Here is a 60,948-nt window from a genome sequence, read left to right as displayed (position 1 = left end):
GAGGCAGGAAGCTGAGCGCTCTACGTCGGCAGCATCTGCCCCTCATGTCTACCAGGCATGCCCCTCATGTCCTTGGCTGTGCAGCATGGCTTGTGGGACCTCAGTTCCCAACCCAGGGACGGAACCTGGGCCCCGGTGGTGAGAGACAGCCTGCACGGGGCCAGGCGCGGACGCCGGGGGCTCACTGAGGGAGGAGTTCCCCACCCAGGGACGGAACCTGGGCCCCGGTGGTGAGAGACAGCCTGCACGGGGCCAGGCGCGGACGCCGGGGGCTCACTGAGGGAGGAGTTCCCCACCCAGGGACGGAACCTGGGCCCTGGTGGTGAGAGACAGCCTGCACGGGGCCAGGCGCGGACGCTGGGGGCTGCTAAGGGGTGGGAGCAGCTCTGGGAGGCGGGCTCAGCGCAGGCTGTCCCCCACTAGCGGCTTCCCTCTTTGTCCCCAGTGCTCCATGTGGGCCTCCGTAGTCCCCAGGGGAGCCTCTTGGGGCTTTTTCTGTCCCTGGGAAGCTCCCTGCAGGCCTTGGCAGAAGCCAGATTTCAAAATCCACCAGTCATTTTACTGGAATGGAAATGGTCAGGATGGTTGGTGAGTCCACAATGCAGCAAAGGGGGCCTCACAGCCCGGAGCCGGGAACGCCAGGCTGGCCGGCCTAGGGTGCCTGGCCAGGCCCTTTGCTGGTGGGCAAGCCTGGGGCCAGGAAGGCACGAGACCAGGAGGCTCCACACCCTCAGCTGGTTTCCATCAACGCCAGCGTGTGGCCCCCGCCTCCGCATAACCAGGCTGGACCTCAGGCCAGCGACAGATCTGACTTGACGTTGATGGAATATGAAGCAACCACGGAAACAGGAAGGGGGTAAAAAAGCAGAGAGAAAAGAAGCAGATGCAGAAAGGTAGCGGTCATTTATATTAATTTCTCCGCAGCCACCGAGGCTTGAGATAAGAAAAATTGCATCGGAAAAAAAAAAATTCTAAGCATGAAACAGTGATTAATATTGCAGTCATTGGAGCAGAAGGCATGCAAAAAAATATCATGAACATTTCAGGGGACTATTTTCCTCATAGAAAGCTTATTCTTATAATATTACTGCATTTCAAAAAATACAATTTTAGAGAAAAAAAAATGAACTCTAGCTCTTTGCCATGATAGGCGACAGGTCAGAAAAGCATTTCAGAATAATTTTACACCTTTTAACCTTAAAAAATACTTTGCTGACAATTGAGAAAGGGCCTTAAAAGAAGCTCTGATAGGCATTCTCACAGCAGGGTTGCCATGTCCCATCACCGCGCGGGCGCGTCTGGCATAATGCATCCCGTAATAAGGAAGGCGCTGCACATCACGGAGGCTGGAGAGGGTTTTAAGAGCGTGAGCCTCGGCAAGAGCCTCTATTAGTCGTGACACTGAAAGTTCGGTGCGTGAAACTCTTGAGAAGACATGAAGGAAGTAAACTGTTTAAAATTTTGATTTGAGCCAGGAAATAACGACCGTGTCGTGGGATTTTGCCTGCATTTAAATATATATCAGCCTTCTCCGTTTTTCCTCTCTGCTCGTGGTTGGACATCTTGTTCAATAAGAACCCTACATGGTGTAGTTCGAGGAATGGCCCTCTCCCCGAGTCTGTGGCTGGAAGCGTTAGAAAACCATCACGACAATTACGCAAATTCAAACACGATCGAGGATGGCCACATTTCCCAGCTGCAAATCCTGTTCAGAGTTGCGGAAAGCCCGACGGTATTTCACTATCACAAATATGAAAACCACGGGTCAAGGAGAGATGCTCCAAGACGGACATCAGTGCGCGTTGCAGCAGGAATGGACCCCGGGCATGCGCGCTCAGCCTCGGGAGGGGGACGCAGGGGGCGGGGCGGGGGCTGGGGACAACGGGCTCTTGTGGTTTTCAGCACAAATATTCCTAGAGAAAAACAAGGAGAAGAGGGTGGGTGAGACATATTTCTCAGCAAAGGCTGCTTCTTCCTCTGCTGGGAGGGCCTGTCAGGGACCCCAGTGGTCCTGGGAGGCCCTCAGTATGTCTGCCCTTCCCCGGGACGGAGCTGACCCTAGGACTGGACTTGGCGTGGAGCGCTCGGTGGTTAGCGGCCCTCAGAGATGCAGCGTGTCGGGCTTGAATCCCTCTTAGAAGGGTGCAGAGACGCCCTCTGCTTTTATCTTTTCCTGCTTTCATCTTTTCCCTTCTTTCCAGTGTTTCTCTTCCAGTTTGGGTGACAACGTGTTTTTCAAGTCACGAGGATTTGCTCCAAATTTCCTTCTTCCTGCCCCACAGTCCACTCCCGGAAGCTGCCCACCCAGAGAGGGGGGAGGTTCTGGGCTTTCTCTGCTGCCTCCTGGCGAGGACCGTCTCACCCCCGAGGCTCAGAGGCTCAGACCCATGGCAGCATCCTTAGGCATTGCTCGAGAACCGGTGTTCTGATTTCTTGGCTGATTAGCTCAGTTTACAGGGGTTCTGAACCTCGCACCTCATAAACGCAGAAGAACTGGGGTGGGTTGGGGGCAGCGGGCTGTTTGTGCTGCTGGCAGTTGAGGGGGTGCTTCCAACCACCATCTGGTTTTGCTGCTGAGAGAACATTGCAGTGTTAGATCTGGGGTCTCACAAAATCACAGGAAATTGTTCTACATTGTTAGATTATAATTGTTAAATTATGACTTAATAAGTCATTTTATATGTTTTCACTTTGTTTATTCCTAAAATGACTCTATCACACCCCAGAACATAGGTTGCACATGATTGCATTTGAGTATTCCATATTTGGGTCAAATGTGGAGACTTGTTTGGGCCTGTGGCACAGCCAGCAAGGTGACTGGTCCCAGTGTTGTGAGCTGTGGGCCCCGGCATGACGACCCTGCACAGCTCCAACCATGGACTCATGGTGGACATGAGGCAGCCACGTTACCTGTCTCAGTCACTGAGGCAGTTACAGACTTTCAGGACTAACTCATCCATTTCTCTTGTCTTGTCAGAGAGCCTGGTACACAGAGACGTGTGTACACACAGACACACCCCCCCTGACAGGAGGCAGAGAATGATACACAGAGACGTGCACACACACACACCCCCCTGACAGGAGGCAGAGAGGCTGATACACAGAGACATGCACACACACACACACACACACACACACACCTGATAGAAGGCAGAGAGGCTGATACACAGAGACGTGCACACACACACGCACACACACACACCTGATAGAAGGCAGAGAGGCTGATACACTGAGATGTGCGCACACAGACACATACACAGACACCCCCGCCCCGCCCCGATGGGAGGCTCTTCCGGGATCTAGCAGAAGCATAAATTTCACCTTTTCCTCGGGAAGTGCCTCCTGTTGCGTTTCTGGTAGGGAAGCGGCAGCTGAAGCAGTTAGTTCTTTCCCCAGACGTTTATCTTCTAAAGAGATGAAAGGGGAAGCCCTGCCCTTGGTGCCTATTCCTGGGATGCCCAAAGGCTGGGAAATATCCCCAGATCTTGCCTCCTGACCGTATGTGCCTGCCTGGCCCCACGTCAGGAATGGACTTGCGGTGGTTCTCAAGCTGAGTAACTGACCGGCGATGAGGGAGAGAGGCCTCTGCTTCCTCGATGCCTGAGAGGGGGTCCGTTTCATTCAGGGATGCCCTCCATCTCACGGTGGGCTGTGAAGCCCAGCACTCACGTCTGAGCACTTCCTCAATGCGTCCAAAGAACTGGCATGTGAGGAACGAACCGGGGTCCTTTCTCAGAGGAAGACCCAGGATCTGGGGTCTGCACCCAAAGTTAGAAGGGCCAGGGCTGTGGCACATGGAGACCTAGATGCATTTCAGTCATTTAAAAAGCCATGACTATTCAGGAAGCTCAGCTCTTTGCAACGACTTCCTGACGACACCCGGGGACGGGGGAACGTATCTCTGCTCTGTGTACATGCCGCTTGCCCTCTGCACCTGTCTTGGTAGCGATGCAATTCAGTAAAGCTCTGCAGACACTTGGGCCTCCATCATGAATGTGACGTTAAGGACAACAGCTGCAGAGGGCCACGATTCGGGCAAAGCCTCCGGTGTTTGGGTCCAGAGGGAGGAACTCAGGACCTCAGCCGCTTGCTTGAGTGGGGTCCCCACCCCCTCGTGGATGGATGGAAGGGTGGGAGGGCGGCGCGGCCCGAGGCGGCATCCTCGGGGAAACATCAGCCTTGGGCCTCACTCCCCGCCTGTCCCCTCCAGGCCCGTGTGCCGCCCCGAGGGGAGGCCTCATCCACGGCGGGGTGGGGGGATGAGAACCCAAGCCCCGGGGGAGACCGCCCACACCTGGCAGGGAGCAGTGACTGACAGGGGCAGACACTTGGTGACAAGACCTGATCATGCCATTCATTTGCAATCACACGCTAATCAATGCTATTTACACACATCACTCGGCGCGGTTGAGCGGCGTGTCGGCACCTTCACCAGGCTGCCTGGTGACGAGGCCTCACTGTGGGGGGAACGTCACCCTTCTCAGCAGCAAGAGGCGCGTCTTTTCAGGTTCCATCCCCAGGACCGAGGCCACAAGAGCCTCGTGCTGAGACAGAGGCTGACGTGGTACCAAGCGGTGGACTCGGGCTGGTACCGAGGGGTGAGCTCGGGCCGGGGCGAAGCCAACCCCGGGAGCATTGACGCCCCCACCCCGGCCACCTGCAGCTCGGGCTGACCAGTGACACAGGTGACACTTAGCGATGCTTAATCCCAACCTTCATCCACTCAGGCAGTCACTCTTTCAAAGAACCATCACGTTTACTAAACTCCACTCTCTGTGCAAGTGTAAATCCCCTCCCTCCTGCAGCCTGCCTCGCAGCGAAGCACTCCAGAGGTCCCATTCCATCCTCTGATCCGCTTCAATACTGCGGGATCCTGCTTTCCTCTGTCAGATAAAAGCCCAGGCTCGCAACAGCACACTCTGTTGGTACCGCCATCCAGTAAACACCCTCACTCCTGGCAGGGAGACGCGCGGCCCAGCCCCCGTGGGGGAAATCAGGGCTGGCGTGGGAAAATGTTAGGTCCTGCTCCCAGGAGTCTCTTCCAGAGATACATGGGCCAAGATACAGAAGGAGATTCACGTGGCTGCTCCCTGTAGCAACGACTGTGATGGCAGAGACAAAGACATTCCCCAAATTGGAAGCAACCTTCTACCCTGAGTGGGCTTCCCTGATGGCTCAGCTGGTAAAGAATCCACCTACAATGCGGGAGACCTGGGTTTGATCCCTGGGTTGGGAAGATTCCCTGGAGAAGGGAAAGGCTGCCCACTCCAGTATTCTGGCCTGGAGAATTCCATGGGCTGTATAGTCCATGGGGTCGCAAAGAGTCGGACATGACTGAGCGACTTTCACTAAACTAGTATCTTGAGTAAATTTACAGTTTATTCACACAGGCAGAGAGGAAGCCTAGACAGGGTCAGAAGAGCTAGGTATGTGGTCTGTTACCGTTTACATAAGAAGGGGAGGAGGGCACCTTCAAATTTCTGTACACATACAGAGACAGATAGAGTTATGCTTCTTGTGACAGAGGACGAGGTGATTGTATGGCATCACCGACCCAACGGATGTGAGTCTGAGCAAACTCCGGGAGATGACGGGAGTGATGGACAGGAAGCTGGAGTGCTGCAGTCCGTGTGGCCACAAAGAGGCGGACAGGACTGAGCAAGTAAACAAGCAAAATGCATGCACGTGTCTGTCTATACATGAGGCATGCGTGCGTGCCCAGCTGCTCAGTGCTGTCCGCCTCTTTGTGAACCCACGGGCTAGCCCGCCAGGCTCCTCTGCCGTGGGCTCCTCAGGGCCCAAGGCTGTGCTCACAGAAGCGCAGACGGCTGAGCGGGCGGCGCTTATCTCTAGGTTTCACTTTCCTGCTGGCATGAAGTCCCTCCCCAGGGCCTGGGGTCCACAGTCATTGCTGGGTACCTGTCTCCCCATCTTGCCACTCTGATCACCTCCTGGGGAACTGGGCGGGTGAGTAAAGCTAGAGATAGTTCCAGCTTGAAAGACGTCCTTAAAACGACCAGTTCAGTTCATCTGAATGTGACACGTGGACCATGCTGTCAGCAGCCCCTAAGCTGCGCTATCTTCCTAGATGTGATGCCTGGGAAAACCTACAGGAGGAGGCTTGACGTCCATGCGAGGTGATGCTGTGGACAGCTGTGGTCCCATGTTGCTGATAGAAAGTCGGCACAAAACTAGGTTAGCTAGCAAGTGATGGAGGGGCCAGGTTGGCTAGCAGGCGATGGAGGGGCTAGGTTGGCTAGCGGGCGATGGAGGGGCTAGGTTGGCTAGTGGGCGATGGAGGTGTACAAGCACTTCTTGGTGTAATCTGCAGCACGCTTAATTACTCTTTAAGTTCGACCCATTAGCCTAGAGATGGAACCCGGGTGCTCATTTATGTAGACCCCACACCTTCTAGGAGGCAGCCTCCAGTCCAGCCCAAAAGATCTGCCCATGGCCACTGGGCAGCCTGAGTCCCCGCGGAACAGCCCAGAGCGTGTATGTCCTGAGGCGTGGGGAGGGGGCACATGTGGCTTGAGGGACAGCCCGCCCTTCCACACCTCTCTCCATCCGGCACTAAAGCTGAAAGGAAAGAGAACGTGCATAATCAACAACAAAGATACACCTGGCTTTTCTAACTTAATTGCTTACCTGCATTTTCCTATTTTATTTGCATTTTAAAACATTTTCCTGCATGTAGATCATGGTTATGGAGGCTGAAATTCTAATGGATTCCGTTTAGAAAGATGAGCAGGAAATAAAATCAGCAAGCACTTCCCAGAACCACTGTCAGGTGGGCTGAGAAGGGTGGGCCTTGCAGGCCCTAGTCTACTTGTCTGGTTTAACAGTCTAAGAAATTACTTCCTGCGTTGGCAATAGCATTGATAAAATCATTGCATTTGCGACTTCTCCTGTGTTTGAAGAAGTACAAAAAAATTCAACGTGGAAAAAAAATTCCTGAATTTATTTTTTAAAAAGGAAAAATGTTAATGATGAAATATTTACAAAACCTTCCCAAAATGAGTTTCGTTAGAAAATAATATACTCCTGTAATTTATATTTTAAATCTCATAAAACTGTGTAAACTTTTAAGGATTATTTTAAAGTTTTCCCGGAAAATGTGTAAGATAACTGTTTTTCTCCTATCTGAGATAGAGCTCTCTGCTTTTTCTTTTTGTAACATTTGTAAGTAACAGAATAAAACCCAATACAGTGTCAGTGTCGAAGAGGCCTGTGGGGAAAAGAACATAGGCTACAAACCGGAATCCTGTTCTTGGTTTTAAAACTATTTCCACACAGACATTGTATTGAAGCCTTCCTTTTTTTCATGTACAAAGTCCAACTGGGAAGCCGGGAAGGCTGAGATGGATGCGCTCCATGGCAGACGTGGGAAGACATCGTGTTGTCTTTGTAACTCTTCAGTTCAGTCACTCAGTTCTGTCTGACTCTTTGCCACCCCATGGACGGCAGCACGCCAGGCTTCCCTGTCCATCACCAACTCCCAGAGCTTGCTCAAACTCATGTCCATTGAGTCAGTGATGCCATCCAACCATCTCATCCTCTGTTGTCCTCTTCTCCTCCTGCCTTCAATCTTTCCCAGCATCAGGGTCTTTTCCAGTGAGTCAGTTCTTGGGCTCCAAAATCACTGCAGATGGTGACTGCAGCCATAAAATTAAAAGACACTTGCTCCTTGGAAGAAAAGCTATGACCAACCTAGACAGCATATTAAAAAGCAGAGACGTTACTTTGCCGACAAAGGTCCATCTAGTCAAAGTGATGGTTTTTCCAGTAGTCATGTATGGATATGAGAGTTGGACCATAAAGAAAGCTGAGCGCTGAAGAACTGATGCTTTTGTAACTCATTTCCTCTGTAAATCATACCTGAAAACAGACTGGCTTGATACTGCTTGCCAGCAGCACAGAGGGTGCTCTGCAGAAATAGAGTTTACCGGCCCTGGAGGGCAAGGGGCTTTCCCGAGAGGAGACTGTGGACCCTCAACCATCGGTGGTGGCAAGTGTGTGTTAGTTACCCAGTGACCATCACACGTGCCTGGAACTCTGGGCCAGGACCCACTTCTTATTTTTTAATTAAAAAGGCTTTTGAGTTAATTTTTCAAAATACCTCTGTTTTCAGGGGAGAAAAGGATATTTTGCTATCAGAACACAGTGAGGCCTTTGCTGTCACAAAGATCCATGCTAAACTACCCGAAGTCCCTCTCGATTTATGAATGTCAGGCTTTTCATTGGTTTTCAATATTAACATTCCAAGTAAAGGAACACAGTCGCACAAGTTAGTAATTTGAAGTGGAGTCATGACCTGTGTTCTTAGAAAAAGAAACCAAAAAATAAATGGGCACTGAGAGCCCACCTCTTTTCTGAAAATCACTGAGTGTTATGAGGTTTCTGGAAATGCTTTTCCCTTTTCTAAGAACTAGATGAGCCCCCACCAGTGGGATGGGGCCTCTGGGCTTGGGCTCTTGGGTCTGGAGGGGAACCACCTCCTTATGGACACCATCCTGAGGCTGAAGAGCTCTTTCATCCGTGGCTTTTAAGATTTTCTTGAAAACCTGTATTCTCCGTCAAAGGAAGGTGAGGAAGATGGGGAGTCTCGGGCCGGAAGACGCAGCCCCCACTGCCTGGGGACAGTGGTCCCTTCCAGACGACACTCAGCTTTACCCCGAGGTGATCCTTGTATGTGTGTGCAGACTTGCTTCCGAGAACGCTCCCTTTCTCGCTGGAGTTTCAACCCCGTCTTCCCATCCCTGAGCAGGGGCTGCCTTCTTCACTCCTGGGAAGGCCAGGCCTCGGCCCTGGGGACGCAGCCCCCCGCCCCGGGGCTGCCGATTCCCAGGGGAACCCCTGGTCTCACCCGCAGAGCGTGGAGGAGGCCAGGACGGGGCGGCCAGGGAGGCGTCAGCACGTTTGCAGCCCGCGGGACAGTGCCAGCCAGGAGCCGGCCGCCACCCCTGACTCTCCACCGCATTCTTCTGTGCGGTTCCCACAGACCAGGGGCGGGAGGTCAGAGGGGCCGACACAAAGGGGACCCCCTGCCGCTGGGCCTTGGCGCGCGGTCAGCACCCCTTTCCCGACCTCACCTTTCACCCGCAGATGCCTGGCAGCCAACAGGATGGAAGTGTGCTGAGCCGGGGAGGGGACGGGGCTGAGGCACCCTAACCAGGACTCAAACCTCCTGCTGCAATAGGCGTGAGCGGGCTTCTTTCCCGAGCCGGCCTGATGACGGTGGTTGGGGGGAGGTGGCAGCACGGCGCCCCGCCCCCGCAGCCCACGCGCAGGCTCTCAAGCTGCCGTCTGCGGCGCCGGGCGTGGCTCCTGCCTGCAGGCTTACGTTTGGGCAGAAACCGTAACTGGCCAAAGTGCTGCTACGGAGACCAGCCACGCGTCTGTGACGTCGGACAGTCGGCGTGCGAGCGTCTGGCTTGACGGCGGGATGAGCACAGACGAGGGCGCGAGGCGTGCGTGTCCAGAGGCCCTCTGCTCTGCGTCGCCGCGTGTCCCCGCGCTCCGCGTCTGTCTGCTCTGAAACCTGCAGACGCGTTAACTCGTCACGCGCTTTTACCAGTGATGGACACAGAGTCTCCCCAGAGAAGTCAGTCTCATTTCCTTTTAATCAACAGGGCCTTGGCCTTCTGTCAGGGTTTTCTGGGTGTTTTTAGGCGGTGCTTTGAGGATGCTGGGGGCGGGGGTGCCCTTCCAGGCAGCGACGTTCGTGAAGGGAAGGGCCTGACGTGTATGTGTGTGCGTGAGCATGTGAGTGCGCGCGTGTGCACGTGTAAGTGCAAGTGTGTGAGTGTGCACGTGTACGTGTGTGCATGCGCGTGTGCACACATCTGCGAGTGAGTGAGGGCTTTCACCGGAAGGTCTGCCCCGGGCAGCCCAGGCCCTGGGCCCTGGGCAGAGCTGGCTCGATGCCCCGCGGTGTCTGCCCTCCTGAGCCAGTGCCCCGGGTCCCCTCCTGCAGACGCCCTCAGTAGTCCCTTCCCCGGGCTGCCTCCGGTTGTGGCCGCTGGACCAGAGCCTCTCGGGACCTGGTATCTCTCTTTGTCAGCAAAGGCCTTATCGGCCATCGCCTCAGAAACGGGTTTCTCTCTTTAAACGAAGAGTTTTCAACGAGCAAGTTGCCAGGTGGGCAGCTGGACGGTCAAAGCCCCACCCGAGTCAGTAACTGGGCTTTTGTTCTCTGGCAGAAAACGGGGGACAAGGAGGCCCAGGAAGGCCACCCGGCTTGATTTTCCGCTGGGCACAACTTTCTCACGGAGTGGCCTCTCGTCTCCTCCCGCCTCCTCCCTGGGCGCCTCCGTCACCAGTTGCTGCTCCCGGGACCGACGCTGTGAGACCAGTGTCTTCCGGGGCCGCAGCCTGGGGAGGCCCGGCGGGGCTGGGCTGTGGGCGTCCCCGGGCGCGTGCACGGCGCTGGCAGGTGCGTGTCCCCAGGCCTGTGGCCAGGAGGGCGGCGAGGGGAAGGGAGGCGCTGGGGCGCCGGCAGGACCCGCCCCGCCCTGTGTCCGGAGGCCCTCCGCCCGGCCTCCCTGTCGGCTGCCCCGCGCTCGGCCGTCGGCACAGTCCTCATGGGCTGCTTAGAGAAGCAGGCGTTGAGGGGTGGGTGGCGGGGCTCAGATTTGAGGTCTGGGGGAGGAAGATCTAAGGACCCTCCTCGGGGCCCTTCCCACGGGGTCAGCCCGGGAAAGCCCCTCCATCCTCACCCCTCGCCCTTCCGACCTCTCAGGACCGCAGAGGCCCGACTAGGGGCAGAGGACAGGGGCGAGGACTTGCCCTCGCCCCTCGGGGCTGAGGAAACGGGGTCCCAGGCTGGGCTGGAAGGAGGGCGGGTGGCGGAGCGGCCCGCGCTCTTGGTCACAGGGTCCGCGCCCCTGTGTGTCCCCCGTCTGGGACCTACAGCCCAGAGTGGAGACGACCCTTCACTGCGCAGCCGCGCTCCTGAGAGACGACCTAGAAGCGACTGTGTGCAAACCGACAGGCCTTGGGAGCTGACGAGTGAGAACTCCAGCAGCGCGTCTCCTCGGCCCAGCGCGCATCCACGCTGACCCTGGGACCGTGCCCCCGCGAGCATCGGCGCAGCCTGCCCGCCGGGACCCTGAGGGCCTGTGCTCACCCGGCCCTGCCCTGTTCCCCGAGGTCGCCAAGCGGGGGGCACGTTGGCCGTCGGGGGCCCCGGGGGAGGAGCCGTGCAGCGTTGCCCCAGGCAGGCCGGATGAGCTGGAGTCTTTCCGGAGGCGGGGTGGGCGATGGGGGGGCTGTAGCCCCGCACACCCCTCCCCCTGCGTCCCTGTGCTCCCCCGGCTGCTAGGTGGCCATGCTGCACCCCTTCCTCCTGTGATGCTGGAAATGGAAGAGGACCCTTTCTGACGTGGTCAGAGCACAGCCTTAGCATCCAGAGGATGGGACCCAGGGCCACCGGGCCTGTCCCACTGTGTACCCAGGAGAGGTCACGGAGATGGAGGAGCTCTGGCTTCTTCATTCGCTCAGGGGTGGGGGTTCTCCCACCTCCATGGAAAGGGGGCTCTCCAGTTAACTGAGTTAACGGGTGGGAACAGTGCTGGGCTGTGGTGTGACCCCTCGGGTAACGCCCAGTGTGTTCCCTGCACCCTCTGGGCAGCGGCCCGGGACCCACGTGGCCTGAGGAGACAGGGCAGGGGTCAGACAGATTCCAGGGAAGGACACGGCAGGAAGGCATCTGCCTTGGGCAGAGGCTGTGGGCCACCGTGACCCCGAATCTGCCCGGGAGGCGGGGGCTCCCACCACGACCAGGTGGCCCATTTGTTTCCAGAACGCTCGCGGTCTGTGTCAGGGGGTGGGCCTTGCTTGTCTCACTTTGTGAACCCAGCACCATCCTGAGATGCCAGTGCGATCAGCAAGGCTGTCCCCACTTTGCAGAAGGACAGACTGGGTGACTCCCTCCCAGCTGATGGCAGGACACGGTGAAGACCTCACAAGACTCTGCCTGCCATCGGCGCGCTGTCAGCTCAACGCCGGGGCGTCCAGCTCTAGGGAAACCCGATGCCCCAGAAGGAAAATGGGAACAGTGACTTTCATCACGTTTCGCCTTAGGTGAAACAAAGTTGAAAGAAAGGTGAGTGTGAATCAATTCTTCTAACTGAAAGGCGTTTAAGACACACTGGATTTGTATAGAACTTAAAAAAAAAAAAAACTGCAATGAATCTTCCATAAAGCAGTGCATTTTTTTTGACATGTGAATAGTCATCCTTAATGTCTCTGCTCTGTAGGGTTTTTCCCCCTCAAATTTCACCTTCTCTTAAAACAGGTCACACCTTTGGAAATGGTCTAGAAGACAAAAGATTTGACAGATGGGTCTCCTGAGTGTGTGTTGGGGGGTGGCTTTCTAAATAAATGCAAATATATCTTACAAAAAACGAGGATTCTGGTGGCAGTTTCTCCAAGCTTCTTCCCTCCGCATTTCAGTGTGTGTGGCTGGGCCTACACACACCGAGTGGGCCCTCGGCCAGGGACTGCGGGGTGCCAGGCCCCAAGGTAGGGAGCAGGCAAGACCTTGGGAGACCCCAGATTCAAGCCATTGCTGACCCTGAACGCCAGGGCCCCAAGCAAGTTGTTGGCACTTACTGAATACCTTTTACAAAGAGATTGAGAAAACCATCCGATTTAGTTTGAGAACTGCGTTTTTTTTAACCAACTTGGAAATTCATTTTGTTGGTTTAATGTTTTTAGAGACCTCAGTGTTGGATATTAGGCAAAATATTTGTGAAAAACCTTATTCTACAGTAAAAGCAGTGCGGGCCGACTGAGAGAAGCAGAGGGTGAGTGATGGAGAAGCCGACTGAGAGAAGCAGAGGGTGAGTGATGGAGAAGCCGACTGAGAGAAGCAGAGGGTGAGTGATGGAGAAGCCGACTGAGAGAAGCAGAGGGTGAGTGATGGAGAAGACTTTTTCTCTTCTAAGTCATTCAGTGATGCTGGGCCCTGGAGCCCCTCTTGGCGCTTTCTAATGGGGCTCCTTTCTTTTAAACACGGTCCACATCGTGTGCTGATGACTTGCTTACCTGCTTAGCTTGAGAGTGAGACCGTCGGGTCCTGGCAGCTTAGAGGGAAGGGAGCTCGGTTCTGGAACCTCGCTTTATAGGCAGAGAGACTGCTCCATCATCAGCTACCTGATGGCAGACTTGGACCTCAGACCCACAGCCGTGCTCCTGCCTTTTGGAATTTGCTCCTGTGGCCTCTGGGCCAGTGGCTTCCACAGCAGCCAGGGGTAACCCCAACCACAGCAGTGACCCCGATGTGGCCGGGCTATGACCACAAACCTGGGGGACACACGGAACTTTAGCCAGCTCGCAGAGTGGACAGGTGTGCCTTGACCTACAGCACTCACCGTGTCAGTTACCAGGGAGGTTTCTCAGGGGTGTTGATAGGTAGGTAAATAGACATATGATAGATAGAAGATAGGTGACTAGAGAGATGAATAGCTAGAACATAAATAATAAGTAGGCCATAGGGTAGGTAGGTGGATGGAGATGTAGACACAGGTGATACAGACACACATGCTGTAGACAGAGCACAGAGGGACAGCTGGGTTTGGGGTCTCCTCTCTCACTTCCTGCCAGCTTGCCCAGTGACCCCAGGAACAGCCCCCGCATGAGGGGATCCTGGAAGCAGCCTAAGTGGGGAGGTCCCCCGTCCGGGCTGGACCTTGGGAGGAACTGGGCCCTCTGTCTGGGCCGGGCCTCGGGGGGAGCCGGGCCCTGTCTGGGTCGGACCTTGAGGTGATCGAGCTCCCTATTCAACCTTCATGCTGCTTTCCCAGGTGCCCCGGATTCTGAGACACGGCATTTCCTGTCCTGACCGGCCTCTGCCCGAGGCCCCTTGAGATCACCACCCGGGGCCTTTGTGGAGGAAGGAGCAGAGCTTCCTCTGTCCCAGGGGTGGATTTCTGCTGGAACAGTCTCTCTCTCTCTGTCAGTCCATCTCCTCTGTCTCCCTTCCCACAGGTGTGTACAAGCCGCTCGGGGCACATGGCATCCGCACGCCTGGAGATCCCTGGGGTCGAGCAGGTGGTCCCTTGAAGGGACCTGCGAGAGGAGGATGGGGCTGGCTGACGTCAGGGAGGCAGGGGAATGGGGTGAGGAGGAGCCGAGGGCATCACAGGGCCAGGAGCTGGGCTCCAGGTGGACCCTGAGCAAGTTAGGACCAGTCTTCATTCAGCTAACGTTAACAGACAGAGCAATCATGGGGGGAGGTGTGCAACCCTGAGCTCAGAGTGAGCACACCGCATCTCTCCCCGTGTCAGGATCTGCTTTATTCTACTTCCTTTGCGGGATCGAGCCAGCAGCTCAGGAGACTCTTCTGTTTATTGACGCTTCTCTTCATCAGCACTCTGACAGAAAGAAGACTACTTGATTCCCATTTGTTTTCCTTGCCAAAATAATGAAGAATGTTTGTATTAATACCCACCCACCCCCCTTTGGGGGAAGAAGAGAGCAAAGAAAAAGCAGGGAGGAGGGAGCAATAATTACCTTAATGTAAGTGGAAAAAGTACAGTGTGTGAATAATGGATCTGACAGTGATAGGAGCCTGGGGCCTTGGGGAGAGGGAGGAAGGGAGGGAGGAGGGAGTGGAGGAGGGAAGGGAGGAGGGGAGGGAGGACAGAGGAGGAGGGAGAGGAGAGGAGGGAGAAGGGAGGAGAGGGAGGGGAGGAGGGAGAGGAGGAGAGGAGGAGGAGGGAGGAAGGAGGGAGAGGAGGAGGGGAGGGAGGATAGAGGAGGAGGGAGAGGAGGGGAGGGAGGAGGGAGGAGAGGAGGGAGGGAAGGAGGGAGAAAGAGGAGGAGGAGGAGGGAGGGGAGGAAGGAGGGAAGGAGGGAGAAAGAGGAGGAGGGAGGGGAGGAGGGATGGGGGAGGAGGGATGAGGGGAGGGAGAAGGGAGGGGAGGGAGGAGGGAGGGGAGGAGGGATGAGGGGAGGGAGAAGAGGGGAGGAGGAAGAAAGGGGAGGAGGGAGGAGGGAGGAGGGAGAAAGGGGAGGAGGGAGGGGAGGAGGGAGGAGAAGATGGGAGGAGGAGGAGGGAAGGGAGGAGGAAGGGGAGAGAGGAGAGGAGGGTGGGAAAGGGAGAAAGGGAGGGAGGGGAGGAGGAGGGGAGGAGGGAGAAAGGGGAGGAGGGAGGAGGGAGGGAGGGGAGGAGGAAGGAGGGAGGGAGGAGGGAGGAAGGAGGGGAGGAGGGAGGGGAGGAGGAAGTGGAGAGAGGAGGGGAGGGTGGGAGAGAGAGAAGGGGAGGGAGGGGAAGAGGGAGGGGAGGAGGGGAGGGAGGAGGGAGAGGAGGAGGAGGGAGAGGAGGAGGGAGGGGGGAGGAGGGAGGGGAGGAGGGAGGGGAGGGTGCAGGGAGGGTGGGGGGAGAAGGGTGTGTGTTACTCTCGTGTGCACAGTGCTCTCTGTCCAGCAAGGGGACAGCAGTCTGGAGAGCAGAGGCTGGGAAGGCACAGACAGAAGAGGCCCTGCCTCTGTGTTCTGGGGAAAGGAAGGAAGAGGCCACGGAAAAGAGAGGTGATCTGGAGGAGAGGAAGCGTGTCAGAGTGCCACGTGAACACGCCTGTTGAAGTGCCCTCCGACCACGGCTCCTCACGTTGAACTCAGCTGTGTCCGACTCTGACCCCATGGGCTATAGCCCACCAGGCTCTTCTGTCCATGGGGCTCTCCAGGAAATAATGCCGGAGAGGGTTGCCAGGCCCTCCTCCAGGGGCTCTTCCTGACCTAGGGATCAAACCTGAGTCTCTGTATCTCCTGCACTGGCAGGGGGCTTATTTACTGCCGAGACCTCTGAGATTGCAGGACACCTTTAGTGACCGAGGAGAAACCCTTCCAGAAATATATGCAGCGTGTCAGCAAGTGTTCAACTGAAAATACCAGAAATGACTGCCGGGTTGGAAGTAGGTTGGATATTTAGCTGGCTCATGCAGAAACACCTGTTAGCAGGTTGTTCTGTGGAGCCCAAGACTCAACAGTGCTGGGAAAACAGGGCTTTTCTCTCCTTCCGTTTAGAAAAAAATTACCCATAATTCCCCTGTTGGAAGGTTACCAGTGTTGGCATGTTGGTCTGTAACCTCCCACTTTCTTTCTTTTTTATACAAACTCACACATATTCACAAAAAATGCTTCCTACAAACTATCTGTGGGCTTCCCAGGTGGCACAGTGGTAAAGAATTCGCCTCCAATGCAGGAGACACAGGACGCCTCACCACTGCTGGGTACTCCACGCAGCCCCTTCCCATCAGGATGCTCACTGCACAGGAAGGTGAGGCGCGGGCCCACGACCCCCGCGTCCCCACCCTCAGGGAGCAGCTGGCTAGTTGGAGCCATGGTGTGGCCTCCTTAAGGATCAGTTACAATGCCAGCTGGGTGGCAATGCCCTGATGGGCTGGGCAGGGCTCCCCAGAGCCGCACAGGCTCCACATTAGTGTCCACAGAGGTGCTGCCGCCGCTTCTCTCGGTGGCTGAGTCAGGCGGTGGAGGTGCATCTCCACCCTCCCTGTTAGCACAGGAGACCTGTTAAAATCAGCGCTCACAGGCGGGAGGGTGCTTCCATCAGGAGACGGGAGAATGCTCCTTTGACCTGAGGTTGAGACGGCCGCCCCAGCCACTTTGAGCCCCTCGTACCTCCGAGTCCACAGGCGAGAAGGGAGGGCCTGTCCTGGCTGGGACGAGCGATCGCAACGGCCAAGGGGAGATCTGGCCGCCGCTCTTGGTGGGTGAGGAAGGGCGCATCCAGAGCCCAGGTGATGGCTTGGGTGTCTCTCAGCATCTCCGTGTCCTGGGAGTGAGGCCACCTGAGAACTGTGGCGACCCAGTCTAGGCAGGCCTGCTAACGGCCCAGACCGTCCGGGGCGAAGCTTGGGGTCACCCTGCCAGGTGAAGAGCAAGACCAGCTGGGAGGCTTGCTGAGGGCCAGGGGAATCCAGAGAGGGTGGTCAGAGAAGAATAGCAGCAAAGCAGCCACGACCATGTGGTCAGCTGCAGAAACCGGGATGACCGCTCTTGTGTTTCTCCCTAACGTGAGTCCTGCGATGTCAAGGAGAGCAATGGACGTCGTCCCGAGATTCTTCCGCCCTCTTCTGTGGAGAGAGCAGGCTTTTGGTTGCATCGTGTTGGGCAGACGTGTGGCTGTGCTGCTGTCTTTATCTGGGGATGAAGCAGGGCTGCAGGAGGTGCCTGCCAGCCCTCTGACCAGGGGTGGACCATGGTGTCAGCCTAGACCGCTGATCTCACTGTGGCTGTGAAGGTGTTTCGTGGATATAATTAATACCTGCAGTCAATTGCACAAAGCAGATTATCCTTGATAATTCTGATGGGGAGTGGGAGCTGACCCACCATGACATACTTCTCTCTCTAGGTGGCCCTGGGGGCTCAGGTGGTAAAGAATCCTTGTGTCAAGGCAGGAGACCTGGGTTCGACCCCTGGGTTAGGAAGATCCCCTGGAGAAGAAAATGGCAAACCACTCCAATATTCTTGCCTGGAGAATCCCCACGGACAGAGGAGCCTGGCAGGCTGCAGTCCATCGAGTCAAAAAGAGTCAACACGACTGAGTAACTAACACACACACACACACACACACACGCTCTGGAAGACTTGGGGCTTCCCAGGTGGCACTCATGGTCAATAACCCTCCTGCCAATGCAGGAGACGTAGGAGACTTGAGTTCAGTCCCTGGATTGGGAAGATCCCCTGGAGGAGGAAATGGCAATGCTTTCCAGTATTCTTGCCTGGAGAATCTCATGGACAGAGGAGTCTGGAGAGCTACAGTCCATGGGTCACACAGTCAGACACGACTGAAGTGACGTAGCACTACATACACACACAGACACACACACACACTTAATGCGAAGGTGTATATTTCTTTTTCAAAATGGGAAAGCGAGCATGCTGTGATTACCAGCCAGAAGGCCTGGAAGATTCAGGCAGACCGCAGCATTGAGCGGGGCCCTGGGAAGCCCCAAGGGTGGGGGGTGCAGACTGCCCCCCACAGGAGCTGGTGCTGGTTCCATGGGAGAGCACATGAGTCAGGGTAAGCGCCCTGTGCAGCCGGGGTTGGAAACCTTTCTGCGGAGTAGGTTGGCATCAGGCTCACTCGTGTCAGCTGAGCGTCACGGTAAGGGCAGGACAGGAGGATCTCCCGAACCTCTTTCCGCGCTGCTAGGCTCTCAGCCCTGGGCCAGGGGGCGGGTTTCCCACCCGCGGGAAAAAGTCCTAACAGTCAGAGCAGCCCCGTGTGAGCCATGCCCTGAGTTTGCTCCCGTGGCTGTGTCACCGGCTGAGTCACGCCCTCAAACTGCACGGACTGAAGCTCCGACTGCAAGACCTCAGGGAGGCACTGCATTTGGGGTTGGGCCTTGAAAGAGGCCCCGGGGGTGAGCCCTGATCTAACCTGACTTAAGAGAAGAGGAGGTCGGGACACAGACACACACACGGGATGACCCCAGAGGCCAAGGCGGGGAGACCACTGAGGGGAGAGGCCTCGGGGCCTGCCAGCCTGCACCTGGATGCCAAACTCGAAGCGTCCAGGACTGACCGAGAGCAGAGAATTTCCCTGCTGAGGCCGCCCCGTCCGCTTTGCTGTGGCAGCCTGAGCAAAGTCACACAGGCTGTAACGAAGCCTTTTTTAAAATCTGAGCGTTTCCAGCAGAGGCTTTTTTGCACATCACATCAACTGCTCCGGCAGGCAGGCTGCTTTTCACGGTTGCATCTGGACGTGTTTGCGTCACGTAGGCTTTCTGACGGTGCCCTGCGTCCACAGCCTGAGCACGAGTGCCCGCCCGTTCCCCAGGAGTCACACTTGTTCTGTGGGTCTCCCCGAGGCAGCACCTTAGACCCTGGGGTCCGCGGGCATCACTGAGGACCAGCCCGTCCACCGATGCCCCAGTGTCCCTGGTCCAGGGTGCCTGCGACTGCAAGTCACCAAGTTGAGACCATGGGCTCCGACGCCATGCTCCTCCCACCTGCGTCTCTGGGTTGGGGGCTGCGTCCCGTCGTGAGATCGGGCGCCATGGTCAAAGGCAGGGCTGCGGGAGGAATAAGCTGACGGCTGGGCCCCGGGCACCACAGCCTTAGAGACAGGGCTGGGCAGGGGCGAACTCGACAAGGACCCAGTAGGGCCCACTCGTGAGGGGCAGGCACAGCCCTGGAGCCGCATGGACCTGGTGTCTCCAGAGGAGGAAGGGTCTCTGGCAAGGATGTCGCTGAGTCCCTAAACGGCCTTAGTTTACTTGTTTGGTTTAAATTCTTGCATTAATTATTAAATTATTTATGTCATTACACAGAAAAGCCACCTGTGCATTTTATGACCGTTGAAAGTCAAAATCTGTTGAAACTGTCCCCCTGGGAATGTGTGTGCCTGTGTGTCTGCAGGCGCCCCCTTCGTCCGCTGTCCCGGCTGGGGAGACGGGACGGGGGTGTCCGCACGGCCCTGACGCTGACCATGGACACCCCTCTGTGGTCCCCACTCCCTTCCCTCCTGACCATCCCCTGCAGACTCGAGGGAGGTGACTCGGGATTTAAACCTCTGAGCAGAAGTGACAGGTGTGGGTAGGAGGGAGGCCGAGGCACAGAAGCAGAAGCTGTGCCGTTCAGCCGCTCAGTCGTGTCCGACTCTCTGTGACCCCATGGACTGCAGCACGCCAGGCCTCCCTGTCCATCACCAACTCCCGGAGTTCACTCAAACTCATGTCCATCGAGTCACTGATGCCATCCAACCATCTCACCCTCTGTCGTCCCCTTCTCCTGTCCTCAATCTTTCCCAGCATCCAGGGTCTTTGCTAACGAGTCGGCTCGTCACATCCGGTGGCCAAAGTGTTGGAGCCTCAGCAGAGGCTGCAGCCGAGGCAGGCTCCCGCCCGTCTCCCTCCAAACAGCTTTTCTTTGGCTGCTGGCCCAGGAAGTTATTTCTAATCCAATAAAAATTAAAAGGACTTATGAGGAGGATTTACTTACAGGGCGGACTGGCTGTGGCACGCAGCTCATTGCTAATGTTAACACCTCTTTATGCTAAAAATTCTGGGTGCAGAGCCTTTCTCTCTACAGACAGCTTAGCAGGTAAACGACTGAGACCCTATTTTCCATTCACCACTGGATTCTCCAGGCCCAGACAGTGTCTTGGGCTCAGTAGATGTGAGCAAACATTTATTTAGTGATGATGACATAAAAAATAAAAAGAAAGCTTGACAGCTGTGATTGTCACGGTCCCAGAGAAGGCAGGATCGTACTTCCGTATAAATAGAACACGCTGAACTTGTAGGCTTGCAGCAGAAGAGAAACGAGGGTTATCAGACTTTCGAGAAAGGCCCAGTCGTCCTGGGTGTGGAGGGCAGCCCTCGTGTGGATGTTCTAACCTCAGCTTCCGCTTCACTTCCATTCGTTCACTCAGTCATTCATCCATTCTACACCCTACACCCTAAAGGAACATGAACGCCTTGCAAAGCACGGGTAAAGCAAGACCCCGTGAAAGTCCGAGGTTGCTGCTGAAACAAGCCTCTGAGGAGTCAGCACAGGGACCGCTCATGGGTGGGGCGGAGCAGCAGTCTGGGCGGCGTTTGTGCCTTTTCCAAACCACGACGCACGGAAGTGTGAGCCTGTGTGTCCCACCCCGAGCTCTGCAGACAAGGGGGCCCGGGCCCTCAGGGGGGCCGCTGCTGGCCTGGCCCCTGGTCCCAGAGGTGAGGAGAAGCCACCGTTGAGCATTTAAGAGACATTCAGAGTAGAAAATAGCCTTCTTAGACATAAGGAACACCCGTTACAGTGTGAGAGATACTATATGTGTCCACAGAGTTCCTTATCTGCTCAGAAGTATCGCTTATCATGTATACATTTTAAACTTGCACAGAATCTTAAACGGGGGCTATTAGAAGTGTTCCTGCATGCGTATTTGAGTCAGTATGTAATCTGTATACATAAATATTGTTTGAATCAAGTTAAATTGACGACATCAAAACATTTTTGACCTAGACAATATGGCAATTTTATGGTTAACCGAATAACCTTAATGTATGAGACTAATTTAATTCATTAATCTTAAATGGGGATTACAAATAATTAGGTCTTTTGGGGGACATGGCTTAATATCTAAACGAAATTTGATCAAAAGAAAATTTAACATTTCTGAAACTTTTGTGTGAAATAATATATTATTCAGACATTAAGTTTACTGACCAAACATTTTATTAGTTCACAACTTCTCTAGATGTTAAACTTAGCTATATATATATATTTTTTTTAACTAAAAAGCTTGTAACAGAACTATGATTTTTTATGAATGTGTGTTTGATATGTTATTTCCAAGAGTGTTAAAAATAATTTGCTGGAAAGCATGCAAATACAGTAACACCTTCACAGACATTTGTTTCCCATTAGGAAAAAACAAATTGAGAGACTGCCACGGGGTCTCACGTGGGCACAGCCAGCACACATAAACCCTGAGGCCTCAGTCCATTTGCTACAGGCTATGCCATCGGGAACGTAAGTGGCCACCTCGGAGGCAAAATAAGGACTAAATGCGAACTGGAAGCGTGTTTTGTTGACTTCTTCATGGCTGGGCCGGGTCCTCGCTGCTGCGTGGGCCTTTCTCTGGTCGTGCTGAGCGGCGGCCACCCTCTAGGCTCAGGCTTCTCACCGCGGTGGCTCCTGTGCTGTGCATCAGGGGCTCCAGGGCCTGTGGGCTTCAGCAGGGTGGCTCCCAGGCTCCAGAGCGCTGGGTCAGCGGTTGTGGTTCATGGGCCTCGCTGCTTCGTGGCCTGTGGGACTCCCTGGACCAGGGATCAAACCCACAGCTGCTGCATTGCCAGGTGGGCTCTTTACCACCGAGTCACCTGGGAAACCCAGGATGAACTACAAATTCAGGCTGAGAAAAAAGGGTCCTTTGCTTCCTGGTCCCATCACTGCATGCCCAGCATCAGCATTTGCTCCTGCCGTGAGCCTGTGGTGGGTTTATTTGAGATGCTCCTTCTGGTCTCAAGCCCCCTTGAGGGGTGGGGAGTCGCGCATTGTGAGTCCATGTAGCAGCAGCACTTTGCTCAAGACTCGGGGTGTGGAGCTGCTGGTGGGGTGGGAACGACCCCAAACCAAACCAGACGGGAGAAGGCGTTCTCCAGCCTGCCCGCTGCCTGCCTTTGCTCACCACCCGTGTGAGAGCGCCTCGCCCCCTACCTTCAGAAACCACAAGGATGGCCGGGACCGAAACCCTCCTCCCGTCCCGACTCTGCGGGCAAGACTCGGGGCTGTGTCTTCAGTGAGGAAGCTTTCCCCACCCCTGTAAGATCCCTGTCACACGCACCTCCCAGGAGACCAAAATACACTTCCCTCTTACAGAAAATGTATTCCTCGAGACATCCGATTGCCGTGATCAGAGGGTGCGATCCAGCTGCTACCAGCCATTCTGAGCCCCACGCTTCCTCTGAGTTGGTGGAGGCATTTTGTGTAATTATCCTGCTTGTTTTTCCGCTCTAACGATCTCCCCGGTAGCTCCCCGAATAGTTTTTCTTGGTTAATCGCTCGTGTTGCATCTTGCCCCACCGTGATTTCGGGGTGCTGTGCTCTGGGAGGGTGTGCTCAGTCACCCTGGACTGAAGTCTCATCTGAACGTGATGGTCATGCGCTCGGGGAGACGACGGGACTGACCCGGCGGTCAGCTGATCACCGGCTTCGCCCCCTGCTAGCGCGGACAGCGGAGCCCTTGGCTGCCGCGTCCCCTGCATCCACCCCGCGGCCAGCCTCGCACATGGACACAGGGACACACTGCTCGCCCTCATTCACCCCGGCCAGAACACTGCAGCCACCACTGACTGGCACGAACTCAGGAGAGGCAGCAGCAACAGAGAGGCAGGGGGGCAGGGGGCTGTGTCCTCACACGTCCTGACGTAGCAGCTGGTCTGGGGCGCCCTGTTCGTCCATGTGCTATGGTGCTGCTGGTCTGCGGTGCTCTCCTGGGCCTGGCCAGCCTCTGCCCCCTTCTCCGCACCCTTTGCTGGGGTTGCTGGCTGAGGAGCCTCCCTGGCAGTCCATCCGGGGTGAGGAGGCCAGGCGGTCTGTCTGGGTGGTCCCCCATTGTCCGTCCATCCGGGAAGCCATCCAACCCACAGCTTGAACCCCAGATGTCCAGCAACGCCTAAGACATTGGCCAATCCAGGCTGGCGGAGGAGATAAGCATCTTTTCACAACTTGGTGGCTTCCTCTGGTTGATATTTGGAGCAGGATTTGCAAAATATGTCCCCTCTGAGCTCATGATTGTAGGGGATCTAGAAACTTGGACTGGCTTTTAAGTAATAAAAATGTTTAACCCCTAAAAGCACAGTGGTAACGGGTTGAATTGTGTGCTCCTCGAAAGACACGCTGACATTCTCAGGACCTGAGTACCTGAGGCACCTGAGATGAGACCTTATCCGGGGATGAGGTCATTGCAGATGGCTGCAGATTCCCCAGGTGGCTGAGAGGTAAAGAACCCACTGCAGTGCAGGAGACGGGGGTCTGTCCCTGCGTCGGGAAGCTCCCCTGGAGGAGGGCACAGCAGCCCACTCCAGTGTTCTTGCCTGGAGAATCCCACGGACAGAGGAGCCTGACGGGCTCCATACAGTTCATGGGGTAGCAAAGAGTCGGACACGGCTGAGCGACTGAGCACTCGTAGCAGATGGAGTTTGTTAAGAGGGGGTCACTCTGGGGTAGGTGGTCGTCCCGGAAGGAGGGGTTTGGATGCAGATGCAGGCAGAGCTGGGGGTGGCGTGTTCACAAGCCGGGGACCCGGGGCCGGGAGGCGGGGAGGCGCGGGGCAGGGCCTCCGTCACGGCCGTCTGCGGGCCTTGCTCTCGGCCCCCGACCTCCAGACGGGGAGACGGGATTTCCGCTGCTTCAGCGCCTGGTCTGTGGAGCTTTCATCACGGCAGCCACAGGGACTGGATTCTAACAGCATCTGACTAAACACGTAGAACAAGACAGGAAATGTTCGCATCGTACTGCGGGTGAAAATAGAGTTATCATTCACTCATTTTTTCTGGAAAGCCACACTCCTTCCATTGACCCTGAGCGCGTTCATGAATTCCCTCCCCGGGAATGCAGGGGAAGCCCAGACTCTTTCCTCTCTCCTCTCCAACCCCAGCCGATTTTGCTGCTTTCACGGGGTTCTTCAGGGCCTCCCCGCCTCCCCATCATTGCCCAGCTACCAGCCTGCTCATGACCCTCCTCACCCAGAACAAAGCCCGAGCGGCTCCATCCTCACCCATCGCCAGCGCCCCGTACACCCCACTGCCAAGCCCCTCCTGGCACCTCCGTCCCACCCACAAGGGCCCTGCGTCCTCCCCCACCTGCTCTGCCCACCTGGCCGGGAGGTCCTCCCGCCTCCTCACAGCCCAGCATCCTTCCAGCTTAGCCAGGGGCCCCTCCTCCAGGCAGGCTTCCTGGCTGTTCCCTGCCAGGGTCACGGGCGACTGATGCAGGTCAGGGACACCTTGCTCCAGGCCGAGAGGCTCTGTAAGTGTGTGTTCCCGGATTGGACTCTCAGGATGGCACCCGAGTGTGGGCATCTCAGGGGTGGGGCCAGGTGGCTCCAGGGATCGAGGGCTGCACTGCAGCCCTGAGCCCCCAGCCCTGCCCCCCACCCCCCTTCTTGAGCCCCTGACACGGCCTCTGTCTCCTGCACCATCGCACCTGCCAGACTGTGTCCTTCCAGGACACACATGGCCCAAAGGACCCCAAGCCACTGCAGAAGGGAGCTGGGCTCCTCCCGGATGTCCTCACCATGGAGGCAGCTGGGTGGCTGGAATTCTTTTATTCTTAAAGGTCCTCCCTACAGCTGGGCCTACATTCGGGCCTTGTCCTCCACTCTGGTCCACCTGCTGTGGGGAGGAGCGAGGCGTGGGGTCACAGCTGCGCCTCCCCCTGCCCCCAGCCCCCACCTGGAGCGCAGCCCCCTCCAGTTCAGGGCCTGGTGTGAGTTACGGTACAGACACAGCAGTGGTGCTCTAGCACAAGCGTCTCCATCAACAGCCCCCACCTGGTTCCCGGCTGCATCCCCACTGGCAGCCCAGCACAGACCCCTTCGTGGCAGGGTGGAGGTCACGGAGAAGACAGACCACAGAAAATAGGAAAAAGAAGAGAGAAAGGAGAACCTGCCTGCTCCCCAAAGTTTGCGGTGCAGAATCTCACAGGCGCCTCCCCAGGGGCTCACGTCTGACAGGAGGTTCGGGGGTGCGTGGGGTGTGCCGTGAGCCCGGGCATCCCCAGTGCTCACCCTGCCAGGGCAGGTGGGGGCCTGCACGCTGGGGGCGCTCAGCATGGATCCAGTGGCTCGGCCAGGGGTGGGGGCCTCCCCGCGGCTGCTGTTCCTCCCCTTCTCAGCACTGGCCCTTTCCCCCGGCCCTTCACGCTGACACAGGACCCCATGGGCCCCTTCCCCCTGTCCCGTCACCGGGAACCTCACAGGGACTGTCCAAAGAGGATGGATTTGATGACCATTTCCAAAGTGAGCCTCTGGCGGGAGGCGGTCCAGCCATGGGGTGACGCTCTGGGCTACGTACTGTTAATAGAACAAGACTCGGGGGGTGGGGCGCAGCGGGGTGGGCTTTCTGAGTCCCAGTCTGGTGACCCTGTGACTTTCAGGAGCCAAACACTACTCCGCTTTTAAATTAACACCTTGTGCTTCTGGGGTAATAGAGTTAAGCTATTTTAATATAGTTTTCCATGGACTGGAGAGGAAGGCATGAACCGAAAGGAAGAAAGACAAGAATAAATTTCTTATCGGACCATCAGAGCTCGTGGAGAAATATATAAACAGGCCAGGAAGATGAGTCAGATCGGAGCTCTGTGCTGCTGTGCCCTGGGGACCCGGCAAAACCTCCAATGTCTTCTGTCGAGTACTCCAGAGACACTTGCTGAGCTCGTTACCTGATTATTAATGCGGGTAAATCCAGGATAGAATAAGGGTCCCATGAATGAGCAGATGGACCCCTGACCTTTTGCTGTTTACTGATGGGGACACTGTAACGTGTAAAAACAGAGCCATTTTCAAATGGGTTCTGGTGTGGGCTTGGTAATATTCTTACTTGTCTGAGAGAACACAAGGAAATGACACACAGCGGCAGGGAAAACCCTGAGATTCAGATCCTCAGTAAATGCTCTTCCTTAGAAGACCAATTTGAAGAGTTCCCGCTTCACCTGGCAGCTCCGAGAGGCTTCTCTCCTCCCCCGATGAGCTTGATGGACCTCCCATGCCTCAGTTACGCCTGTGAGGTTTTGGATCCGTGGGGTCTCACAGCGGACACTCAAGACACTCGTCCTAAGCTGGATTTTTAAACATCTGAACTTCGTGTGTGGTTCTAGTGCTTGTGCTGCAGACCCGGTGACTGAAGGCAGGGGATGCCGGCGCTGCCCTCGAGGCTGGAGAGACTGCAGGTGCCGGGGCTCAAGCTCTCCTCCAGAATCTATTCAGGAGACAGGCTTGTTCCCCGGGCTTCCCCGGTGGCTCAGTGGTAAAGAACCTGCCTGCGATGCAGGAGACGACGGAGACGCTGGTTCGATCCCTGGGTTGGGAAGATCCCCTGGAGGGAGACACGGCGACACACTCCAGTATTCCTGCCTGGAGAATCTCAAGGACAGAGGACCTGGCGGGCTGCAGCCTGTGGGGTCGCATCGCAGTCAGATGACCGAGTGGCGGAGCACAGCACGCTCCCTGAGGGCTTCCCCGGTGGCGCTATGGTGAAGAACCCGCCTGCCAATGCAGGGGAGCTAAGAGACGCTGGTTTAGTGTCTGGGTCAGGAAGACCCCCTGGAGGAGAAAATAGCAACCCACTCCAGTATTCTTGCCTGGAGAATCCCATGGACAGAGGAGCCTGGCGGGTGATAGTCTACGGGGTGGCAAAGAGTTGGACGTGACTGAAGCGACTTAGCACGCGTGTCTGCACACTTGCTCTCTCGCCTCGGGCTCCCCTTTATAAAGTGGGGGTGGGGGCACCAGCAGTGGCAGCAGCACAGGCTGGTGGGAAGACAGGCTTCACATCCGGGGCCTCGATGACACCGGCTGCCGGGCGTCACTGGCAGCAGCACAGGCTGGTGGGAAGACAGGGCTTCACATCCGGGGCCGCGGTGACACCGGCTGCCGGGTGTCACTGTCCCCAAGGTAGGACGTGCCACCCACTGGGGCAGAACGGAACCTACCTGGAGGAAGAAAAGCCGACCTTGGCTCAGCAAAGAGCCCAGCGTTGGGAAAGACCAAGGGAGAGAGAGACACACACACACACGCACACGCGCGGAGGCTGGGGGCCCGCCTGGGGGAGATGTCTAACCCGCCAGGCGGCTCACCATCAGTGGGCGGCGTCAGAGCCCACGTTCACGTCTGAGCTCTGGTCCTCGGAGACCTCTCTCTACCCCCTGAGCTAGGGACTCACGAAGCCTGGTTAGAGCGCATCTCACATGTTCGCAGCATTTGACCCTGACCTTGGATAACCATCAGCCCACTGGCCAGATCCTCGACTCCAGCTGCAATAGCTTCCCCCAGTTTGGTGTGTGGGACCAATTGTTGGAAGCAGCTGCCCTCAGCATGCACGCCTGCCCTCTGCGTCCTGCAGACGTGCTGGCAGCCAGCACAGGAAAGGTGAACACGCTTTAAGTGTGAAGGACGCTCAACCTTTGGGCACCTTCTGTGCATTGGCTCTCAAATCTGCTGTGCTGGCTTCTCCCCAGGTGGACCCGAGCGTGCTCATCCTGAGGGCTGTTCCACAAACACGGTGCTTTGGCCTGATGGAGGGTGTGGACAGGGCCTCCTCTTCCTCCAGCAGAGTCCACTGCAGAAAAGGGGCTGCACTTTCATTCTCTCCACAGGGAGCCCGTTTCTTGTCTCAAAGAGCTATTCCAGGCGATCTTTCTCTTCGGTGGACACTTCGCATAATGAACATCACACTGTGCTTTTGTTACACAGGTGCCATTCGAGACCAGCCGTACCCGGGGTGAAAATACTGTCATTACGCCCATTTTACAGTTGATAAAACTGAGGCTTAGTTGAAAAGAACACAGAAAAGAAAAGTCAGGATTTTAAAGCAGCCTACATGTCGTCAGTGCTATTTCTTCATTTTTCTCCCTTATAACTCTTCCTAAAATCTGGAGGCAGTTTTTTCCAGGATATGAACAGAAAAGGGCCCAGTCTGGGCTTAACTTGCTTGTGTTTTGATGTTGGGACCGCGGGCTTGTGTTCAGAGATCGAAATGTTGCAGGAGGCAGATGCCACCTGTCAGGACCAGAAACACCCCCGAGGCCACTTTTGGTGAATCGGTGTGAGGGGCCCCGGGGGGAGAACCTGGCTTTTGTCCCTGTGTCTCCCACCCTGCTTTCTAAAGATTCCTGTCCACAAACCCGAAGACAAGAGCTCACGTTTCACTTTGGGTTGGGTCTGGCCTGCCCGCACGACATGACCCACATTTCTCTGAGAAGGCAGCCCGGAACGAATTTAGAAAACCAGGAATTTAATAATGACCCTCGCTTTAAAAGATTAAAGACGTGATCCCAAGGCAGAGCTTATCTTTCCTAGTGTGTGCGTGCTTGGGACTTACAACCATTCACAAGTCAGACAGAGTTTTTGAAATAATTCCTTAAGAAAATACTGACCATCTGTTTTCCTTCTTGAGGACAACTCGAATCCTCTTTGTCTTCTAAATCTCCTCCTGGAGACAAGAGGAGTTTTGCTGTGCGTGCACCTCCCTGGGGGTATAAAGGCCGCCCCACCTGTGAGAATCCCTGTACAGACTCCTGAGGACCCCCAGAATCGTCAGCCCATGGAGCCTGTCAACCCCGCTGGCGCACAGCGCGTCCTGACTCTGAAGGGTCGCCTCCTGGTCAGGTCTGAAATGTCCTTGGGGGTGTTGCACATATTTCCGTCTGCTTGGCTCCTTTCTTCTCTTCTAGACTGGCCAGAACTCGGGGCTGCCCACCCACCACCTGCCCACCTGCCCAGAGCCCCTCACCCATCCCACGGCCTCTTCTGGGCAGGGTGGGTCAGACCTCGCAGCCCAAAGCCCCATCCTCAGGTGACCCTGGTCACCGCATCGGGGCAGCCAGGAGTCGCCTCGTGGCCTCGATGGAGAGACTGACTGGGCTAATCATCGTCATTTCTGTCCTTTTTCATCCATGTGTTAACAGGAGAGACTGAGCAATCAAGAAATCGCAGGTTTCAAGTTTATCTTTACGGCGGCGTGACAGTCAGAAGCAGCGAGGGATCGGCTCCCGCGATCTGACTGCACAACCGTCGCTGGGAGGCCAGTCCTGGAGCGAGGCCCTGAACCATCTCTGCAGCCTGTACAGGCCCGCACCCTGCCTGCAGGAGGTCCTTCCCAACGGGCCCTCTTCTGCGGGCGCGCTCTTGGAGGGAGAGGTGAGCGCCAGGGGATGTGGTCAAGATGAATGGGCTGAGCCCCTGCCACAGGGGCTCAGAGGGTGGGCACGAGCACAGAGTCCAGTGCGGGCTGAAGTTGAAGATGTGATTCAAGTTTTATCAAAATAGTAACATTTCTGCGGGGAGGGAAGAGGGAGAAAGGGGTGGGAAAGGAGAGGGAGGAGGGGAGGGAGGGAGGGGAGGAGGGAGGGGGGAGGGGGAAGGGGAGGGAGGAGGGGCCCTCCCCATGGGCTGCGGAAGGAAGTGGGCTGCCGGTTTTACCTCTGCTCAGTCTTGGTGGTTCTGGGTGTCACTTAAGATCTCTGAGCCTCAGTTTCTATATCTGAAGACAGAGGATTTGGATTAGAGGAATTTAGCATTTCTAGCTCTACAATCCCATGTTCTGAACTTCTAAACAGTACCAGTGGGTTAAGAACATGTCAGCATAGCTCTAACATGCTTCATACCCTAAGAAGAGTTCTCTCAGGCATCAGGCACCATTTTTACAAACTCCTTTGGCCCCAGCTTGACTGCTCTTTTTAACCAGGTGAGTTTGAGTTAAATGCTTTCAGTGCCATAGAGACAATCTGAAGTTTTAAAATTAAAGCACACTCGCTATCTGCAGGATTTTGACCAGTTGGTGAGTTAAGGCAAATGCTCCCCTCTCAAAGGACATCGTGGAAATTAAATTAGCAGTTCCTAGCCAGGGACCAGCTGCGTGACGTGGTGATTGTTGCTGGCTCTATGTTTGAGGAGGAGAGACTGAGAAGTTGAGATCAGGCCCGAGCAGGAAGCAGAGGGAGACACTGGACTGAAACTCTGCGCCGGCTTCCTGGAGCCTCACAGGGAAGTTAGAGGGCGGCTCCCCCGGGAAGCAGCCAGTCGCGTTCAGCTTGTCGGCTTCCAGCAGCCAGGGAGGGGGCAGCACGTGCTTTTCCAAACTCCCATTTGCCCGAAAATCTTCCAGCCTTGAGAATAAAAACTCCAGGGGATCGGAGGACAAATCAGGGCCCCGAAGGGCCTGGCACAGCCCCGTGCGGTGGGTCTTCACCTGGCCGCCGGAGGTCTGGTCCGGACGGAAAGCCACGCAATCCTTTCACTGGAGAATCCGTCCCCACTCATCCATCTTTTGTTGCAAGTAATTCAACGTCTCATTTGCCCTCATTTTCTTTCTTTATATTTTTGTATTTGAGCTTTTTGTCTCGCCCATTCATGTCCCTTGCTAATTGGAAGGTCTTTTGAAGAAAGTTCTCCCCAGCATTTGGTCCTTTGGTTATTTTGTTTTCTCTTCTTTTGTGTTAATGGAGAAGTTTTAGATTCAAGTAAGAGTTAAAACTTTTTCCCTCTCAATCCTAAATATATTGATGTACAAAACTAATTTTTTAAAATAATACTTCTGTTATGGAAAGAGTAGTTTTTCTGAACAAATAACACGAATGTTAGTATTAAGTGGAAACACTCTATGGGATAAATGCAAAACTCCTCCAAATCCTTTTTAGGGGAAAAAAAAAATCTCAAAAGTCTCAAATTAGCAAATGAAAACACCGTGTCCAGGGATATTGTTTCCTAAATCTGTCTGAAATCTGTCATAATCTGTTTTCCTGGAACAATAAAGAAGTGGTTCCAAGACCCACATCACTATCATTCTCCAGACAAAGGTTATCTGTGCATTATGTTCAATATAGAATTTTCAAATTTTGAAACATTTTATTATCACTGTAATGGCTATTGCCGTTTCTAACAGACACCCTGTCAGAAGGTTTAAAAAATGTATGCCTCGGTTCACGCAAGAGAAACACAAAGGTCAAAACTTTGAAAATGTCACTTCTACTGCAGTTTTGCATAGAAAATACACTGGATCAGTGGGAGGGCTCCTTGCCCATAGAAACAGGCTGCAGGGAAAGAATGTTACCCGCTGCTGAGTTTCCACTTTCCCTGCAGCTGCGGGCTGAGCAGAAAGGCACTGTGGGGGGCTATTGTCACCCAGCTGGGTAATAGTTTTCTTATTTTACAGTCAGCAGCCAAGGGGGGCTGGGGTGTCTCCGTAAAGTGCCTGAAAAAAAAATATAACTCCTGCAAATAGATCGCTTTTCCCCTCCTCGGTGAGAAAGGGGAGTCTGTGAAACGTGTATTTCATTTGGCCCTAGCGGCGTAATTAACCAGCAGAGACAAAGCAACCCAAGACGGGAGCCTCGCGTGCAACATCCTTCCCTAACAGACCTGGGCTTGAGGGGAGGCAGGCGTCTTCAGGGTGTGCAGGCTGGGCCCCACGATCGGTTCCGTCATGTGCCATCGGCCAATAACTCCCTCCTTGCTCATTATTAGAAAGTCACCTGCCATGGAGTGGAAGGCAGGGCACTGAAATGTTAATTTCCAGTGTTTCAGCAAAGCCAAGCTGCAGGCACTGGCTGGTTGCTGAGTTTCTGTAAACAGCAGTTCAGTTGTGGGGTGCATCTTTCTGGCAAAGTTTGAGCAGCGCCTGCCCTTCAGGCTGGTTTTGCTTCGGTTTTGTTTTGAACTGCGAAGTGTTTGGGCCATCGTGCGTTTGCTACCATGGAAACTCAGTGTTTTTTTTTTTTAAGGTGAAAAGTCAGCGACCTCTTAGCATTCCCGCCACAGGAATAAATATTCTAGCGGCTCGGCAGGAAGGAGCCGCGCTGGCAGGAGAGGCAGTGACAGCCCTGTCGTGAACGCATGTGTTTCCAGCCACGAACCCACGAGGTGACTGGGCTCAGATGTTTCATGAAGTCAGGCCGCCTGGACTGCATGTTTCCAAAACCGATGAGACTGTTCCGTGCAGGGCCTGAAAAATGAAATGGATACAAACCTCCTTGGCTTTCCCAAGCCACAAGGATGTAGCCAAGGCCGAGTCTGGGAATGTTCACTTTGTCTACCTGGTCTCTGGAAATCCAGGAAGCGAACACTTTTAAACAGAAACTAATAGTGAACACTCTAGAGGGCGGTGGTGCAGTGACCAGGCTTGGAACTTCTGCAGACTCAGAGAGGTGAGGAGAAACCTGGCGGGGTTTTCTTTTAAAAGTGCTGAATCAGTGAGATCGGTGTTTCTTCTGACTGGTCTGAGGAAGGCTTGGGCTCAGCACGGCTCTTGGAGGAGGAGCAAGCACCCTCCTCCATCCCTGGGTGTGGACAGACTGGAGAACGGGCAGGAGAATGCAGGGCGTGCTCAGCGAGCCTTTGGAACGGTGCCCCAGTGCTGCTCCGGAAAGTTCCAGAACGAGGTGCGCTTGGCAAGACTGACAGAGGATCAACAGGGCTGCGTCCCTGAGGGTGCCGGTGCCCTTCTCTCTGGGGGCTGCTTTAGATCGCGTGAGGGCACTGATTTAAGCAGAGCTTCTCCGATGTGACTCCTCAAATGTAAAGGCGAAGAAACAGCAGCAGCAAGAGGCAAAGACGAGCACAAGGGAGAATGTGGTGTTCTGACTCTGCTGTGTGTGAGGGGACGACACCCCAGAAGTCACAGGGCCAAGGCAGGCTGATTCCAGCAAAGGAAGGGGGCCTTGGCAGAAGCACCTCCCAGGCGCACAGCTCTCAGTTGTAGAGACGAGGGTGGGTGTGCTGGGCGCTGGGCACCAGGCCGGGCAGCTCCCGTGCCCCTGGAAAGGCGGTGTGGACTGGGCCTGACGCGTCGCCTGCTTGATGTTCCACCCAGATTTGCACACACGTTCCAGAACCATTCTTTAAGGGCAAATGTGCAAAACCAGCCTGGACAAAGGCCGTCGGTGACCTGCCCCCAGCTGGCACGGCTTCCGGGGTGGGGTTGGGGCCCTGGCTGCTGTCGGGGGCTGGGGGGTGCGGAGGCGGGCGGACTGAGCGGGGAGACAGTGTTCCACGACCTCAGAGCCAGGGCAGCCGGCGGGTCCTGGACTTCTGGGTCGCGGGTCCTGGACTTCCGGGTCGCGGGTGCTGGACTTCCGGGTCGTGGGTCCTGGACTTCCGGATCCTGTGCCTTCCCGCCAGGCTGAGAGCTTCTCCTTGGCGAGGATGTCCCTGAACACGGGCGCCCAGCCCAGGTCCGAGACTCAACGGAGAAGACGGGTGAGTGAGGGGTGAAGTGAGACCACAGCACGTCGCTGCCTCGTGGGCAGAGCAGAGACTGGGTGCCCAGAGACCTTTTCACTCTACCCCCCGACTCACCCCATCCTACCCACCCCACGCCCGCCCACCTCGTCCACTCCCTGGCCACTACCAGTGTGAAGAAATACCCTCCGGACAAAGCAATTCTTCCTTCTGAAGAAACAATAAAAACTTCGATGCAAGGAAATAAGTGATTTCAAAGAAAATGAATGTTCTATTTTGTCCATCTTACACGAGCTTCGCTAAACCAATTACTCATTTCAGGTTTCCTAGCATTCCTTTTGGGACAGCAGCCTCTTTTACTCAAAGCTCATTTGTTGAGATCCTGGCGTTTATCCTTAATAAACAGATGCCCTCAGAGACTCCTTTTGGCAAACTGAGAAACTCCTTTTTAGCAAAGTGTTTGGAGGGTGGGGAGAGGGCTCGTGGCATCAAGGGGTGACCGTGCTCAGGTTTCTCAGAGTAAAACGGGGGTGACGACAACGTCTGCTGTCCTGGATCCACGGGGTCATGAGGATGATGGAGACAGTGGCAGTGAGCGCTTTGGGATTCAAAGTGAAATTCAAGTGAAAAGCAGAGCAAATTTTCAAGACAAAAAATGGGTTCAATCTTGAATTCATTGCAACTTCAAGAAAATAGAAGGTAAATAAGAGAAGGAACATTGAACAGTGATGAACTTTGCTTCCAGTAGAGCTGATCCCAAATTAATATTAATAATGGTTGAACATTTGTAGTAGAGAGTGAAAAGTATTAAGAGAGAAAAAGTTGGCGTCCAAGGAAAATCTAATATTTTTGCCATGAAAATGCTCAACTGTCTCAGCAAAAACTAGGAGTAAAAGGAGAGAACAGAGTAGAAGAGTCCAGCTCTTTTCAATCTTAACTTGTTTTGTGTGAAGGGAGAAATAGAGCATTTTGCTTTCTGGTTTTCATCCAACAGTTGAAAAAAGTGTGTGAATTCTGAGTGTGAGGAATTGGTGAATAGTTACCAGCTCAACAGAGAAGCTCAGAAACACATAATTAACAAACAAACAAACAAACAAAAAAAAGAGCAATGAACATTAATGAAATCAAACCATCCAAAATGAGGAAAAGGAAAAAGAAGACAAATTATAACAAATAAGGATCATAAAGTAAGAGGAATAAGATAAGCACATTCATTATTATACTAAAGGTGAATGAGATAAATTGCTCTATTAAAATCAGAGGTTGTCAGACTGTATCTTAAAAAAACAGGTGTATGTTATTTCCAAAAGACCCAACAGAATGGTAAAGCTGGCAACAAAGGAGTGAGCAAACAGATGTTAGCAGATACAAATAGAAAGATGCGGCGATGCTGGTATCAGACAATGAAGACTTTAGGGGTGATGGCTGGAAATCAGATGAGAGTGTGCATCATCAAAAGTCACAATTTTTAAGATGAGGTGTATATGTCAAACAATGTAGTGACTAAATATAAACAATAACAAAAATAAATAAATGACCATAAAGAAGGCTAAGCACTGAAGAATTGATGCTTTTGAACTGTGGTGTTGGAGAAGATTCTAGAAAGTCCCTTGGACTGCAAGGAGATCCAACCAGTCCATCCTAATGGAGATCAGTCCTGGGTGTTCATTGGAAGGACTGATGTTGAAGCTGAAACTCCAATACTTTGGCCACCTGATGGGAAGAGCTGACTCATTTGAAAAGACCCAGATTCTGGGAAAGATTGAGGGCAGGAAGAGAAGGGGATGACAGATGAAATGGGCGGATGGCATCCTCTGAGCAAGCTCCGGGAGATGGTGGAGGACAGGGAAGCCTGGTGTGCTGCAGTCCACCAGGTCGAAGAGTCCAACCCGCGTGAGCAACTGAGCGACAACAGCAAAGCAGCACGACAGCAGTCTCTGTTTTAAGGAGACGAAGACATCCGCAGACAAAAAGCGTCAACCTGGATGACCTGGAAGTGCCAACGGGAGCCTTGGCACTCAGACGGCTGCCAGTCAGTGATTAGAACATTCTGAACTGCAAATCCAGCCTGCGTTCCTGGTGTGGATCATAAGAGTCAACACAAGAACCAATCCCCAGAACTGTCTCAGGGCTCTCAGGTGCCCCAGGAAGTCCCTAATGAACAGGTGCCTCAAGCAGATAGGCGGCTGTCATCTGGGTGGTTGACTGGCTGGCCCACGTGCTTAAGGTCAAAGACCGAGTGGTGCTGGGAGAGAAGGCCTTTCACCCCCTGCACTCAGGGCGCCTGAGACTCACACAGCGGCTCTGTCTCCTCAGGGGAACCAGGACAGTCATGAACCGTATTCCTCACCAAGTGCAGTTTCTCTCAGCAGCGAGTGCCTTCTTCCCGCACCGACGTGTCTGTGAGAAGTTTTATGTAAATCAGATCCCATTTTCCAGCTCACTAACCTACCTCTTCAAGTTTGTTTTCTTTCTTTCTTGATTGATTCCCAATTGACAGCGGCTCTTACATTCAGCTCTAAGTGTTCCTTTCCTCAGCCTTTCTGCTGAAGCCTCACTGATCACTGAACAAGTGATGAGCTGCATTTGGAGACAACCGCCTGAAGGAAGGCTTCTGTGAAGCCTGCTGTAAAGTCTCCTTTTGTTCAGCATAGCCTCCTCTGCGGCAGTAACAGTAACCCCGTAATTTATCTGTTTGGGAAGTGCAGTGGATACATCTCTTTGTTCTGCAGCATCCAAGGGCCTCCTCTGGTAACTGTACCTTTGGTAGCGAAAGCTCGGCGATATGACCTTTTCTCAGTCCATGTGGTCCTGGCCCAGGATCCCTTCCCAGCTCCAGGGCTGGAGGATACAGCCCAGGATCCACCAGGAAGGGCAGAGCATCCTCATGCTCTCACGGAGGGCACCTTGCCTGACCACAGCCAAAGAGGTGCAGGGGGACTGTGGCTTCTGGAAGAGAGAAGCCTGATGCCGCTGGAGCTGAGCCCCACAAGGATGCTGGAGATGGAGCCGCTGACTCCATCTTGTTCGTGCGTGAAGAGGAATACTCGGGCTGACTTAGCAGAGGCCAGAGCAAACACCCTTCAGCTCCTGATGCTGCTGGCTGCCGAAGTACTCGGGCCCGAAGCCTAGCTTAGGGGAGCCAATGACTTTGGCTTTTTATTTAGTCAGGTTTAGGATGGGTTTTTCCTCTGTCTTGCATCCCTTCAGACACTGGAAGTCTGAATTTCTGTGCACTGAATTTTCTTATAAAGAGGCCTCTGCTTATCCCCCCAAAGTAACAGCTGATGAGTCTTTGGTCAACATAGTTCTAATACTTGCACACAGAGCAGCAACTCCAGGAACCAGGCTTTAGAATCACTTTCACCATCTGTCTCGGAACCCCATGACCCCCAGAGGTTGAAAGATGGAGTCTGGGGGTTCCCTCTGCCAAAGGAGAAGAGTCTTCTGATGACACAGTTGATATTTCCCGAAGTTCATCGCCTGAGCTTTCCTAAGTATGAAACTGTGTATCCGGTGGGTTGAAGTGCCGGAAGGAACCCACGTCTGCACGAGAACTTGGAAGCCAGCGGTTCCATGAATGTCTGCACTTGGAGAGCCCTTGTTCAGAGCAGAGGAACCTCAGACAACGACTTTATTTTCTAAGATGGTAGACGCCCTGGGCTCCAGCCATGAGACTTGGAGCCAGTTTGTGGCCATAACCCAGATCAGAGAAGTGGACTGACAGCGTCTCTCAGGTATCCAGACTCTCCTCTGCTTTCTGACTTGCAGACAGACAGTGCTTTTGCATTCTGTTGGTTAAAACATTAACAGCATAAAACCCGGGATGAAAATGTATAAGGTATTGAATTCTGTGGGCTGTCAAGCAACTGAAAGTGCATTTACCATCAGCTCGCTCTCCCTTACCCCTTTCTCAATCAGAAATAAAGCTCTGGGTTCTGCAGGAGGTCTGAGACCCCTCTCGTGACAGTGACCCTTAGTGAGTGTGTGTGGTTGGAGAGGAGCCGAGACTAGTCCCTCACCCCTGGATACGGCCGAGTCCCGCGAAGCGGCACATCCGGGTCTCAGTAAGCCCCGTCCTCTGGGCAGACACCGCCCTCTCGCTGGGTCCTTATGGCCTTTCCTGGTTCAGGAGCCTGCAGCTGCGGGCAGAGCGCTCCTCTCTTCCTCTCATTATAAAGGCTCTAATACCATCACTCCAATACTGTGGCCGCCTGATGCGAAGAACTGACTCACTGGAAAAGACCCTGATGCTGGGAAAGATTGAAGGCAGGAGGAGAAGGGGATGGCAGAGGATGAGATGGTTGGATGGCATCACCGACTCCACGGACATAAGTTTGATCAAGCTCCAGGAGATGGTGAAGGACTGGGAGGCCTGGCGTGCTGCAGTCCATGGGGTCTCAAAGAGTTGGACACAACTGAGCGACTGGGCTGAACTGAATCCCGTCACGGGGCCCATCCACTCAAGTCTAGTGCTGGAATTTCTCTCACTTGTTTTAATGACTTGTTTTCTAGTCCGTCCCCCGGACTGAGCAGACACTCCTGAGTGTGGAATCCTGGGGGGATCGTTCCCCTCGCTTGGCGCCTGGCTGGCCTGTCTGGAAATGGGGTCCGTACACTGCCCATGCGGCGGGTGCTGTCTCGGTGAACTGAGGCCACGGCGCTCGGCATGTGGTTCCCCTTCAGTCCTGCCCCTGCCGTCCCCCAGTGGGGGGACACGGAGGTGACTGCTGCCCAGAAGGAAAACATTCTGGAATCTGGAAGCATTCGGAGGAACTGTGGAAGCAGGGTGCTCAGGGCTGCCACGGAGGCCTTGACTCCTGACGGCTAAGTGCCCTCGAGCGTCTTGCCCAGGACAGCACAGCAGGCCTCGAGGCAGGCGCTCCACGGCCATTCCCAGCTCTCCCGTGACCTTGACGCACGACCTTGCCCAGCTGCTGCCGCCTTTCTCCCGTCTCTGGAGCTGAGTTCATCCTCCCTTCAGCGTGCAGGTGGGAGTCGTGAATATTTGTCTCCTGCGGGCTTGGTTTCGTAAACCTCGGATACAAGCGCCAGGCAGCTGTGGAGCGCTGTTCGTAGTAATAATCTCATCCTGGCGTAAGCTCACCCACTTCATACTTCATGTTAATATTCCACGCCGAAAGTACGCTGCACCAACAACTCAGGCTGATACCCTCTGTCTCCTCACGTTGAAGCTGATCTGTACACAAGACAGTTAAACTGTCTGAAAACAGACACGCTTTTTTCTCTTTCTGTGTCCGTGTAAAGGTGCCGGGTCTTATAAAGAGGAAGGTCAGGGTGGGTCCTCTTGTCCAGCTGCCTGTCGCCAGGGGTGTCAGCGGTCCTGGGCTGACCTGACAAGGTCCCGTAGCCTGGGGGCTTAAACAGCAGGGGTTCGTGCTCTGGAGGCTGGCAAGTCCAAGGTTTGGGTCCCTGCGAGGGCCTGCTTCCTTATTCACAGATGAATCTGTCCTCACGTGGGAGAGAGAGGGAGACAGATCCTGGGTCCCGTCTTGATCCCATCGTGAAGGCCTGCCCCTCATCCAAACCTGATTATCTCCTGGAGGCCCATCTCCAAGCCCTGTCCTGCTGGGAGTTAGGGCTTCAGTTCAGCATTTGAGTCGGGCATGGGGCACAGCTCGGTCCACGGCTCCAGCGTTAGATTGTTCACGAACAGGATTGTTCTGTTTCAGTCTGCTCAAGGCGACTCTTAGCTGGCACAGGTGGCTTGCTATGGTTTCCTAGGGCAGATGCAGAGATGATAAAGATACGAGGTTCACGTGCAGAAGCAGCACTGCCCTGGGGTGGCCGCAGTCTGAGCTCCCTGTGGGCACCCCTGGCTCCCGGAGAGCGCCAGCCTTTGGTGCAGGCACGGGAAGCGGGGACACTGCCCTGGCTTCAGGTGAGGCAAGGGTCTGAAAGCTCAGCCTCGCTTTGTCTGGGTGGCAGGACGCCCCGAATAGCGGGTTCTGAGCTCCTGGGCAGATAGTCCGGGGCACCCGATTGGGGTCAGGAAGGTCGTTAACCTGTTCTGGGCTCCCCAGAGTTAGAGGACATCTCTGGCCTTGACTGCTGAGACCCCAAACGTCTGGGGCAGCACAGAACTGTGTCTGCTGGCCAGCCTCTTCCGCCAGCTTTGGGATAAGTGGAAGGCGACCTTGAGTCAAGTGCAAGATCACCCATCCAGCCCTGAGCCAGGTGGAGCCCTCTGTGCTCTGTGGCGAGCAGGTGCCAACCTGGGCTCCCGCTGGGCGTCTCCTGGGACTCTGGTGGACACCGCCCTGGCTTCAGCTGCGGCAGCAAAGGGAGGTCGCTGATGCTTGGTGCCACTGGTGAGGAGCCCGCACTTTCCCAGAAAGCTGACGATACTGGGGCGAGCGGACGTGCCCACACCAGAGCTCCTGCACGAGATACAGAAGCAAAAGCTCTGGATGCTGAGTGTTGGTCGGTGGGTGTCAAGTTAGACAGCCCCCAATCACAGGTGTGTCCAGGGGGCTGTGCACCCTAGACTGTGAAGAGCGCTGTGGTCCATCTCCCCAGGCCCGTGTCTGTCGATTTAGCTTTCAGGTCAGACCTTTTCTTTTTCTTTAAAGAAACTTTGTATTCTGTACTGGGGCATAGCCGACTAACAGACAGCGTTCTGGCAGCTTCAGGTGGACAGTGAAGGGACTCAGCCATCCACACACATGTATCCACTCTCCCCTAAACCCCCTCCCATCCAGGCTGCCACACGACATCGAGCAGAGCTCCCTGGGCTCTTCAGCTGGTCCCTGTTGGTTTTCTGTTTTAAGCGCAGCAGTGTGTACATGAAGCTCAGATAGAGTGTGGCAGGGCTGCAGCCAAAACCACAAACACCGCAAAACCATGAACCTCAGGAAATCTTCTTGCCTGCTGAGTCGTTTTCCAGTAGAAGTGTTTTTCCATAAAGTGCCATTAATAGCCCACCAGCCTTTGTCAGGTTTCACTGTGTTTGAACAGAGTGTGAAATACCCACAAGTGTTTGGCGCCGTTCTCCTCCAGATGATGAGTGCGACCGGGACAGAACGGCTCTGCCAAGACACCGGCGCTGCCACGCCTGTGTCGGTGGAAGGAACACAGACACGCCTAACCAGGGCTGCCCGCGGAGGGGCGAGCCGGGCGGCCCGCGCACAGGCCCGTCGCCCCTCTGACAGCGGTTGAAAAGTAAATTGGTTTTTAGTAAGGGTGGTATTTTCGTGGGGGGATCAGGGCTAAAGGGTTAATTCGATGCTTGACCCGTCAGAACCGCTGACGGCAGGGAGAGCCTCACGGGCGATCGGATGATTGCTTCTGTGGGAGAAGTGGTTGAAAACTGAGCCTCGCTGGGCCAGGTAATCAAGGGAAGTCGGGCAGAGCCCGCGTGCCACCTGAGACGCCGTTACTAGTCCCCTTTCAAGCATAATAATGAGATTACCGTAACCTGAACCTGGCTGAAAACAGAAATCTGGCTGCCTGTCAAGTTCATTGTGTTGAGTTTTACAACAATCCAGGTCTTGTTCCCCTGAACCTGTGATGGTTATGCTGGTGCGGGGAGCTCAGAGAATCCTGGCCAGTCCACAGGCTGGCTGGAGTTCTGGCTTCCGATCCATACACCGCCGTGGACTGCGTTGAAGGCCTTGCTAATGTTTATCTTCTCGCCGTGTGACTTAAAGATAGTAAGAGCTGTTGCTGTGACCCTTCCCTGCACCCCACGCCAGTGCCGGGCTTGCTGGGCGTCCTGTGAAGGCGTGTTGGTGCTGTGTGCCTGGATCCAGCCGCACCTGCACGCTCGGGGCTCACATCCATCCCCACCACGGCCATCACACTCCCTGGGGTCACCCTGGGCCTGCCTTAACCCCACCTGCACAGAGAGGAAGTAGGGGAAAAAGGGGCAGGAAACAGCCTCACCCTAGAGGGAAAAGGCTGGTCTTCCTGGACGTGGCCGGGCGTCCTGTTCAGTGGGTGCCCTGATGAGGTGCTGAGCCTCTCCCGCCGCAGTGGTGGCGTTTCTCAGCACGCGTGAAAATCTCGGGCTGGCGTGCTCTTTGCACAAGCCACCGCCCTCCCCCTCCACAGCTGGAGGTCTGCCCCCAGTCCACGAGCTGGCCTGTGGGTCCTGGCGTGTGGGCCTGCAGGGCGTGGTCGCCTGAGAACCTCTGCTTCTGCGGGACCTGAAGGGCCTGGCCCGGCTCCTGCCTCACACGCGGCACAGACGTAAGGCGCAGTTTCCACTCCGCCGGCCCCAGAGCCAGCAGACCGGCCTCTCCTCAAACCGCCCGGCCCTGGCCCGCACAGCAGGCGGTGGGAGCCTCCTGACGGCCTTCCGCGCCAGACTCAGAACTGAGTGGTTGCCCGCCGTCCCACCCAGAAGGAGCACAGAACAAACCATAAGTAACGCTGTGGTCATTGCAGCCTCCCACGGTCAGTGGGGACATCGCAGTGACGGGCTGGGGCCCAGGGCACGTCGGAGGCCAGCACGCCAGGTCCTCAGTCCTGTCCGGCGGGGCTGTGCCAGCCTGGGGTCCTGTGAGTGACGGCGCTGAGCTGGAGTGCAGGCCCTCGGTCACCCCTTCACGTCTGTCCTCTCCTGGCGGCCCCACCCCAGGACCCGCTCCATACCCTCAAGCACCGACGGGGCGTCCACACCTCCAGCCTGGGTGCTTTGGTGACCTGCTCAGGGCTGCCCCTGTGGTGGGTAAAATGCTGACCCCAAGCTGGGAGCACCTACACGCCAACAGTGGGCTTTGGTGCCCACAAGTGTCTGTTAAAACAACACTGTAAATCGACTACATTTCAACAAATGGTTTTAAAAATGCAACAGATGACAAATGACCTTTATAAAAGCAGAACATGGGAGAAGGGGGGACTGCAGGGGGAGCGGTCACTTCGGTTCCTGTGGGCATCATTTGGGAGAAGACTGCGGGGACTGAGGGGCAGGTGTAGATGTGGAAAACGTTCTGGGCCGGGGGTTGTGGATGGAACCCCGAGGCGGCAGCTGACTGCCGTGGAGGGTGGAGCGGAGCACGCCCCTGGGGGTGGGTGAGGGGCATCCGGATGTTGCTGGGGGCACAGGTCGGGGCTGCAGGTGGCGTGCAGGGGGAGGGGAGGGCGCCCCTCCTGCGTGGTCACGAGACCGGCAGGCTCGGAGGGACAGACTGGGACCCCACTCTGGTGCCTCAGTCTCCCCTGGTCTGACACATTCGCCGCCGTCCACTGGGGGCTGCACCTGCCCGGGCTCCCGGTCAGAGGGGCCGCCCTTCCCCCGGGCCCTCACTCCCCTCTGGGCGGACCTCACCTCGGAGGAAATGTCCACCACTGACCAAACGGGGCCGGCGTGGGACAGGTTCTCAGCACTGAAGGGAAAGCAGGCTCCTTCCTGAGGACCCGTGAACTGACCTTGACAAGGCTCTGCGAGGCCTGAACCTGCCACCGCTCAGCTCTTATTCTGGCGCTTCGATTGTAAGGGCCCTGTGGCCACACCTTGATGACTGACACGCCTGGGAGAGCGCAGGCTTGAGTATTTCCGTGACTTAATAACTCCAGGAGGTGGTGCAGGACAGACGGGGAGGCAGGTGTGCTGCGGTCCAGGGGCCGCAAAGAGCTGGACACGACTGACGACTGAACAGCAGCAGGACAAAGCGAGACAGCAGCAGACGCGCCACATCGCTCACAGCATCCGCCTCACGCCTGTGAAGAAGTTACTGCTCAGTGCTGAGATGGACCCGGACGTGGTGCTTTGGCGGCAGTCTTTGGGTGTTGCCTCGTGACTGGTTTTCATTGAAGACTGACATGGTGCATATTGGAGGGAGCCCAGACACAGCAGGTCACGTGTATATATGGGTGCGTCCAGGGGCTGCGCTGTGCTCTTGAAATGCAGAGTCTCACTGGAGCTCCGCGGAGAAACAGCCGCCCTGACCTAGACGTTTACCAGGTGACCCCGGGACATCCTGTCACCCGTTAGTGAGAGAGCCAAATTAAGGAGGCTTCTGTTGATCAAAGAAGAGACAATTTGATCCTCAGAATATCGTAACCGCAGGGGATCAAAACAAAACACGTGTTTAATCCACGAGCCGAGCCCTTCATAAAACTAAACAAAATCGCCTGGCACCCTCGAGGATGCTAATGGAAAATTCATTATTTTGAAAACTAGTAAATGAAGGGAGCGTATCGAATATTTATCCCAAGTTTCCAATATAAACCGCACCCTGGGCAGCCTGCTACAGTATGAGGAATTTCTCTTCTTACAGATGTGCTCCAGCTTACGGACCAGCAGTGAAGAGTCAGACGGGAACAGGGCCGCGCGCCAACCCGGAATGTACGCCTGTGTCCTGACACGGAGCAGCGACTGCCGCTACATTGCAAGGATGGAGGCGGTCGGGCCTCTCCGGTCTCCTGACCCCACAGTAGAACAGGCGCCTGGGGAGTCGCTGTGCCTCCCCCAGGGGCACCGGGATCCGCTGCGCCCCAGGTCCAGGCACACCTCACAGGAAGCTCTGGAACGCACCTGGGGGAAATCCTCAAACTGGGAAACCCTGTAGATCAGTGACTGTTTCCTCAATGAATAAATAGTGAGAAAAGAAACACATCAAGACCTACTGACTGAGACTGAAGACGCGTGCCAACCATCACAACGTGGGGAGCCTCATTCTGATCCTGGTTTGAGCAAACTTTTTTTTTTTTAAACTGAAAAAATATATTTATTTATGATCTCTGTAAGTCAGATAAGTGCGTGCTAAGTCACTCAGTCATGTCCGACTCTTTGTGAGCCCCATGGACAGTAGCCCGCCAGGCTCCTCTGTCCGTGGGATTCTCCAGTCAGGACCACTGGAGGGAGTTGCCATGTTCTCCTCCAGGGGATCTTCCTGACCCAGGAATTGAACCCACATCTCTTCTGCATTGGCAGGCAGGCTCTTTACCACTAGAGCCACATTGGAAAGCCCCATAAGTCAGATATATGACATTAAATGAGACAAGTAGAAAATTTCAACAATGGCTAGGTATTTCATGATACTAACCAGTCCAATCTAAAGGAGATCAGTCCTGGGTATTCATTGGAAGGACTGATGCTAAAGCTGAAGCTCCAATACTTTGGCCACCTGATGCGAAGAGCTGACTCACTGGAAAAGACTCTGATGCTGGGAGGGATTGGGGGCAGGAGGAGAAGGAGATGACAGAGGATGAGATGGCTGGATGGCATCACTGACTCGATGGACGTGAGTCTGGGTGAACTCCAGGAGTTGGTGATGGACAGGGAGGCCCGGCATGCTGCGATTCATGGGGTTGCAAAGAGTCGGACACGACTGAGCGACTGAACTGAACTGAAGGAATTATTGTTACATTTTTAGGTGTGGACTATGTAATCATGATTGTTAGAAAACGATTCCTTTAATTTTAAAGATCCATAGGAGGAATATTTACACACAAAAGCATGCCTTTGGGGATTTGCTGAGGACAGGAAGGGGAGGGTGGGATGGGCAGACAAAATCCTTATGAATTATTGAAGTATTGAAGTTGGGTGGTGGCACATGAAGGCTCATTACACTATTCTGTCCCCATTTACATGTGTGGCATAATTTTTAAAATAAAACAGACACGTGTAGTCTCAGATTCTTAGAAAATAAAGTCACCACTATTGCTGAAAAACTAAAGACCTTCTGCTTCTGCTTGCAGCGTTTCCAGGTGTACAGACACACACACGCACACACAGACGCACACACACGTCAGTGTACGCCCCTGCTAATGTCCGTCAGCGTCTGTCTTCAAGGAGAGCTGTTCTAATCTGCTGAAGGAGATAATGCATTCTGGAGCCGCTGATTAAAAACATGAAGTGAACTGAAAATTATGCTGTAAAGTTTAGAAAACTTTCGGAGGTTACATTTGACAAACTGATATCTCGCCTTTAACAATGACAGGAAGCCCCACAGAAATACCGTGTCTCATCCGGTGTGGGTCTTTATCTTATCTTGACAGATCATTGCTGGTTAAATTGTAGTGCTGACTTAAAGGCAGGACTCTTCAAGGAGTCAGAAATTAAGGCTTCACCAAATGGTAATAAAGCTATTAAAAATGCAAACAGCAAACAGCAGCGCTGTACAGGTTAGACAGCTAATCCAAACTAGCAGTTTAAAAAGCAGAGCAATTACACTTTTATTTAAATGCAAGGAATATGAGCAAGAATAGAATGAGCAGCCTTGTTTAAATGCATTCTTTTGAATATTTATTAGAAATAATACATGTAGTTAAGCCACTTATCTGATTTTAGTGAATAAGTAAAATGCAAAAGATCAATTTTCATAATTATACCGAAGAAGTCTGTCTTTCATAAAAATCTCATTAATAACACCATTATTACTGAAAAAATATCTTGGTATTATTATTGTTATTCTAATTATCAGCAAAATGCTACTGATAATGTTGTCATAAAATTCCCTTTTAGTATCCTATTAAGAGAGAGAGTCTAAGTACTGGTTTAAGTTAAATCTAGACCTAAGTGGCATTACGAAAATCTCCTTTGTGTATTTGGTTAAGATACATAATGTGTATAATTACAGAAATTACCACGAGTTTGGCAAACAGGAGTGTCTGTGCGCCTGTGTCTACGTGTGGCGCGTGGGCCCTGAGCCCGTGGGTGCCAGACAGTGGCCCTGGATCGGACCTGGGGGGACTCTGGGGCCGCCCTCAGATGTCACACCATTGAGCGTCTCTCCTTGAAACGGTCTTGCCTCTTAACCGGGACCGAATGTCACTTTGGAGAGCGCACGGTCACTTATTTCTACTTTCGCGCTTTGGTGAGAGTCCACCTCTGCTCGCCGAACCCACCTTCCAATGCAGCTCTTGCTTTTCCGTCTGAGAATCTGTCCTGACTTCCGCCTGCACACTGGGGAAGGGACCCGCTCCTCCGGGCCTCGGTTTCCGTCTCAGGGTGATGGTCGTCAAGAAGCAAGACCTCCACGACCCCTGGATTCCTGAGTGTTTGGCTCAGCGTCAGACAATGGCTGCCTGGACCTTTGGCAAATATCGCTGCAACAAAAAAGACAAAGCCAAACAGCCAGGGCTCTCGAGGCTTCTCCTGTGTAATGAGCTCTGCTGAGAAAAAGGGATTTGAGGCAAAATTAACTCTGCAGTTATTGTTGGGACTTCGCTCCAGTTCCAGTAGAGGAAAGGATTCGGCAAACTCGAGTGTCTTTGTTTAAGCGGCGTGTTTTCCTCCTAACCTGCTCAAGCCAACTATCTCGTACCCAGGCGATAAACAGCCCTGAAAATTCTCAGGACTGTCTGTGTTGTGGAAGCAAAGTTTCTCTTCTCACCAGACTTACAAAGACGTGAGCAAGACCTTTAAAAATTATACAGATGACTGAATAACAAACTCAAATAAACCCTCTTTTTAAACTAAAAAATAATTTATTCACAATGTTGCTTTCGTTTCAGGCGTATAGCAAAGTAATTCAGTTACACATGCATATAAATCTATTTATACAGATTCTTTTGCCTTATAGATTGTATCAAAATATTGAGTAGAGTTTCCTGTGCTTTGCAGTAGGTCCTTACTGTTTATCTGCTTCATATAAAGTCGTGTGTGTTCACTCATCCCAAACTCCTAATTTAGCCCTCCTTCCTCTCCCCTTCTATGGGGTCGCACAGAGTCGCACATGACTGGAGTGACTTAGCAGCAGCAGCCCCTCTCCCCTCTGGTAATTGTTAGTTTGTTTTCTATGTCTGTGTAAACGCTCTTACTGTAATACCTGTTTGTGAGCATATCTGAATATCTTTCTGTGTCTTCATAAAGGTCCGGGACGCGTAGAGCATTTGCATGTCAGCCTTGCTTAGTGAGTTAATGATGACGTGGCTCTTTGAACTGCAGGAGCAGTGCTTTTTGAAGATGGAAATCCACAACCAAATGAAAAGCCTGTTTTTACTTGTTTTGGAAGGCAGCTCTGCTAACCGCTCTACCATCAACGCCTGTTAACCTCTTGTGATTTCCAACTCAAAGCTGAAAACTAGAGAGATTTTGGACCACGAAGTAGAAGGCCCAGCAGGCCCACGGCTGCCTCCGGGACTGTCCACGGTGGTCCCCAGTGGAAGGGCCCCCGGGGGGGTGGGCTGCAGGCTGTCCGTGCCTGGCTCTGCCCCCTCCAGGGAAGAAGCTCCAGCTTGGCTGCCAGACCCATCCCAGTGTCGGCCTTGGTCGCAAGGTGAGCTAGGAGCTGGGCCAGGACTCCCCTCATCTCAGTGGGACGGGAGGTTTCAGGTGCAGTTCCAGACCTCAGAGGGCAACCTCCCACCCAGACACCCCCCACTCCTCCAGCACCCCCGAAGGACGCCTCTGGCCACTGCCCATGCACCTCCGAGAGCACCCTGGCGGACAGCTGGGGTGGAGCCTTCACCCAAAACCAGCTGAGGCTGCAGCTTAACTCCTACCTGAGGGTCCTGCTCAGCCTGTATGAGGGGCTCAAAGCCCTGAAGACCGTTGTGATGATGCTCTAAGTTACCTGTTTCTTGTACTGAAGTCCCTAGCCCCACCTCCCGCCTTTGCTGGGACCTGATCTGATGCCCTGACCGTATTCACTGCTCTGCTCTGCAAAGATTCGGCTTATCCCAGTTCCTCTCAGTGTGATCCCATCTCCGGAGTCTCTGAGAGGGAGGGGAGGGAGAGGGGGCGGAAGGAAGGGACAAGGGAGGGTGGAGGCCCTGGCAGGGAGGACAGAGAGGAGAAAAGCAGGTGTCCCGGCGGCAGGATGCCCACAGCAAGGCAAGTCTCGGGCAGAGAAGGCTCTTACCTGGAGGAGGGCCTGGGGTCAAGAACATCTATTTGAGAAAAATTCCCTTAAGCCAAGACCTGGTGGCCAGACAAAGGGAAGAGGAGTCTGACAATCTGGCAAGGGGAGAGAGGGCGAGGGCCACCCTCCCAGGAAGCTCCCTCCTGTTCCCAGGGCGGGGTGCAGCCGGGCGGACATTTGGCCAGAGGAACCCAGGAAGGTTGCGAGGCAGGAAGGCCAGGCACAGTTAGCTCAGAAGCATCATATTTAAAATAAATCTAGAGCAAAACCTAAAGACAAGAAGAGAATCCACACAGTCCCAGCTGCCTTGGTACACATAACTTCTACAGCCCTCTCTTTTAAAATTTTTATTTTAGGGGAAATATATGCTCAGCATCAGGCTTCTCTGGGGGCTCAGTGGAAAAGAACCTGCCTCCAGTGCAGAAGACGAAGGTTTGATCCTAGAGTCAGGAAGATCCCCGGAGGAGGGCATGGCAGTCCACTCCAGCGTTCTTGCCCGGAGAATCCCCTGGACAGAGGAGGCTGGTGGGCTAAGTCCACAGGTCGCAAAGAGTCAGACACAACTGAGCAACCAATACTTTCACGCACATGAAAGTATTACTCAGCATGAAAGTAAAAGTTACAGTTTCCAACCCTGAAGAAAGAAGCAGCAGCATCTCTGGCTGCAGCTCGAGGGACGATCTGGGTGAGCAGATGTGGAAGCAGAGAGCAGTTTGGGGTGAAGCAGAAGGATGGGGAGACCCCGGCAGGCTTAGGAGACCCCGGCAGGCTTAGGAGACGTCTGCGATGCTTTCCTAAAACATTCCTTTAACGCTTTCTGTTATGGGTTAAATCGGCTTTGATGGGCTTACCTGGGACCCTAGTCCCACTGCTTCACATTATTTTCATGAAAATGTATTCTAAGGCGCTGACAACTAATGTGGACCCGAACTTGGGGAGGAACCTGTTTGGAAGCGGAGAGCTACTTAAACTCAGACTCCAGCGGGGCTGGGGGGAAGGGCCCGTCTCCTGACAGTTCCTGGCACAAGCCGCATCTCTCCCAGGCCTGGATCAACGACAGATCATTTCCTCAGCTGACCAGAAGTCTCTAGGACGGTTTCCCAGACGGGAGCATCAGGACAGAGTTTGTACAGGCTGCACAGGAGCCACTCTGAAAAGACCTGGGCTGGTTCCCATGACTCTCAAAGTCTACCAACAAAGGGCAGAAAAGCTTGCGCCTAGAGATGGTTCAAAACACCTTTTTAAGAAAGTCCTAAAGTTAATCCATCTCACAAGGTGGGTCTCGGCTCAGCATGGGTATGGTGCAATTTTTAGGAAGAACTCAAGTGTCCAGCCTGTATGACCGAGATCACCTAGCCTGCAGTGCGGGACCAGTATTCCATTTCCCATCTGTTATGGAATGACACTTCTTTTGTTGTTCAGTCGCTCAGTCGTATCCCACTCTTTGTGACCCCATGGACTGCAGCACACCAGGCTTCCCTGGTCTTTGCCATCTCCCAGAGCTTGCTCAGACTCATGTCAACTGAGTTAGTGATGCCATCCAACCATTTCATCCTCTGTCATCCCCTTCTCCTCCCGCCTGCAATCTTTCCTAGCATCAGGGTCTTTTCCAATGAGTCAGTTCTTCTTATCAGGTGGCCAAAATATTGGAGTTTCAGCTTCAGCATCAGTCCTTCCAATGAACACTCAGGACTGATCTCCTTTAGGATGGACTGGTTCGATCTCCTTAGTCCAAGGGACTCTCAAGAGTCTTCTCCAGCACCACAGTTCAAAAGCATCAATTTGTCAGCTCTTAGGCTTCTTTATGGTCCAACTCACATCCGTACATGAGTACTGGAAGTACGTGACATTTCTATAAAACATAATAAAAACAAATTACTGTAACTGACCCAGTGGGTTTTTCCTAAGACATACCACCTCCACCATCCCCTGCTTCTTGTTTGTAAAAAAGCTTCAATCTCCTATGCCTTTTCCAGGCTCCAAAAAGCAAATTTAATCAGAGAAGAGAGAAAATACAAAACTGGAGGCAACCAGCCAAGCAAAACAAAAATAATAAAAATTTAGTAATAAAATAAAGTTGAAGACCTCTAGTTCCTCCTCAAGGGCTGTAGATAATATCCTGAGCCATGTCCTTGAGCTGTTGTGCAGATACCAAGACCCCCTCCACACACACACACCAAGAGGAAGAAATTGACTTCATGCTGACCACCAACACTAGACCCCGTGATGAAGAATCTCAGGTGGCTCCACGGTAAAGAATCAGCCTACCAATGCCAGAGATGCAGGAGTTACATCCCTGGGTCGGGAAGATCCCCTGGAGGAGGAAAAGGCAACCCACTCCAATATTCCTGCCTAGAGAATTCCAAGGACAGAGGAACCTGGAGGGCTACAGTCCATGGCCTGACGGCCTACAGTCCGTGGGGTCGTAGAGTCAGATGCGACTGAGCTACAGTCCATGGCCTGACGGGCTACAGTCCGTGGGGTCGTAAAGAGTCGGATACGACTGAGCTACAGTCCATGGCCTGACGGGCTACAGTCCGTGGGGTCGTAAAGAGTCAGATACGACTGAGCTACAGTCCATGGCCTGACGGGCTACAGCCCGTGGGGTCGTAAAGAGTCAGATACGACTGAGCTACAGTCCATGGCCTGACGGGCTACAGTCCGTGGGGTCGTAAAGAGTCAGATACGACTGAGCTACAGTCCATGGCCTGACGGGCTACAGTCCGTGGGGTCGTAAAGAGTCAGATACGACTGAGCTACAGTCCATGGCCTGACGGGCTACAGTCCGTGGGGTCGTAAAGAGTCAGATACGACTGAGCTACAGTCCATGGCCTGACGGGCTACAGCCCGTGGGGTCGTAAAGAGTCAGATACGACTGAGCTACAGTCCATGGCCTGACGGGCTACAGCCCGTGGGGTCGTAAAGAGTCAGATACGACTGAGCTACAGTCCATGGCCTGACGGGCTACAGCCCGTGGGGTCGTAGAGTCAGATACGACTGCGAGACCAAGCAGGGATGCAAGCATTAGACCCCAGACAGCTGGAACCAGAGGCTGATGATGGAGATTCCTGAGCCATCACGCCATTACGTCACCATCAATCAGAGAGTTGTGCACGCGCTGGTCAGGGTCCCTGAGTCCCTCTCGCTGGCTCTGCCTCTAAAACCCCTAGTCTGCAAGCCACCGGGCGCTCAGGTCTTGAGCCCGAGCTGCCGTCCTCCTTGCTTGGCCCTCTGCTGGGCGCCTGCAGGGGATGCTGCCCTTTCCTTCACCACAGCCTGTGTGGGTGGGTTGGCTTTGCTGTGGATCTAAGTTTGATCCCATAACATCACTAAAAAGGTGAAATAAAAATAACCTTTGAGGTTCAAACTGACTTCTAAATTATGAGACCCAACAGACATAGCATTACTTGTGAAAATGCAACAAAAGTTTCTAAATTTTCACTCTGCAAGCAGCCCTCTCCTCCCAGACATGGCCACCCATCTCTGGATCAGACACTCACAGCGTTGAGACGGTATGGATTCCGACCCACTTGTAAAATTAGTCCATCGCCTGATGTGCGTGGAACATGGTGTGAAACAGGAGTAGCTGGCTTGTTTCCCTTTTGCTGTGGTTCCCAGAGATGGACATGGGGTTGTGGGCATGTTAGATCTGAAACCCAAGGCTCCAGGGTCCTTTTTCTTTGAGGGGGATTATTGTTATTCCTGAAAAAAAAAAAAAAAGTTCTAGGACGGCCAGGGAAAGGGAGAAATGGTTGCTGCTTAAGTCACAGAGCAGGCTTCTGGGGGATGAATCGGGGTTGTCCACTCAGCACAGCGGTGACACCTGTCCCGCATCCACGGCTGGTGGGCATGAACCCCTGGGGATGGAGTCGCAGTTTCAGCAGCCTCGGGGACGTCACAGTTGTCCTGACATCTCGCCAGTGCGGTTTGATGGCGCTTGTCGAGGTTTTGCTAGAGCGGGCGAGCGAGGCTCTTTCCTCTCTCTCCGGCTGGGCTCTGCTGGTCTTCTGTTTGCTCAGAGCCCACCACGTGCTCCTCCATCTCAACAGAATCTCCAGGGCAGCCTCCCTGGTGAGATCGCGAACAATGGTGGGGTTTCTAGAACCAAGTGACGGTGTGGACTTCTTGCAGCCTGCTGTGGGCAGTGGGCAGGGCCCATGTGCCCAGTGACTCTGGCTCCTCACCTGCCCCTTCCTGCACTGCTGTTCGTGAAGGCATGTGCAGAAGTGACTGGGTTTGCTTTTCAAAGAAAGGACCTACTGGCAGAAGTGACCCTAATGAATGTCATTAAGGCGGAAGTGCTGTGCTCTCCGTGGCCACCGAGCCGGCCCTCGGGGCCAGGAAAAGCCCAGGCTGTAAACAGTCCAGGGTCTCCATGGCAACAAGCAGCCAATCTTTAACTTTTCAGAGTAGAAAGCAGGTAATTACCTTCTTCTTTACATTTGTATAGTTTATAATAGCAATAATGCTGCCCCACCCTGGGTTGGACAACTCTGGTGATTAATGACCAACTGGCCATTTGCATTCGCTTTTTTCCCTGAAGGGCCTTTGATTTCACCCCAGGTTTTGAACTCTTCTGGTCACTTGCTAACTGCCAGAAAACGTCCTCCTCCTGGGTCACATCGGCCACCCCAGGCTTGGTTTTAAAACAAAGGCAGAGGGACCGGCCTTGCTTGCAGTGGGGCCCCAGGCCGCCTCTTCCAGGCGCTGTTTCACTCCCACCCCGTGTGTTTGTGCAGATGGGTGTGGGCGGAGGAACTGGGGTGGGACGATGCTTGTGGCACAGTAAGCACCTGCTTGTAAGGACCAGTCTGCCTAATGCCTCAGTTCTCGGGCTCCATCCCTGAGCCTGGTTCTCTGCATTTCACAAACAGAAACAGCGATATGTATCTGACGCTTCATCCATTCATCCCCTGTCCACACAGGGGTTTGAGCCTTATTTACAGCACAAGAAACACTGGTCCGTCACCAGCGGGGTGTGCGCACTGGGTGGCGTGGGAATGCAGAGATACATTTGGTCCTCCCGTATGGAGCCTTGGCCGCGCTCACCAACAGAAGAGCCGGGAGTGTGATGTCATCCCGATTTCAAAAAACCCCAGTGAGGCTGCTGTCAGTCTCCTACAGACGACGGAGGTGGCAGTTAAATCCGGCTTGTTAGAGTGACTCAGGCACTAGATTTTACCCCAATATTCACTGAATTGCCGTGACAGGCTTTGAAGATGGGCGTGTCGGAAGTCAAGGTCACGTAGGGTTGCTACCATTACTGCCCCCTTGTTTCTGCGCTGGGGTGTCATCTGCAGCTGAGAGCCCCACCGGCACGGACCCCCCTCCATCCCAGGTGTCCTGGGAAGTTCCTCTGGGCCCAGGTTCCGGGAACTCAGTTACCTTCGTTCCCTCTGACGAAGAACAGAACCAGTGACAGGGCAGCGGCTGAAGGAGCTTTTCTCTCAGCCTGAACTGTAGGCGAGCTTTTTAATTCTTCATAATTGAACAATTTAGCTGAAACAGATGATTTCCGTTAACACCAGGCAGGAGTTTCTGGTGAGTTTCCTGTGTTATTTGTGTGTCCTCGGGATCACATGGGCTGTCTTCATTTGGTTCTGAGTGTTACTCACCTTTCTCGGGTCTCTTATCTGCAGGTTGCCCCCTGCAGATGCCCGCCAAGCTGTCCCTGCCACACTTCCCTGCAGATGACCGCTGTCACTAGAGCTGGGGCTCACTCACCCCTGTGGCTTGACATCCCCCGCCCAGATAAAAGGAGGGCATGGCCACCTTCACAACTATTCAGCGCCTTTGACTTTGATTTGTGAAGTGTGTTTTTAGGATTCGTATAGCACGTTCTTTTATTTAAAAGAAAACTTGAGAGAATAACTGAGCAAATAGAACATGTATCAGGCAGGTTTGCAGCCAAGCAGTGCAGAAAAGCAATTGATCTGAAGAAAAGGAAAAGGAAGGGAAGGGGAAGGAGGGGGAGGGGAGGGGAGGGGAGGGGGGAGGGGAGGGGAAGGCAGGGCAGGCGGTGGGTGTGTGCGGGGCCCTCCAGGGCCAGGGTAGCCCAGGGCACTGGGCACCAGGAGTGAAGAGCTTCTCCATTGAGCTTCGGGAAGAGCCTGAGTCCCGGCTCAGGGAAACACAGCCCCAGCGCAGTCAGGGCCTTGACCGGTCGGCAACTGGAAGGCAGGCAGAGCGAAAGGGATGGGGAGCCCCACCCAGCGCCTTGGAGAGCCCCAGGCTCCGTCCTATCACCCAGGCCGACCATGTGGAACGTTCCGTGAACGTCAGGGTCAAGTCGGTCCATGGTGTTGATCATGTCCCTCTCCCCAAGAGGTGCACGGAGACCAAGGGAGCCCCTGGTCAGAAGGGCTTCTGACCCTTAGATGACCCCTTAGACGGCCATTGGTAGTTAACACACCCAGGGAATTGCCAAGGGGAGAGGGATCTGCCATGACCCTTGGCAAAACTCTGTTAGCCTTTGCCCTGCTTCATTCTGTACTCCAAGGCCAAATTTGCCTGTTACTCCAGGTGTTTCTTGATTTCCTACTTTTGCACTCCAGTCCCCCATGATGAAAAGGACATTGTTTTAGAAAAGGCAGAGGAACCAGAGATCGAATTGCCAACATCTGCTGGATCATCAAAAAAAAGGAGAGTTCCAGAAAAACATCTATTTCTGCTTTACTGACTATGCCAAAGCCTTTGACTGCATGGATCACAATAAACTGTGGAAAATTCTGAAAGAGATGGGAATCCCAAAGCACCTGACCTGCCTCTTGAGAAACCTGTATGCAGGTCAGGAAGCAACAGTTATAACTGGACATGGAACAGCAGACTGGTTCCAAACAGGAAACGGAGTACGTCAAAGCTGTATATTGTCACCTGGCTTATTTAACTTATATGCAGAGCATATCATGAGAAACACTGGGCTGGAAGAAGCACAAGCTGGAATCAAGATTGCCGGGAGAAATATCAATAACCTCAGATATGCAGATGACACCACCCTTATGGCAGAAAGCGAAGAAGAACTAAAAAGCCTCTTGATGAAAGTGAAAGAGGAGAGTTAAAGTTGGCTTAAAACTCAACACTCAGAAAATGAAGATCATGGCATCTGGTCCCACTACTTCATGGCAAATAGATGAGGAAACAGTGGAAACAATGGCTGATTTTATTTTGGGGCTCCAAAATCACTGCAGATGGTGACTGCAGCCATGAAATTGAAACATGCTTACTTCTTGGAAGGAAAGTTATGACCAACCTAGACAGCATATTAAAAAGCAGAGACATTACTTTGTCAACAAAGGTCCATCTAGTCAAGGCTATGGTTTTCCAGTAGTCGTGTATGGATGTGAGAGTGCCAAAGAATTGATGCTTTTGAACTGCAGTATTAGAGAAGACTCTCGAGAGTTCCTTGGACTGCAAGGAGGTCCAACCAGTCCATCCTAAAGGAGATCAGTCCTGGGTGTTCACTGGAAGGACTGATGCTAAAGCTGAAACTCCAATCCTTTGTCCACCTGCTGGAAAAGACCCTGATGCTGGGAAAGACTGAAGGCAGGAGGAGAAGGGGATGACAGAGGATGAGATGGTTGGATGGCATCACCAACTCAGTGGACATGAGTTTGGGTTGGTGATGGACAGGGAGGCCTGGTGTGCTGCAGTCCATGGGGTTGCAAAGAGTCAGACACGAACTGAACTGAACTGAAACATTGATTCTTTCTTCCTATTAAAAAATTAAATCTGATTTTTTAAAAATAAAGAGTTCAAAGAAGGGAAAATCACCTCCACCCTTACCCAGAGATGACCCCTGATGGACCTCTTCATGCTCTTCTACGCCTGCGTATTCTTAGTTTTGATCTTTTGCACTTCGGGCTTCTCCGGTGGTGCTAGTGATGAAGAAGCCTCCTGCCAGTGGAGGAAGCATAAAAGATGCAGGTTCGATCCTGGGATGGGAAGATCCCTTGGAGAAGGAACAACTGATACCCACTCCAGTACTCTTGTCTGGAGAGTCCCCCAGGGCAGAGGCGCCTGGTTACAGTCCGTGGGGCAGCAAAGAGTCGGATGTGACTGAGCGCCTTGCACAGGCTGTCGTGGACGCCACCCACACTCAGCCTCCTGGAGGCTCTGACCTCCCTCTCCTCTTGGGATAAGGTCGAGGCGCCTTGCTTTCATCCCAGCCCACCCGTGCCCACATTCCCTTCCTCCACTCGCCCAGGTCTTTGCACAGGGGCGCTTCTCCCCATCCCGTTTGTCCCCCTAAAGGACCACTGTTCATCGTGGGCAGCTTGGGCTCCAGGACCAGCCTCAGCTTGAGCTGCTCCCACAGTGACGTTCCCTCGATCCCTGTTCCCCACCGAGTCCAGCCACATGGGTAGGTGGGCCTCAGATCTTCTGAAGGCTTGCAGTCCCAGAGCTGCCTCCTGGGGGTATTGCCAAGGTGTTCTGAGTTATACTAATGTCTCTGTAGAAACCTGTGGCTCTGAATCTGTGTCTAAGGTCTCCCTTGAGAGTAGACTGGGCACAGCTTGCTGAACATTAAACGTCACCTCCTCCAGGGTCTCTGGCCATTCTTCCCATGAAGAATCTCCCAGCCAAGCCTTCCCCACTGTCGTCGCGACAACGATTCTGGAGAGACCCTGTGCTGAGCACCGCATGGGGCCTCCCAAGGGGCTGAGTCAGAGGACCTGGGATGACTCGCATTTGCTGCTTGGCACGGGTAGTTTCTCACACAGCCATCGGTAACCAGCGCAGAGGTCAGCAAGGACAGGACCGTGAGCCGTCGGCTCGTTACCTGCAAGAGAGACACCCTGACTCTTCAGAATATTCGGTATGAAGTACGGGCTTGGAGCAAAAGACTTATGCTGCATCCAGCAGTGAAATACATGGGAAACCAAGATAATTAAGGAAATTTGGTCCATGAAAGAAGGTCAAAGAAATGAGGGTTTCCTTATCCTCAGAAATAGGAGGTGCAGCAACTGAAGTCATCAGGGGACCCTTGTCGGCCCCAGGAGAACAGAAGTCCTCCGCTTCAATGCCAGGTAACTCTTAGAAAAAACCACAGCGTTCAGTATGAAAGTATGAAGGAAAGATGTCTTTATTCTGAAGAGGGACTAAGGATCACTGTTAGAACTCCATTCTGGTTCTCAAAGTCAGGTTCATTGGTATCTAATTTGAAGCTGTATAAATAGTGAATGGGCTTCCCTGGTGGCTCAGATGGTAAAGAGTCTGCCTGCAATGCAGGAGACATGGGTTCAATCCCTGGTCATGAAGATCCCCTGGAGAAGAGAATGGCTACCCACTCCAGTATTCTTGCCTGGAGAATTCATTGGACAGAGGAGCCTGGCGGGCTACAGTCCATGGGGTTGCAAAGAGTTGGACACGACTGAGTGACTCACAGACACACACACACACACAAATAGTGAATACTAACATAAGCCTTGAAAAAGATGATTTTTTTGAAGTCCCTAACTGGGTTGAAGGAAGTCAATTATTCTTTACACTATGAGCCCTTGTATTCGGCGCAGCAGATAAACTAGAGACACTAAGGGGGCAGACGTCTGTGGGCCCACAGAGCCCCACGAAGCGGGCAGAGGGCTGCCCTGCGGCTGGGGTGGGTGGAGACGCGATTCCGGAAGGAAAGGACTCCGTCCTCTGCAGCGTCTTAAAATCCCGCCTGTGCCCTCGGTCGCAGCACGGTGCACACTCTGTTCTGCCGGGAGGCCTGGTGCATCAGGGTGGCGCCTGTCTGGGCTCCCTGGGGTCTCCAGTGGCCCAAGCCCCACCCCTATCCCCAGAAATGAGGATTTTGCAGACCCGAGACCGGAAGTCTCACTCGTGGGAACCACAGTCTCCAAACAGGTTTCTCTCTCTCTCTCCTCCCAGGTGACGTTCCCTTCCATGATCAAACATGTTTAAGGGGAAAAAGACTCCTGATTTCGCCGCACACACACTCACGCCCCAAGAACAGGGCTTGCGTCTTGAAATCTGCACTGAAAAAGCAGTTGTTGATGTCTTCCGGCTGCTTCCCAAAATAGCTGCAGAGTGAGTTTAGAGCTTCTTAATTCAAATAATCGAACCCAACAGTAATTATGCTGGATTTTCACGTACCTTGATAAACTGAGCACAATCACAAACAGTTTTATGGCTGTTTTCTCTTAAACAACTGTTTTCATGAAATCTATAAATGACTATAATTAATCTCTGTATTTGGGAATTTCTGGAACATCCCTAAGTAATTGTCCTCAACACGACTTCTCTGAGAACAGAACGATGGCTCGGTTTGTACACAGATGGAGAAGGAGGAGACGCAAACGCCGCTCTCCGCCCAGGAACTCAACAGGTCGGCGCGGTCTCCTCATCCCTGGCTGCGCTGACATCACACACGCTCGTTCTGTGGACACCCTGCTCGCCCACCTACCTCCCAAAGATGGTGAAGTTGGAACCGTCCAGAGCTGTGTCTGTGAGCTCTCATCGAACAAAAACAGCACATCTCCACAGCCAGGAAAGCTCTTTGCACCCACACTCAGGAGTTTGGGCTCCAGACTTGGCTTTGTTTTTTTTTTTTTTTTTAAATAAATCTCTTTGAAATTTATTTATTGGCTGTGCAGGGTCTTTGTTGCTGGGCCCGGGCTTTCTCCAACTGTGGTGAGCAAGGGCTTCTGAACCGTGGTGTTCCGGCTTCTCACTGCGCGGCTCGCCCCGCTGCACCGCGCAGGCTTCAGGAGCTGTGGCTCTGGTGCTCCAGGTGGGCAGGCTCAGTCGTGGTGGCACACGGGCTTGGTTGACCCACAGCACGTGAGATGTTCCCGAGCTGGCGGTCGAACCCGCGTCCCCTGCATTGCAAGGCGGCTTCGTAACCACTGGACCACTGGGGAAGCCCCAGCTCAGGACTTTGAAACGGGGATGACAGCTCTCAGCCTCAGATCTCCCACCTACAGACGAGGTGCTGATGAGCCCATGTGAACCGCGAGGCTGGAGCCTTGGGCTTCACGTGACGGCCACAGGAGCGCCTTCCCTTCTAGAAGCTCGCACCGGCTGCCTGTCTGCAGCGTGGAGCCCGCCTGTGCCGCCCGCTCCTCATCCCGCCCGTGTTCATCGGTGTCTGGAGCAGCCGTGTTCACACACCGCCGGCGCTTCTCCAGGGATCCAGCCATGGAGGCGGGGCCAGGGGAGACCTTAGACTGTTCCCAGACATGTGTTCATTACTCTCTTCAACCAGTCCTGAAACAGTGTCTTTTTTCTAAAGAATATATTTCATGGAGGGTAAAAATAATACAGCTTTCACAAGCCACGCCAGCCAGTCCCAGAACATCCTCTGCCCTTAAAGAGGGAAGTTCGTTAACTTCCCTCTGTCTGCTCTGAGTCCAGTGGAAGCAGGGCCTTTGGGACAGTGGGGAGGCGGATCTGCAAGGGCCCCCGCCCGGGGCACAGTGCCTCTGCCCCGTGCCAGGAAGGGCCGAGGGGGGCGACCCTCACCCGTGTGGCCGCGGCCGCCTCCTTGCCCGTCCGCTCCTCCGACCCTCAGCCGGGTCTGCTTCGGCTCCCTGTCCCAGCGCTGGGGACACAAGGCCCAAAGGGGTGGGGGGACAGAGCAGTGACCCATGACTGCAGGGTCCTGCTACCAGCTCTAGCTGAGATCCCCACGTCCCTCTGGGGGCTGGAGGGGAGAGACAGCCTTGCAGAGGGTCCCAGGCTCTGGGCTCCTGCACCCAGCGCCCTGGTGGGAGGATGGGGTGGGGGTGAGGAGCCACTTCCCAGCAGCTGAGGGCTGACCCCGCTGCCCAAGACCCCCGACAGCCCTGAGTCTCCAGGCCCAAACTGTCTGTTCCGAAGTGTGTCTCCGAGCATTTACTCAGCCCCCCACCACTACGCCTCCCAGCGTGGCTGTGCTCGCTGTAGGAGGCGGCAAGGCTTCATTGCTCATCTGTTACTCTTCACATGCAGATTTAGGGCTTGGGACTTCACCCCGAGAGTGCGGCAGGCAGGGGTGAAGGGGGCCAGTCTGTCCTCGGACTGGAGCAGGGCCCCCTCCCCAGCCTCTCTGGTCTCACAGCTGAGGGCCCTGAGCTCATGGGGTCTGGGGGGCATCCGCCGGCTCTCGAGCCCATTAAGGACCCTGAGGTCGTTTGGCCTCAAGAGCAATCTGGGGACCACAGGGCAGCCCTGGATGGCCTGACAGCCCTGATTGGGGCTCGCCAGCCCAGCAGGGCTCCTGGGGCTGAGCGTGAAGCACTGTGAGCCCCGTGTCACCTCAGGGGCAGTGAGGCCCGGGACCTGAGTGGCATCCGCGCTCTGCCGCAGGTCAGGATGATTGCAAGGTGGGGCCTGGCCATGCGGGCCAGCTCTGAATCGCATCTCCTCGGGGCTGATTGGCAATCAGGCTGCTGAGCCCATCGGTGCAATCAGATCTGAAATCGTCTCCGCCCAGGCCCTCTCCTGCGGCCGGAGGAGCAGCTGCACAGAGGCAGGCCCTGGGCCAGAGCAGGAGGAAGATGACCAAGGGGAGGTGGGGCCGCTGGGGCCGGCCAGCTCGGTGGGAAGGTGGGAAAAAGTAACTGAGAGGAGGACTTGAAAGTTCACACCAAGCGTGAGCTGGGCCCCTGGGCTGCGGTGTCTTTATGCACAGAGTCTCCTTGTCTTTCCCACACGCGGATCAGAGGTGGCTGGGGTGTGTCCTCCCCCACCCCACGCAGCCGTGACTTGACCTGGTTCTGCCTGTCCTTCCAAGAACCTTGGCCCAGGGACGTGTGGACAGACGTGGCCTGT

At 54.2% G+C, this 60,948-nt stretch overlaps 2 long non-coding RNA genes across 10 annotated transcripts; one reads left to right on the top strand and one right to left on the bottom strand.

Annotated features, from left to right (window-relative positions):
• Positions 1-884: 884 nt before the first annotated feature.
• LOC132346806 (uncharacterized) lies at positions 885-9,358 on the bottom strand. 4 transcript variants are annotated; one of them, XR_009496764.1, is made up of 4 exons: positions 9,093-9,357; positions 3,322-3,407; positions 2,058-2,573; positions 885-1,913 (listed from the first exon to the last, which is right to left on the bottom strand). It is a non-coding gene; the product is annotated as an uncharacterized lncRNA (long non-coding RNA). The 4 variants fall into 4 exon arrangements; XR_009496762.1 differs by having other exon boundaries at positions 2,058-2,570; XR_009496763.1 differs by lacking the exon at positions 3,322-3,407 and having other exon boundaries at positions 9,093-9,355.
• Positions 9,359-9,425: 67 nt separating this feature from the next.
• LOC132346805 (uncharacterized) lies at positions 9,426-19,327 on the top strand. Of its 6 annotated transcripts, none has more exons than XR_009496756.1 (7): positions 9,426-9,604; positions 10,203-10,435; positions 10,915-12,106; positions 12,775-13,992; positions 14,292-14,523; positions 15,434-16,285; positions 17,048-19,325. It is a non-coding gene; the product is annotated as an uncharacterized lncRNA (long non-coding RNA). The 6 variants fall into 6 exon arrangements; XR_009496760.1 differs by having other exon boundaries at positions 9,427-9,604; positions 10,915-11,784; positions 11,911-12,106; positions 15,434-19,327; XR_009496758.1 differs by having other exon boundaries at positions 9,428-9,604; positions 12,775-12,917; positions 13,059-13,992; positions 15,434-19,327.
• The last annotated feature ends 41,621 nt before the right edge of the window (positions 19,328-60,948 follow it).

The sequence above is a fragment of the Bos taurus genome, chromosome 12 (assembly GCF_002263795.3).
Source record: "Bos taurus isolate L1 Dominette 01449 registration number 42190680 breed Hereford chromosome 12, ARS-UCD2.0, whole genome shotgun sequence".
Lineage (NCBI taxonomy): Eukaryota > Metazoa > Chordata > Mammalia > Artiodactyla > Bovidae > Bos > Bos taurus.
The sequence above is the reverse complement of the archived record's forward strand: the minus strand, read 5'-3'. Positions and strand labels throughout refer to the sequence as shown.